General features: G+C 49.8%; 4 protein-coding genes and 2 pseudogenes across 4 annotated transcripts; all 6 read left to right on the top strand.

Moving 5' to 3' along the window:
• The first annotated feature begins 10,023 nt into the window (after window positions 1-10,023).
• On the top strand, window positions 10,024-20,352 carry LOC147349674 (myeloid-associated differentiation marker-like). The gene has a single exon (XM_086365334.1). The coding sequence runs from the start codon at window positions 18,162-18,164 to the stop codon at window positions 19,026-19,028; it is 867 nt and encodes a 288-aa protein (XP_086221460.1). The 5' UTR covers window positions 10,024-18,161; the 3' UTR covers window positions 19,029-20,352.
• A 2,972-nt stretch (window positions 20,353-23,324) lies between these two features.
• LOC147349675 (myeloid-associated differentiation marker-like) lies at window positions 23,325-25,590 on the top strand. The gene has a single exon (XM_086365335.1). It carries the CDS (start codon window positions 23,468-23,470, stop codon window positions 24,404-24,406), a length of 939 nt encoding a protein of 312 aa, XP_086221461.1. The 5' UTR covers window positions 23,325-23,467; the 3' UTR covers window positions 24,407-25,590.
• Window positions 25,591-35,170: 9,580 nt separating this feature from the next.
• Window positions 35,171-36,525, top strand: LOC147349676 (myeloid-associated differentiation marker-like; annotated as a pseudogene).
• A 4,087-nt stretch (window positions 36,526-40,612) lies between these two features.
• On the top strand, window positions 40,613-42,978 carry LOC147349677 (myeloid-associated differentiation marker-like). The gene has a single exon (XM_086365336.1). It carries the CDS (start codon window positions 40,858-40,860, stop codon window positions 41,794-41,796), a length of 939 nt encoding a protein of 312 aa, XP_086221462.1. The 5' UTR covers window positions 40,613-40,857; the 3' UTR covers window positions 41,797-42,978.
• A 10,793-nt stretch (window positions 42,979-53,771) lies between these two features.
• On the top strand, window positions 53,772-54,773 carry LOC147349678 (myeloid-associated differentiation marker-like). The gene has a single exon (XM_086365337.1). The coding sequence runs from the start codon at window positions 53,787-53,789 to the stop codon at window positions 54,771-54,773; it is 987 nt and encodes a 328-aa protein (XP_086221463.1). The 5' UTR covers window positions 53,772-53,786.
• Window positions 54,774-65,880: 11,107 nt separating this feature from the next.
• Window positions 65,881-67,951, top strand: LOC147349679 (myeloid-associated differentiation marker-like; annotated as a pseudogene).
• The last annotated feature ends 2,024 nt before the right edge of the window (window positions 67,952-69,975 follow it).

Raw genomic sequence — 69,975 nt, forward strand, 5'->3', positions numbered from 1 at the left:
CCTAGCAACAACGCACACATACACACAGGGTCTTAAGCAAGCATGCATCTTGTGGACTGCCTTCTTTCTTTCATTTATCTGCCCACCCATCCATCCATCCATTTATTTGCTTATTCATTCATTTGTTCCATGACTGCTCATTAAGTGCCCACTGTGTCTTGTAGACACAGAGGTAATCAGATCCCCTCCTTGCCTTTGAAGTCACAGACTGGTAGTGGAGGGGTGGCATGTAGATCAGTCAGGTCATGCTTAGTGAAAGGCTGAGTGCAGGGGTTGGATGAGGGGGCTGTGAGGAGAAGAAGTGCCCACAAGCATCCTGGTCATATCACTTCCTCCTCAATTTATGCTTGCTCACACTGGACCCAGAGTATATACATATAACTGTGAAACGCCCTAAACACTTTAGAGATGATATCTCCATCCTGTGCTTAGGAGAGCTGGCCAAGGTTCAGGACGTGCATGCAGGTGGGGAAGTCGGAACCAAACTCAGGACCCCCTGAGTGTTGTTAAGTTGGTGATTCTTATCTTGATGACAGCTAGCAAGGCTCAGGACTCTGAAATAAGACAGGGTGGAAAAAAGCATTCAGGCTTCATTGTAGAATTCCAGAGCCAAGAATAGTCATCTACTTCAGCCTCCTCTTGGCAGGCGAGGAAACTGAGGCATAGATTGGGCAAGTCATCCATTCATTGTCCGCGGCTTGGAGGAGGCTGAGCTGGGAGAATGCCCAGGTCTCCTGACTCCAAGCTGTTCTCCAATAGACCTTGGTTCAGCCCACTGCTGTAACTGCTTACACCCCCACTTCCTAGAACTTTCGCTGGGAGGTCCTGCATCAGACTGGCTGGCCACAGCAAATGCTGCTGTGCTAGCAAACAGGGTTGAGCTCATCCCCTGGGGTGGTGTGGCAGGATGGTGGTGGTAGCCTGGGCCTCAGCTGCCATCTGAAATCATGGATGAAAATAGCTTGCCTGCGGTCTATTGATACCCAATACTCTATCATCAGATTGGGGAAGTCAATTAAAAGTGTCTGGTTTCCCTCCTCAGGGCCTGGGAATTGCACAAAGGCCAGAGACTAGTGGCCAAGGGGAAGAGGGCCTTAACCCTCCTTATTCAACACCAGAGCCAGAGGCCGCACCTAGCCGGTCTGCAGGAAGCATCAGGCAGCTCCCAGGGACTGGCAAAGAGGGACCAGCTCTCCAGTCTGAAGAAAGGCTCAGACTCAGGTTGCATGAACATCTGGCCCTCCTGGAAAATGCACAGGAAACAGGATGGGAGGGCCCTGGGATCGCCCTGGAACTTCCTGTGGCCAGTAGAGTCGAGGCCAGGAGACCAGGCTGGTATGAGATGGGAGCGACTGTGGCTGATTCCAAATGGGACCTCAGGGATCCTGGTTAATGTTCAGACCAGGGAAGAGGTATGAGTGTCCAGGGGAATGCAAGCTCCTCTCGTGTCACCCGTGAACACAGAAATGTGGACCTCCTTCTCTCCAGCTTGATGCTGACCTGGGCCAGCCAACATGAGACAGAAGTCAGGCTTGCCAAGCCCTACTCTGAAGTCAAGCCATGCACCTTCCCCAAGACAGCTTGGCCTCTGTGGGTTATACGTTGGTATAGTTCTGTCTCATTACCCAGCCAGCTCCTCTTCCATCTTTGCCCCCATTCTGCTTCCTCTTTTCAAGCCCCCAGGTTCCAACTTTCCTTGGGTGGATGGTGAAAACTGTGATACCATGCTGAACCAGCAGTTGTCCAAGTTGAAGATCCAACATCTGAATCACCTTTGAGGGCTTCTTAAAAATAGAGTGTTGGGTCCCTTCCCCAGAGTTTCTCACTCACTAGGTCTGAGATGGATTCTAAGAACATGTATTTTGAACAAATTCCTGAGTGATGCTATGGGTCCAGGGACCACACTTGGGGAAATACAGTATTAAGTAGTGACCAGATGAGGAAGGGAGCAACCTTAGCTGACACAACCAGGGAAGACCTCCCTGAGGAGGTAACATTGACTTGGAACTTGAAGGACAAGGAAGATCCAGATGTGCAAAGGTCTGTTGTTCAGTCACTCAATTGTGTCCAACTCTTTGCGACCCCATGGACTGCAGCATGCCAGGCTTCCCTGTCCTTCACTATGTACCAGAGTTTATTCAAATTCATGTCCATTGAGTTGGTGATACCATCTAACCATCTCATCTTCTGCTACCCTCTTCTTCTTTTGCCTTCAATCTTTCCTAGCGTCAGGGTCTTTTCCAATGACTCAGCTCTTCACATCAGGTGACCAAAGTATTGGAGCTTCAGTCTCAGCATCAATCCTTTCGGTGAATATTCAAGTTAATTTCCTTTAGGATTGAGTGGTTTGATCTCCTTGCAGTCCAAGGGACTTTCAAGAGTCTTCTTCAGCACCACAATTCAAAGCATCAATTCTTCAGTGTTCAGTCTTCTTTATGATCCAACTCTCACATCTGTACATGACTACTGGAAAAACCATAACTTTGACTATATGAACCTTTGTAGGCAAAGTACTGTCTTTGGTTTTTAATATACTGTCTAGGTTTGTCATAGCTTTTCTTCCAAGGAGCAAGCGTCTTTTAATTTCTTTTAATTTCACTGCAGTCACCATCCACAGTGATTTTGGAGCCCAGGAATATAAAACCTGTCACTGCTTCCATTTTTTTCCCCTTCTATTTGCCAGGAGGTGATGGGACCAGATGCCATGATCTTAGTTTTTTGAATGTTGAGTTTTAAGCCAGCTTTTTGACTCTGCTCTTTCATCCTCATCAAGAGGCTCTTTAGTTCCTCTTCACTTTCTGCCTTTCTGCAAAGGTGTAGGGGTTTCTAAACTCTTCTGTGCCATAGGTGCTGGGACAGTCTAGTGAAGCTGATGGACCCCTTCCCCAAATGATGTTTTTAAACACATAAAACAATATATGCAGGGTTACACAGGAAAACAATTAAACTGAAATTGACCTCGATCCATAGACTCTTCTGATTAAGAACCCCTAAAGAAGGAGTGTTTGGGAGAAGAGGGAACAGCAAGTTCAAAGACCCTGCGGTCCCTGCGGTGTAAATGAACCTGGCAAGTTGAAGCCCAGGTCAAGGGACTGAATATACAGGTCTGAGGAGTAAACCCAGGGGCCTGGGGTTGTAGGGGCGGGAGTGGAGGTGTGGGGATGTGGTAGGTTTTCATCCATATTCCCCTCTATGCTGGAAGACATCAGGGCTTAAAACAGAGTGGTGATCAGATTCTTGTTCTAAAAGATCACTTTGGCTGCTGGATGGAGGATGGTATGTTAAGGGGACAAGAAGGAAGGCAGGAGACCTGTGAAGGCTTTTGCCAGCCTCCAGGTAATGCACAGAGAGGGGATTGGGTGGGGGACGCGGGGGTGGGAGTAGGGGGGACAGCTTGGGGAGTCAAGGGGGATTGGGGAGGCACACTTGAGCAAAATGCTTGTGTGTTGGCCATAGGGCAGAGGCCAGGCAGGACAGGGAGTGGGGGTTTGAGCCTAGTGCTGACTGTTCCTAATTCACCATGCGATCTTAGACCAGTTGCTTCCCCTCCCCATCCTCAGGCCCTAGTGGGAAAGGGGAAGGATGGCCTAAACTCTAGTGTAAGTCTATAAGGGTTGAGTGCAGGACTGGCGAACCCTCCAGCTAAGAAGTGCTGTTTGCCGGGGGAGGGTGATGCCCGCGGTGGCGGCGCCCCTGTGGCTGCCCATTCTGGCCTGCGGGCTGTTCTACGGGCGGAGGGGGCGGCGCGGCGGCGGGGAAGGCGGCAGCCAGGTGGCGGAGCGACGAGGCGGCGAGGCGCCTCCGTCTGGCTGCCAGCGGCGGCTCGCGCGGTCCAGCAGCGCCCGCCCAGGGCAGCGAGGCCCCGAGGGAGGCTCCCGTGGCCGCGCGGGGGCGAGACTAGCGCCCTCCTCCACAGTCTCTGCCGCCGCCGCCTCCTTCTACTCCTCCTCCTGCTCCTCTGGGCAAAGCCTTTGGAAAAAAGGGACGGGCAGAGGGGCAGACGGCAGCTGGCCGGCTCCGCGCCGCCCACCCGGGCAGCGAGCACTCAAGAGGAAAAACTACCACTTCTCAGCCCTGGCTCCCACCCACCCCCATCCCTCCTCGCTAGGTCCCGGGCCCCATGCCTGGAGGAGGGGGCTCCCCCACCCGCTAGATGCCTGAAAGGGAAATGTTCCTCCAATTTCACTGCCACAGCCCATCATTTCCTCCCTCAGATCTTTGAATTGCGGTCTGGAGATTGCTTCTGGGAGGCTCGGTCATTTAGTCAATCAACAAACTTTATTGAAAAACCAATCCTTGTTGGCCCAGAGCTGGGCTCTGTTTGCTACACAAATTAAGATCCAGGCACTGCCCTGGAAGGGCACCGGTCTAACGGTGGAGACAGAAATGCTTGCTAACGTGAATTGAGCACCTGTTTATTGTTTTGCCAGGTTTTGAAGGTAGGTGGTATTATCCTCATTTACAGATAAGAAGACAGATACCAGTGGTACAGGATAGACTAAGATAGTGGGTAAAATTACATCTACAACACAGTATATAACTCCAAAGAAGTGAATCTCTTAGGATATACAGACCTCGCTTACAAAACCCACTGGAGTGGCTATAATTAAAAAAGACTGAAAATATCAAGCATTGTCAGGAGTGAGGAGCAACTTGAATTTTCAAATCCCATTGGTAAGAGTGTCAGTTGGAACAAACATTTTAGAAAATGCTTGGTGGTGTCCGTTAAAGCTAAACCTGATGCAGCAATCCCACTCCCAACTGCACTTGGTACTTATGTCCACCCAAAAGCTTGTTCAAGAATGTTTCTAGAAGTTTTATTCACAGGACTTCACTGGTGGTCCAGTGGTTGGGAATCCATCTTGCAGTGTAGGGGCTTGGGTTCTATCCGTGGTCAGGGAGCTGGGATCCCACATGCTTCAGAGCACCTAGGCCCCTGAGGCACAACTAGAGAATCTGTGTACTGAAGTGAAAGATTCTGTATGCCACAACTAAGACCTGAAACGGCCAAATAAATAAATAGAAGCTTTATTCATATACAATAGCTCCAAATTGGAAATAACCCAAATGTCCAGCAACAAGAAAAAGGGTGAATTCATTGTGGTACAGGCACATGATGGAATATTATGCAGCAATGAAAAAGAATGACCTAATGCTGCAGACAGCAACACAGATGGGTCTCACAGATAATAGCTGGTGAAAAAAGTGCATACTGTTTAATTCCATTTACATAAAGTTTCAGGGATAATTTAAGGTGATAAAGGTCAGAACAGTGGCTACCTTAAGAGGTTGCTGACTAGAGGGACACAAGGAACTTTGTGAGGGCTGGACATGCTCTAAATCTTGATCTGGGCAATGGTTACACCAGTGTAAACATGTGTAGAAACTAACCAAGTTCCACACTAAATATCTGTGCACTTTACTTTTTAGAAGTTATTGTTGTTCAGTCACTCAGTCATGTCTGACTCTGCAACCCCATGGACTGCAGCACATCAGACTTCCCTGTCCTTCATTATCTCCCGGAGCTTGCTCAAACTCATGTCCATTGAGTTGGTGATGCCATCCAACCATCTCGTCCTCTGTCGTCCCCTTCTCCTCCTGCCCTCAATCTTTCCCAGAATCAGGGTCTTTTCCAGTGTGCTGGCTCTTTGCATCAGGTGGCCAAAGTATTGGAGCTTCAGCTTCAGCATCAGTCCTTCCAATGAATATTCAGGACTGATTTCCTTTAGGATTGACTAGTTGGATCTTGCAGGCCAAGGGACTCTCAAGAGTCTTTTCCAACACCACAGTTCAAAAGCATCAATTCTTTGTCACTCAGCCTTCTTTATGGTCTAACTCTCATATCCATACATGATTACTGAAAAAATCTTAGCTTTGACTATATGGACCTTTGTTGGCAAAGTAATGTCTCTGCTTTTTAATATGCTGTCATATCTCAATACAAACAAAGCAAAACAAAGAACTCCTGCCTCTCAGTAAGGAAAAGTTAGGAAGTACAAAGTTTGATAGGCAAAGAATGCAAATTGGTAATTCACAGAATAAGAAATCCTAAGAGCTAACAAGTAATTGAAAAGATGCTCTGGAATTCCCTGGCAGTCCAGTGGCTAAGACTTCACCTTCTAATGCAGAGGGTAAAGTTCGATTCCTGGCTGTGGAGCTAATATCCCACATGCCTTGCTGCCAAAAAATCAAAACATAAAGCAGAAGCAATATTGTAGCAAATTCAATAAAATCTTTAAAAAATGGTCCATATTAAAAAAATCTTAAAAAAGAAGAAAAGATGCTCAATCTCATTAGTAATAAGATGAATATACATTGAAACATGATATCACTTGACACCCATCAGAATGGCAAAGATCAGTAAAGCAAACGGGTGTTCAGCACTGGCCGGGATGTGGGGAGATGGGGCTGGAGCACTGCTGAAGGGCAGGCAGTTAACTAGTTGGCTCAGGTGGTGAGAAAATAGTCAAGCCAGCAGAGCTGAGTGATATAAAGTAAGTGCACACCTTGGGACCCAGATATCCAACTCAGTGCTTGTACAGATCAGCAAGGGGACTGGAAGGATGACATATTCCCTGTGGCATCATTTATGGGAGGGCTGGATTGGGCGCAAACCTTGGAGTTGATCAAAGGGAGGGATAGGGACCTCTCTGGTGATCTAGTGGGTAAGACTCTGAGCTCCCAGTGCAGGGGGGCTGAGTTCGATCCCTGACTGGGAAACTAGAGCCCGAATGCAGCAATGAAGATCAGTGTGCTGCTTCTAAGACCCAGTGCAGCCAAATAAATATTTCTTTTAAAGGGAAGGATAAATAAAGTGATGGGTTCACACTATGAATGCTGCACAGTAATTAGAAATAACAAACTTCTAATTGAAGAGTATACACAGTGGAGCTTCCAAAATAAGATCAAGTGAAAAAGGTAAGAAACAACTAGATTTACAGCAAGGTACATAAGCTAACCCCCCACCGCCCACCACGAACACAACAGCTCTGCTCATTTTATGATAATTTATTCATAGTTAAGGGAATACGTTAAATATCAGAGTGGGTGCTTAAGGGAGAGGGAGAGTAAAGGTTGGGAATGAAGAAGAAAATAAAATATGACCAGTCATTCTACTTCGAGAGAGAAATGAAAGTATATGTTCACACCAAGTTTTCTACATATATATTCACGTTATTTGTAATAGACCCAAAATGGGAACCACTCCAGTGTCCATCAACAGATAAGTGGTTGAGCAAATTGTACTATAACTACAATAGACTGCTTCTCAACAATAAAAGAGGAAAAACCACGATACACACAACAGTATGGATGACTTGCAAAATAATTACGCAGAATGAAAGAGTCCAGATAGTATGATTCTATTTATATACATTTCTAGAAAACACAAACTAATCTGTAGTGACAGAAAGCAGATGAGTGGTTGCCCCCAGAGTGGGGGATAGGAGGAGGGGAGTGGTGGGGGGAGAGATGACCAGAGGGCACGAAGAAACTTGTGGAAGGATTTGTTCACTACCTGGGTTATGGTGATGGGTTCTTCAAGTGTATGAACGTGCCAAAACTCACCAAATTGCACACTTTAAATCTTATTCTATGTCAATTAAAGCTATAAAAAGAAACAAGAAAGAGCTTTGCACTAATGATGATCATATATTTTGAGCTAAAGGATATCATTAACCAACTTGTTGTGCTTGAAATTAAAAGCTAAAACAGCAACAAATGCAAATAAAGCAAAAAAAAAGAAAAGAAAGGCTTAGATGGTTGAATTGGCCCAGGCCTAACAGCTAGGATGCTGACTCCAAGACTGTAACCATTAGTCTCTATGGCTCAGGGCTTGCACTAGTTCAAGGCGCTCTATAAGCAACTGTATTGGTGAGGAAACTAGAGGCAATCACATTCACCCAACCTTTAGGGGTCATCTCTGGGAAGGAACCCAGGTACTCAGAAATGGAGTGCAAGGCCATGACCTCTAGGCCTTCCCCATCCAGTCGGAGAGAGATTCTTAGACAGATGATCTCAATGCTGAGTGAAGTCAGGGAAAGCTTCCTGTAAGAGGCGATGCTTGAGTTCCAAAAAGTGCTTGGTTTGGAGTCAGCACTCAGCGGATATTATCTATTTGTTTTTTACTATTCCCCATGATTTTAGAGAGAGTAGAGTGGAGAGGAAGATGGCATTCCAGACAGAGGGAAGTATACCATCCAGGGCAGGTAAGCATGTCCCTCACTTTCCTGACACTTAGTAGAAAATCAATAAGCATTGGGTCCTGTCTCCTTCCTTTCTCCAAATTCTTACAGATTGTTCCCAATACCTACCCAGGAGGCCACTTGACCATACAAGGACTTGACCAGAAAGTAGAAAGACAGGCCTAGGCTAGGCCAGGTGGACCCTGAGTCTAGAAAGTGTTTGTCGCTCAGAGGTGTCCCAGTCTTTGTGACCCCATGGACTGTAGCTTGCCAGGCTTCTCTGTCCATGGGATTCTCCAGGCAAGAATACTGGAGTGGGTAACCATTCCCTTCTCCAGGCAAGAATACTGGAGTGGGTAACCATTCCCTTCTCCAGGGGATCTTCCTTACCCAGGGTTTGAACCTGGATCTCCTGTATTGTAGGCAAATTCTTTACTGTCTGAGCTACTAGGGAACCCTGGCTAGTCTAGAAAGGGTCAGGCAAAGGCTATAGGGACCAGTAGCCTGTCAGCCGGGTGGAGAGCGAGAGGGCCGTTTCTGATTCTGTGCTGTGAAAAAGCCCCATTGTGGGGTCTTCAGGGGAGAATATATTTATTTTGTTTCCTGAGCTGTGTGAACAGGGCACTGTGCTGCCTGGGTTGAGAGGCTTCTGTGTGGCTGGGGAGGGATCACACCCCCCTCCTGGGTGGTGTGCTATGAAAAGGCTTCATTCAGCCAGGCCTGGCGGCCCACCGGCAGCCCAGGCTCCTGCACTGTCCCTGGGGGCAGCCTGGCTTCCCTCCCTCTCTCCCTGAGGTACGGGCTTGGGGTTGGGTGTGGGTGTGGAGGCCGCCAGGTCAGGCCCAGTCCCCGCGGGGCCCCGTCACTCTCAGGTTCGGTCCCTCAACTGCACACCTCGGTGTGGAGCTGACCGAAGGAGAGGGCCTGGGACCCAAGAGCCATTTAGTCCCCGTCTCGACTTGAGATGTAACTCACGTTGAGAGAAGTTTCACACATGCAGTCATAGAGAGTTGCTGAGGCCGACCTTCACCATACAACTTTAAATCCTTGTTCACTGCTAGGCCATGTTGCCAAGTTGGGGGTCGATGGGGGGGCGCTCTGAATGTTTATATAATTTCTATGATTATTTTGTGAATAGCATGATTATGTTGCTTTATGTTTGGGGTGTGTGTGTGTGTGTGTGTGTGTGTGTGTGAAGAGTGTTAATTTGTTCACAGGAAATGCTTTAAACACACCTCAATTTTTGGAGCCCTGTTTGGCATCTTTCTATTTTTCGGTACACTGGGAGACTCAGTCCCTGGAACTGGATCAAGATCGTCTGGACCTCTGAGGGCCCTTGGCAAAGACAGCCTGCCTCCTGAGCACGTCTGGATGCGAGGGGTGAGGTGAGAGGGCAGGATGCCCGAGTCCCGGGCAGCCATGGAAGCCGTGGGTGGAAGGACTGCCTCCTGGCCAGCCGTCCCTGTGAGCCGGCAGAGAGGCCAGGGAGGGGCCCTTCTGCGAAACTGACTGGCTTCCCAGGTGATCAGGCTCCTGGCGGGGAAGATGAAGTTCAAGTCCCTGTGGGGCTGTTCTCTGTCTGCCTCTCCCACTGTGCTAGGCTCCCAGGCCAAGCATGGGTTCTCTCTCACTGGACACGCTCCCCACCCCACTCAGACCCCCACCCCAGTTCTCTACTGCCATTCTGGGCTCACACCACCCACCTGGCTCCACCAGCAGAAGCTCTCTTACTCAAAGTTTAAGGAGGAGAACCCAGAACCCCCAGCTGCTGTGGGGTCTATCTCAGTGAGTGGGTGGCTTGCTGTCACTATCCTGCCTGTCACACTGGCCCTCTGTCTTCTAGTTCCAGCTTTGTCTCTGCCTCACTGAATGACCGTGGGAGGTCACTGAGCCTTGGTCTTCTCATCTGCACAGGGCAGGGATTGAATTGGTTGGTTGCTGAGGGCCCTCAAAGCTCCAATTTTCTGTCAGTCTGGAAATCTGGATGCAGGTATACTGCAATCAGACTGGAAATATCTTTACATGAGTACATGGGAGGTCATGCCTGGATGCTAGCCACTTTGCATGCCGCAACACTCCCCAAAGGGGCTTTCTCCTGGATATTTGCCTCCATGTTAAAGATGTTTGACTGGGGCTTCCCTGGTGGCTCAGTGGATAAGAATCCAGCAGCCAATGCAGGAGTCATGGGTTCGATCCCTGATCTAGGAAGATCCCACATGCTGCCAAGCAGGTAAGCCCATGCACCACAACTACTGAGCCTTATTTTAGAGCCCGGGAACTGCAACTGCTGAGCCCCGGTGCTGCAACCACTGAGGCCTGCATGCCTAAAGCCTGTTCTCCACAAGAGAAGCCATCGCAATGAGAAGCCCATACACCCAACTAGAGAGTAGCCTGTGCTCGCTGCAAGTAGAGAAAAACCCTTGCAGCAACGAAGACCCAGCACAGCCAAAAATAAATAAAATGAAATTATTTTGGAAAATTCCATGGATGGAGGATCCTGGCAGGCTACAGTCCACGGGGTCACAAAGAGTCAGACACGACTAAGCAACTTCACTTTCTCACCAGAAATGATTTGAAGTTGTTGATAGAGATTATAGCTAATTCATTTTTTAATGTTGAAGAAGTTGGGGTAATAAAACAGTAAGATTTCGTATATAAAAATGAATGTCCTATTGCAGTCATAGAGGAGAGTCGCAGATCTATAGATTATATGAAGTTGGGAAACACAGATCGTACAAAACATTAAAATATAAGTCCAGAAAAAAAAATATAAAAACAAAGATGTTTAACTAGTATACAGCCCCCCTCATCCCTCCGTCTCTTTGCAGACAATCATAGAGAAGGTCTGGATGCTGGTGTCAGGAACGGAAGTTGGGGATAGGGGCTATGAGGTCAAGGAGGGAGGGAGTTGGGAGTGGGCTGCACTGGAGGGGTGACTGCTCAGCCCCGGGGAACCCTGAACTCTCAGCTGCCTATTCTAAACAGGGTCTGGTTATAGCCCATTGAGCCCCTGGAGAGTTTCCCTTCCCAGAGGAGCAAGAGGGCCATGTGCTCTCTAGCAAGACGTCTGATGGGGAGGCATCTCTGTGGCCTTGCACATGCTCTCAGTCTTGGACTTGTACTCAAGGGTGAAAAGAAGGTGAGGGAAGCATCTGGCTGGGCATGGCTCAAATGCCTGAGGGATGCATACACCAGCAATTCTAGCTGAGATGTGACATCACCCTGAACTTTCAGGAGAGGGATCTGGCTTATCTGACACGTGATGTGGTCATCCCAGAGAAAGCTGGGATGTTCTCAAAGGATGAAGGATGGATTCACAGATAGATGGATGGATAAAATTAAGCTTATCTGAGAGAGATATCTCTAATGACTTTATGTAGATGACTCATTTATTTAAGAGAGGAAAATTGAATTTTGTCTCAATGTTTTGAGCCTGATGGACTAAGAGAATGAGTCTGAAAGGGAGGGCTGCTGGTCAGGGTTGTGGAAAAGAGATGGATGTTCAGCTTGCAGACTGGGGATCAGACAAGGATGGCTTGATCAGAGATCTGTTGGGTTTGAAGCAGCAGAACAAGAGCCAAGTGGAACAAAGGGTTCTTGTTAAGGTGGGGATGTAGATTTGGAAACTTCATACATAGAGATGATAGCCGATAGTTTGTGAATGAGTCAGTCCTCAAAAGAGAGACATTATGGCAAAATATGAAGAATGGGGAACCCTCGGAAGCTTGAATTAATATCCTTTGGTTTATAAATGGGCAAACTGGGCTCCAGAATTTGTCATTAATTCACATAGCAATCCATCCATCCATCCAACCATCCATCCACTCAACAAATACATTTATCCAGAAGCTATAATGTACAAGGTAATATTCTTGATAATGTTCATGGTTAAGGGCCTGACAAGGGATAGTGTCAGCAAGTGGGCAGACTTAAGAGAGAAGGATATGGGAACCAAGGAAGGAGGATGTTCAGGAAAGCCAATAGCATCCTATCTCATGGAGCTCAAAGAGCAGGAAAGTTAAAGAAAACAAGTTGGATTTGCTCTCTGGTGGATCCTGGGAGAGAGTTTTGGTAAACTGTTGGCAAGGAGGAGTCATGAATGAAGGAGTTAAGGAGAGACTGTCTATGCTTCTGGAAGATGGACAGAAATGATGTTTATCTTCTGCATCGTGCTTTTCAGTGGTGAAGCACTACATCTGTGCAACCAGCACATTCACCATTACAGATGTATTGTCTGAAATGTCTAAATAGGATTCCATCAGGACAGGGTTCCCTGATATAGAGCAGATGCTCTATTGTCTACCATCAGTCATTTACTGGTGAAAGCATGTGCTTTGGAAAAGCCCTGTGCCAGACAGCAGAAGACCTGGTTTCGAGTCCTGGCTTTGATGCCTGTCAACCAACCAGATTATGTTGGCCAGATCATTCAATACGAGCTTTTTATCCATATACCAACAAAGTTACTTCCTACCCCTTATCTGGTATTGCTGTTCACTTTGGACTCCCCCCAAATATATTACTTGCAAATTGCGGCTGCTAAATAAATACATTTGTTGTGTCGATGGATAGAAGGATAGATGGCCAGGTGGATGAGTTACAAATTCTGGAGCTCAGTTTGCACGTCTATAAACCAAGGGACATCAATTCAAGCTTTCTGAGAGTCCTTCCATCTTCAATCATCTATGGTCATCTATGATTATGCTTTTTATTAAAATCACAAGCAGAATTCTTCCAAAGTTGTTTAGAGCTAGCACACCTGGGCCAATTAAGCTGTTGTAGATTATCCCAGTGAATCTCCTTGAGGTTAGAGACTGGACCATCTATTATCATGGCTCCAAAGCCTTTCATCTATGATCAGAGATAGAATCTTAGAAGATTCATACTAAGCGTTCACTGAAGGAAAAAGGAATCACTTCCAACTATACTCTGATTCTCTAGAGACACTTAAGGATACGTAGCATGTGGTTGGGGCTTCCCTGGTAGCTCAGATGGTAAAGAATCTGTCTGCAACGCAGGAGACCTGGGTTTGATCCATGGGTTGGGAAGATTTCCCTATAGGAGGGCAACTCACTCCAGTATTCTTGCCTGGAGAACCTACATGGATTCTTGGGCAGGTTACAGTCCATGGGGTCGCAAAGAGTCAGACACGACTGAGTGACTAACACTTTCACTTCAGCATGTGTTTCTCATTGTAGACAACATGCCATAGTGTTTGCAAGCAACTCAAAGATGTCCTTTCATGACAGGACATGTCCCTGTAGCCCGTTTCTGGTGAGCCACCCGTATGTGGCTTCGCAGTTTCAGGTTTGAGCTTATCTCTTCCCTGGTAGCTCAGTTGGTAAAGAATCCACCTGCAATGCAGGAGACCCTGGTTTGATTCCTAGGTCGGGAAGATCCGCTGGAGAAGGGATAGGCTATCCACTCCAGTATTCTTGGGCTTTCCTTGTGGCTCAGCTGGTAAAGAATCTGCCTGCAATGTGGGAGACCTGGATTCGATCCCTGTGTTGGGAAGATTCCCCTGGAGAAGGGAAAGGCTACCCACCCCAGTATCCTGGCCTGGAGAATTCCATGGACTGTATGGTCCATGGGGTCGCAAAGAGTCGGACACGACTGAGTGACTTTCACTTTCTACATCCGTCAGTCCATCAACTCAGAATTCAGATCATCAGAACAGAATTCCAATCACAGCGTGAAAAGGAAGCCAACGGTTTGGAAAGCATCCAGAGGCAGGTGGCCAGGAGGGTGAAGGGCCTGGAAATGCCTGAAAATGAGGAGTGATGAAAAGAACTAAGGGTATTCATCCAGAAGAGAAGATGACATGGCACCCGCGGCCAATAGTACTGTCCAAGCTCACTGGGACTAGAGTTTGTACTTTTTTCTCTGCACGGTCCTTCTGAGAACAAACCTGTGACTGGTGAATGGGAGTAACAGGGAGGCTGATTTCAGCTCATTCTAAGAACCTCAGGAGGTTTTTTTCAGCCAAGTTATAAGAATATAGAATTGACTGCCCAGGGAAGCAGAGAGTCGGCTGACAGTTGCCAAGGATGGAGGAACACAGGCTGCCATAACCTGGGTGGATATACCAGGTGACTTCTCAGACTTCTTTCAGTGTGGAGGTTCCAAAGAATTTCGAAGTGGAGTAAAGAGAAAGCTCTTTGCTTTTGTCGATTTAGAAATCGTCTGCTGGTCTTAGCTGTGGTTCATCTCACACCTGGCTGATCTCTAAACGCATTTCTCTACTCAGCAGTTTGGGTCTCCCAGCTGAAATGATTATAAACCTCTTTTCTCTCTCTCTCTCTCTCTCTCTCTCTCTTTTTTAAAAGGATCTTTTTCTTTTCCAAATAAAGAACTTAGGAAGTCTCAGGAAGACTGGACCTACGTGGAGAAATTCCACAAGAAATAATTAACCAAACAAACAAACAATAAACCTCCAAGCCAAAATTATATAGCAGTGAAGTGCACACCTCCCAAATTCAGGTTGTCCGGCTGTCCAGAGCACAGAACTTTTGTCTGTCTTTAATATCTGGTGGATTTGCCTGACCCAAGATTGGACTTCTTAAGTTCGGTTCTGGGCATGGGTAAGTGGGAAACCCTCTGAAGCTTACACCTCCTGAAGAGGATAGAGAGGGAGAAACTTGGTTTCCATAGCAATTAGGGGGTCCCAATCATAAACAACCATTTTTTCTACCTGGACCCAAGTCTTCGAAAAGTAACTCAGCCTGAGGTTTGCACATTGGGGACCTCCTATCTGGTGGTTGGTGATGTCAGTGGAAAGATTTTCATGGAATTATTCAGAGTACGTCCCACAAAATAGAAATTAATCTATCAGCTGCAGGGCCTAAAATAAAAACTGATTTGCAGCCACTTTGTGACAACACCATTGCCAACCAGAAGTAGCCTTTGGCTCCCCGACCCAGGGCTCAGTTGGAATTTTTTTCACAGTAGCATAAACTCTCAGAGCCAGCATGGCTCTTCGGGATTGTCCAACCCCCTCATTTTACAGATGAGGTTTCGTTTGAAGCTAAGTTCCAAGCAGGATTTGCATCCAACAGGAAACAGCATTAACATTTTCCAGAAGCCGCCCTTGCCTCTCTGGTGAAGGCTACTTTAGCACAAAAGTCCACGTCTTGTTTCAATTAGCTTGCATGCTCTGGGCACAATTACTGGAAAATGGGGAGCTGGGCGGAGGAGGTGATGTCACTGGAGACCCCGGTAAAAGCCTGGTGATGTGTTGACAGTCACTGGGGCCCTCACTAATGTGATTGGTGATGGAGACAGGAGGGAGGCTGCTGTTCCTGGAGAAGCTGGTTCTAGGTGGCAGCTACTGGTCCTCAGGGGCCATTATGGGAGAGGCACCTGAGTGTCAGGCCTCAGGTAGGGGAGGGAGTGTGTCCACCGTGCTGAGTACCAGATACAAGAGCACCACCTACTGTCTGAGGAGATCAAGTGGATCTCTGCATCCACTGTGGGCAAAGAAGGTGTAGTTAAGTATGCTGGGCGGCTTTTCCATGGCTCTGAACTGTTTGAGGAGGACCCTTTTCTCCAGCTGTTGTCCCCAACACCCCTCTCTGGCAACCTTGGTTCCTCCACCTGCTGCATCTCACAGGAGAGCTGGGTTCCACCACACTGACCAGGGCTCACAGAGGATGGGCTCCAGTTCCCTGGGTCGTGGGCTTTCTATGAACTCACAGAAGCCTCTGCCTCATGGGTTTCTCTTCTGAGCGCGCGTGTGTGTGTGTGTGTGTGTGGTGTGTCTTGGGGAAGGGAGGGTGGAATGAGGGAGCTGGTGCTGTTGTGCTGACAATGCAAGTCTGTTCTGCAGCCCAGAGGAAAAAATTAGTACAAACTAGAAGAAAGAAAATTTTGGTGTTTCCAAGAATACTTAAATAATTGCTGCTATTCTGGTCCTGAGATTGTTGGTTTGTTTGAGTAATAGCTCTGGCCTGAGTCCTTAACACCACTCTGGCTCCCAGAGGCCAGGCTGGCTCTGTCACATCTGTAAGGATTTCTCCAGAATGTGTGGTGCTCAGAGGGACTCCATGGTGACACAAGGGAGCCAAACACTGGGCTATAAGGTGAGATGGTGAAAATGGCATGTCACTGTCCAGGGACACTTCTCGGGGCTCACAATTCATAGCATTTCAGACATGTTGAGGCTTTCATGGGGCTTCTTCAGTTCCACTCCAGGCCTCCTCCATGGGGAAGGTTGGCTCCATGCCTGCATCCCTTCTGGGTCAGAAGACAGCTACTGGACTGCCTCAGGGTCCCTGGGACCCTGGAATGCCCCCAGTCAACTCCAGTCTGTTCCCCCCAGCCCTGCCACAATCCCAGTGCATCTTCAGGGCTGGCCCCTCCCAGGGGTCCTGCAGGGGCCTCCTCTTTCAGCTTTTGCCTTTAAAAAGGGGCTGATCATCCATCCATCCCTACCCACTCCCTGGGATGCCCTGAAAGGCTCCATTCAGCATCAGACACAGCATCCTTGTTCATTTTCAATCCCTTGGTTCCCAGCTTGGAAGCTGCTAACCAGTCTCCCAGGCCAGGAAAATCCTGCTCAGGTAGGACTCCTCCTAGATCTTTCCAGACTTCCACCTGGATGGCAGCTTTGGAGCTTAAGAGCCAGACATGTTAATTTATTCTGTGGTTCCCCCATGATCCTCTACTTTGGAGTCATGCTGGATTGGGGTCTCCCTTCCCCAATGTGCAAGAGTCACATGTTAAGGTAAAACTCGGGGGAGGGATTCAGAACAGTCCCTACTTCTCATGTCATCCTGTCCCCACGGCCTTGCTCTCACCCCAGGGCTCCTCCCTGTTCACCCCTGAAGCTGCCCTCCTCCGGGTGGGGTTGTGTCCCCTCAGATGGCAGCTCCTTCTAGTGATGCTGCAGGGAGTAAAGGCTGGGACCCGTAGGTCTTCAGGTTGCTGTGGAAGGAGGCCGTGGCCTTGAAAGTGTATCCTGGGTCCCAGAGCCTTGAGCTTTGGTCCTGAGCTCCCACCCATGGGCCCTTTTGACATGTGGGCTATAGAGCAAAGCCTTCAAACCCGCAGCTTTGGCACTGTTATTTGGGTTCCCATTTCCTAGTCATGCACCCTTAGTATGCGAGTGTGCTCGGTCGTGTCTGACTCTTGGCAGCCCCATGGACTATATCTTACCAGGCCGTTGTCCATGAGATTTTCCAGGCAAGAATATTGGAGTGGGTTGCCATTTCCTTCTCCAGTGCCACCTTAGGGAAGGACTTAATTCCCCCAACCTTAGTTTTCTTGTCTGTAAAATGGGGTTAGCAGTACAATCCACAGTCCCTTTTCTGAAACCCTGTGGGGCAGATGTGCTCCAGGACTCCGAGTTTTTCAGCTTCATTTATGTAACATGGTGCATCTATCCTACATGACATAATACCCCACTGGGGTCTGAAACACCTTGTAATCAAACACATTGGTGTTTCTGCAACTGAATTTTGAACATTCACACGACATGAAATAAAGACCATAAATGGTCTGGGTCTGTTCAGTTCAAATTTTGTTACCAAACAATTTTTTTTTTTAAATTCTTGTTCAATTTTCAGAATTTTGAAAGGTTGGGGTTGCAGATAAGGGTCAGGCTACTCTGTGTCTCCATAGATAATGGCATGCAGCAGAAAGAGGTGAAGAAATGTTCATGGTCTGATGCCAGACCCAACCCAGCTGTGAGCTTTGGGATAAGACAAGTCTTGTGACAAGGTCAAGGGTGATGCGTGAAGGAGAACCGTTCAGGAGTGGCTGTGCTGTTACCCGAGTGTCTGAGCCATTGATTCCAACTCCACAGATCCTGAGCCTCAGCCATCACAGGCCCCTGAGCCTTTCCCTGGCATCTGACTTAATCCATCTCCAGGGCTGGACCTTTCTCGGGTGGATCCTCAGCTAAGACCTCTGCCACACTGGTGACCAGTAGGACCAGAACGACTACCACATGATCGTCCTCAGGCCCTGGGCTCCCCGACCATTATGGGCTGCTGCCTCCGACAGCTGCAGCTGTTCTCCACCTGCATGGCCTTCTCGCTGGGGGCCAGCGTGGGCACCTGGAAGGGGGCCATAGGTAACTGGTCCATGTTCATCTGGTGCTTCTGCTTCGTCCTGACCCTCCTCATCCTCATAGTTGAGTTATGCGGGCTGGAGGGCCACTTCCCCTTCTCCTGGGACAACTTTCTCATCACCTGCAACTGCTACTCCGCCCTCCTCTGCCTCTCGGCCTCCATCATCTACCCCATCATCTACATTCAGTTCTTCTCCAACAGCCACGACTGGGACCGCACCATCATCTCCACTGCATTCTCCTGCATCGCCTTTGTGGCTTATGCCATGGATGTGACCTGGACTAGGGCCCAGCCCAACATGATCACAGGCTATATGGCCACCGTGCCAGGCCTGCTTAAGGGGCTGGAGACCGTCGTGGCCTGTGTCATCTTTGTCTTCCTCAGCAACACCTCCCTGTACCTGCACCAGCCGGCCCTGGAGTGGTGCGTGGCCGTGTACTCCATCTGCTTCGTCTTGTCATCCGTGGCCATCCTGCTGAACCTGGGCAAGTGCGACAGCAGGCCGTCCATCCCCTTCTCCGTTTTCCAGGTTGTGCTGACCCTGCTCTCCGTCCTCCTCTACACCACTGCTCTGCTCCTCTGGCCGCTCTACCAGTTCAACGAGGAGTTGGGCAGGCAGCTCCAGCGGTCCAGTGGCGTGAACTGCAGCAGTCGAATTCCCACCTCCGTGTGCATCTGGGACCAACAACTGGCTGTGGTTAGTTTGACAGCCATCAACCTGCTGATTTATGTGACTGACCTGGTGTTCTCTGCCCGCCTGAATTTTAACAGTGGCTGAGGCTTTGCCCAAGGGCTCCCAATTCCTCCCTTGTCTCACCTGAAGTTCATTACCAAGCTCTGATGTCCTCTTTCCAGCTCTCCTCTCTCCCTTCTCACGTCCTTCTGCATTCATCTCACTCCCTTTCCCTTTTCCTTCCCACCTTCTGCTCTATCTCCTTCCTGTTTTCTTTGGTTGCCCACATCCTGTTTTGCCTTTTTCTCTTGCTGCTCTCTCATCTTTTCTACATTTTCTGTTTTTTACCCCTTTCCTGGTCATCCTTGGTTTTCTCATCTCGTGTGTCCTGACCACCTATCCCCATTTTCCTTCTTCTGATCCATCAGGACCTAAGACTCCTTCCTTCTCTGCCCACCACTGCCTCCCACCTCCTAAGGTGCTGACTCCACAGCACACAGCCCTCTGTGCAGCTGTTCACGCCCTGGGCTTCCGGAGAGGCCTTGTTGCCAAATCAAGTCTGTCCCTCTGGTACATGTGTGATGGGTTTGGGGATGGGGGTGGGTAGCTAGGCATTGGGTCCTCTTTCTTTGTGTACAGTATGTCTCCCATTTAAGTTAAAAAAAAAAAAAGTCTCTGGAGGTCAGTAATTTCCAGTGGGTGGGAGTCTTGAAGCAGAGTCCCTGGGTCCCTAGGCCCCAGCTGGTGGTTGGCCCCGTCTGACATTGGCTCTAGAATTTTTCCAAGCTTACTGAAAACCCACTGCCTACAGAAGCCATCTTAAAGGAAGCAAAGGCTGAATGCCTCCCCATCCCAACTACCGTCTGGGGAATCGAAGCAGGAGCTGGTGAAGAACCCCAGAGTCTTGAAGACAGCTGTCTGCAACGTTGGTGAGGGGCAGCGATGTGGCCCTCCTGCCTCAGTGATCAAAACTGCAGGTCCCGCCTCTGCAGGGAGAAGAGCATGGCCCTGCCAGCCTTAAAGCTGATGTCAGCCTGCCTGGGATCATTTGTTTTCTTTTTCTGGTCAGGAGGACAAAATTGACTGAATGGACCTGTTCTTAAAGGTGAAATTTCTTTTCTATTTTTCTGGGGAAGGTGGGTTGACTGAGTGGGGATTTCAGCTGCTGTAGTCAAGTGAATTGCAGTGCTTGAGTGTGTGTGTGCACACACATGTCAGTGGCTTTTTGCCACTGTGTTCTGCTTTTCTGAGACTCAGGCATAAAGTGACCTATATAAATGCAGAAAAAAATATGTATGGTTTCTTTTAATTACCTGGAGTTTCCAATCCCCATCAGCCCCTGCTGTCAACCATGGAAATCTTGTCCTTTCTTCCATATCCACAATGTTCTTTTTTAAAAACCTCAAAGATAAAATAAACAAAATGAAAATGAAACCAACAAAATCCACAGGTTCTAATTGCCCAAACTTGACTAGAAATCAGAAAGAGCCTAGGTCTTAAAGGGGCCCTGCCAGCCCTTGGATGCCTCTCTTTAAAGGTGTGTGCTTTGTGCATACTGACTGTGTGTGGTTGTGTGTGTGTGTGTCAGTGGGGAGGCATACATTAAGACCAGCAGCCCTTTAAATAACTGGCAAACTCATCTCAAGCCTTCTTCCTGCCGGTTCGCAGCCACAAAGCCTCAGAGCCCAGCATCCTAGAGTCACCAGGGCCAGAGGAGCCAGGCAAGCAGAGCTCTGGGGGAGGGGAGGGGAAGGACCCCCTCTGCTGCCCCTCACTCCTGTACTGGGAGGAAGCATGTGATCTTCACCCAGAGGTGGGTTGGATGGAGGGGAAGGGCTCCCAGGAGGTGGTCCTCGTGGCAGGAAAATCTTAAGAAGCAATAAAATAAAATTCGTATTTTAAAATAAGAAAAATTTATTTGGCCAAATACACCTAAAGCTGGGTTAAAAAGTTAAACAGATTTCTTTTTTGCAGGACTTCTTAGGACTAAAAGAGATCTATAGCAGTAAGTGATTCCCAGACTTGTATAATCAGGGAACTGTTTTTTTCCATGGAACATCATGGACTAGTATTCCATGGGATACTCTTTGGGAACCATCAGTCACATCCCCCTCCCCAAAGACTGGTTCAACAGCTTGTCCAGAAAGGCTCTAACAACATCACCTCCCACAGTGGGCCATCTTATTTTGCAGCAGCTTTCATTCCTTAAGGGGTGCAAAGTCCACTTGCCCTGCTCTCTGGACTTGCACAGAGAATTTCAATCTCTGCTCAGCTGGAGAGTTCTCCGAAAAGTCCTCAAGAGTCCTTGGCTCTCCTCTGCTCACCTGCTCTAGACAGGATGTCTTTGCGTTGATTCAGGTGCTCATTCAGGGCAGGAATTGGGTTTTGCTGTGGGATCTGCAGTGCCTGGCACACAGTGAACACACAGTAAATAGTTGTTTAGAAGAGAAAGGCATAGAGCCTCCCTGGATGGCTCACACAAGCACAACAGTGCCTCCATCTCCAGAACTTCCACATTCCTGCCTGCTTCGTTGTCAAGCCATGGCCTTCCCTAGGGTTTATTATTAGCAAAGGAGACAGGGCCCCTGATGTCAGGAAGCTGGCTGGGGCTCAGGGTGCTGGCCCTTCAGCCCTGGGGGCCTCTCAGCAAATAGTCCCTTGGAAACAGGGCAGGTGTCCCTGAGGAGGGGGTGGGCTGGGAGGGGCCTCACTCCCCCACACACTGGACCCTGGAGGAGCCCCTGTGTGAGCAGGACTGCAGCCCTGGCTGGAGGGACTGTCTTGGGCAGGTGACCTGGGCAATTCCGTGGTCTCCAGGGTCCCTGCCACTCTGGCCACGTGTCCCTGTCACAGCCCTGAAAACCCTTCAGGCCCCTGTTCTCCTGTCTCAGTTCCAGTCCAGGCCCCTCCTCCATGGGAAGGTTGGCTCCATGCCTGCCTCCCTTCTGGGTCAGAAGACCCCTACTGGGCTGCCTCAGGGCCACTGGGACTCTGGGATCCTGCCCGCCCCCGTCATCCTCACTCTGCCCTCCTGACCCCCACCCATCTCCCAGGAGCATCCTCAGGGTTGTCTCCTCCTTGGGGTCCAGCAGGGGCCTCCTCTTCCAGCCCCTGCCCTTAAAAAAGGCCCAGTCATCTGTCCATCCCCATCCCCTCCCTGGATACCCTGAAAGCCTCCACCTCAGCCTCAGACACAGCATCCTTGTTCATTTCCAATCCCTTTTCCCAGCTTGGAAGCTGCTAACCAGTCTCCCAGGCCAGGAAAATCCTCACTCAGGTAGGACTACTTTCTAGATGTTTTTGGACTCTTATCTGGATCGCAGCTTTGAAGCTAAAAAATTAAACATGATGTCAATTTATTCTGTGGTTCCTCATGACGCCACCCTAGAGTCATGCTGGGTTGGAGTCTCCCTGCCCCAGTGGGGAAGAGTCACATGTGAAGGCAAAATTGAGGGGCGGAATTTAGAACCCTTCCTACTTCCCACGTCATCTTGTCCCCACGGCCTTGCTCTCAACCCGTGGCTCCTCCCTGTTCACCCCTGAAGCTTCTCTCCTCAGAATGGGACTGTGTCCCTCAGATGGCAGGTGCTTCTAGTGATGCTGCAGGGAGGAGAGCCCGGGACACGTGTGTCTTCAGCTTGCTATGGGAGGAGGCCAAGGGCCTTGAAGGTGGGTCCTGGGTCTCAGAGCCCCGAGCTTTGGTCCTGGCCGCCTACCCATGGACCCTGCCGACATGTGGGCTGTAGAGCAAAGTGTGCAAACCCACAGCTTTAGCTGTGTTTTCTGAGTTCCCTCTTCCTGGTCATGCATGCCACCTAAGGTGAAGGCATGTGATTTCTTTAGCCTTAGTTTTCTCATCTATATAATGGGGTTAGTAGTATAATCCACAGTCTCTTTTCTGAAACCCTTGGGTCAGATATCCTCCAGAATTCAGAATTTTTCAGTTTCAGACAAGTGACCTGGTGCATCTATTCTATATGACATAACATCCCACTGGGGTCTAGAAGTCCCTTGTAATCAAATACATTAGTGTTTCTACAACTGCACTTTTGAGCACTCATAATACATAAAATAAATGAAAATCATAAATTATCCCAGATCTGTTCTGGTCAAATTTGCTACCAAATGAATTTTTTTAAACATTCTTGTTCAGTTTTCAGAGGCTTGAAGGTTTGGGGTTGCAGATAAGGACCATCCTACTTTGCGTCTCTATAGATAATGGCATGCAGCACAAAGAGATATAAAAAGTGTTCATGGTTGAGGCCTGACCCAACCCAGCTGTGAGGTTTGGGATAAGACAAGTCTGTGACAAGGCCACGGGTGATGGGTGGGGAGAACCATTCTGGAGTGGCTGTGCTGTTACCTGAGTGTCTGAGCCATTGGTTCCAACTCCACAGATCCTGAGCCTCAGCCGTCACAGGGCCCTGAACCTTTTCCAGGCGTCTGACTTAATCCACCTCCGAAACTGGATCTTTCTCTGGTGGGTCCTCAGGGAAGACCACTGCTGTACTGGTGACCGTGACCTGCCTTACAGTCATGACACCATGTCCACCTGGCGGACATCCCCAAGCAGTGAAGGCATCCTCTGGGTGTTCTGGCTCCTCCGCCTGCCGCAGCTCTGCTCCACCTGCGTGGCCTTCTCGCTTGTGGCCGACATGGGCACTCTGAGAGGGGCCATAGGAAACTGGTCCATGTCCTTCTGGTGTGTCTGTTTCGCCATGACCTTCATCATTGCCTTAGTTGAGTGTTGCAGGCACCCGTCCAGCTTTCCTTTCCTCTGGTACAACATCTCCGTCACCTATGCCTGTTATGCTGCCCTCATTTGCCTCTCGGCCTCCATCATCTACTCCATCACCTATGTCCAGTTCGTGCCTTATGGTCCTTACAGGGACCGGGCCATCGCCGCCACTGCTTTCTCCTGCATCGCATCTGTGCTGTATGTCATAGAAGTGGCCGGGATATGGGACTGTTACGAGCTCAAGGAGATCTTCTTCTATGTGCACACCAGGCGATCCCTGTTGAAGGTGCTGGAGACCTTCGTAGCTGGTGTCATATTTGCCTTCCTCAGCAACACCTCCCTGTACCTGCACCAGCCGGCCCTGGAGTGGTGTGTGGCCGTGTACTCCATCTGCTTCATCCCGGCAGCTGTGGTCCTCCTGCTGGACCTGGCTGAATGGAAATACATGCTGCCGGTCCCCTTCTCCATTTTCCAGCTAGTGCTCAGCCTGCTGTCTGTCCTCTTCTACATCAGTGCTCTGGTCCTCTGGCCGCTCTACCAGTTCAGCGAGGAGCTCGGCGGGCAGCCCCAGAGGCCCAGTGATGGGGACTGCAGGGACGAGCTCACCTACGACATGTGCGCCTGGGACCAGCGCCTGGCTGTGGCCGTCCTGACAGCCGCCAACCTGCTGGTTTACGTGGCCGACCTGGGGTACTGGGCCCGCCAGGTGTCTGTAGGGACTGAGGACCAGCCCAGGGACTCCTGATCCTCTGCTCACAGGAGGTATCCTCACCGAACTCTGACATCCTCTGATGCCTTCTTCCTGATCCCCTCTCTCCCTCCTCACATCCTTCCCCACGCATCTCGCTCTCTTTTCTGTTCCCTTCCCTCCTGCTGCTCTGTCTCCTTCCTGGTTTCCTTGGTTGTTCAATTTCTGTTTTGTCTCTTTCTCTTGCTTCTCTCATTTTGCCTTCATTTTCTGCTTTTTGGTCCTTTTCTGATCATCCTTAGTTTTCTTGTATCCTGTGTCCTGACCAACTCTCCCCATTTTCCTTCTTCTGATCCATCAGGACCTCAGACTCCTTCCTTCTCTGCCCACCACCTCCTAAGATGCTGACTCCATAGCACACAACCCTCTGTGCAGCTGTTCACACGCTGGGCCTCCGGAGGGGCCTCATTGCCAAAGCGTGTCTGTCCCCCTAGCAGTGCCTTACTGGTGTGGCTGGGAGAGTTTAGGGGGTGTGGGCAGGTAGGAAGGGATTGGGCTTTTTTTCTCCCAGTGGAGCAACTGTATAGTGCACCTCCCCTTTAAGTTAAAAAAAAACCTCTGAAGGTCAATAATCTCTAGTGGGTGAGATTCTTGCATGAGATACTCTGGGTTCCTGGGCCCCACTTAGTGCTCAGTCCTCCAAGAGATTGGCTCCAGAATTTTTGCAGGCTCACTAAACATCCGTCGCTTAGAGGGCATCTTAGAGGAAGTCAGAGGTAAATGCCTTCCATCCCAACTACTCTCTGGGGAATAAAAAAAAAAAAAAGCTGGTGAAGAACCCCAGGGTCTTAAAGACACCTGTCTGCAGTGTTTGTGAGGGGCAGCGATGTGGTTCCCCTGACTCAGTGATCAAAACAGCAGATTCTGCCTCTGCAGGGCGAAGAGCATGGACACTGCCAACCTGTCTGAATGTTTTGTTTTGTTTTTCCTTTTTTCCCTTCTGTTCTGTGGGCCAAAAATTACTGAGTGACTCTGTTTTTTAAGAGAAAGTGTCAAATTTTCTTGGGTGGGTGGTTTGTAGGGGGTGGGGGTTGCTGCTTCCATTGTGAAAGGAACTGTATTGCTGGGTGTGAGGGGACACATACGTGTGTTTTTCTGTGTTGGTTGCTTTTTGATGTTGCTTCCTGCTTCTCTGGGACTCAGGCATAATTTGCACTATATAAATGTGCACAATTTAAAAAGATTTTCTGGAGCCTCTTGTTCCTATCAACACTGCTGTCACTCATGCTGCTGCTAAGTAACTTTAGTCGTGTCCAACTCTGTGCGACCCCAAAGATGGCAGCCCACCAGGCTCCCCCATCCTTGGGATTCTCCAGGCAAGAACACTGGAGTGGGTTGCCATTTCCTTCTCCATTGTATGAAAGTGAAAAGTGAAAGTGAAGTCTCTCAGTCGTGTCCAACTCTTTGCGACCCCATGGACTGCAGCCTACCAGGCTCCTCTGTCCATGGGATTTTCCAGGCAAGAGTACTGGAGTGGGGTGCCATTGCCTTCTCTGCTGTCAATCATAGAGAATGGCTTTTTCTATTCTCCCACTTTCATAATAACTTTTTCAACCTCAATATAAACATGAAAGAAAAGAAAGAAAGCAAAACAAAACAAAATCCACATACTGTACTTGCTGCAAATTTGCCTAGAGCTCAGAGGAGTCCCAATCAATTCCCACCCTCACCCAAACATAGGTCTCTGGGAGCCCCTCCCACTGGCTCCCCAACCAGGCCTGGACTAGAGCCTGGGGGTGTGGCCCAGCCTGTGCCACTAGATGTTGGGCCCCACCCCAGTGCCCAGTATCCTGTCCCCTAGCTCTTAAAGGGGCCGTGACAGCATCTGGATGCCTCGCTATAAAGGTGTGTGCTTGTGTGCATGTTCAGTGCACTGTGTGTACATGTGTGTGTGCCCCTGTGCTTCCCTGCATTGAGATCAGCAGGCCTTTACAGTAACCGGTGGCTGTGAAGGTCCCACAAGTCTCCTGTTGTCAATTACAAAGCCTCAGAGCCCAGTATCCTAGGGTCACCAGGACCAGAGAGGCTGGCAAGCAGAGCTGTGGGGGAGGGGAGGGGAAAGACCCCCTCTGCTGCCCCTCACTCCTGAGTGGGATGAAGCATGTGATCTTCACCCATTGGTAGTGGGGTGGAGGGGGAGGGCTCCCAGAAGTTCATCCTAATGCAGGCAAATCTTAAGAGGGAATGAAATAAAATTCTTATTTTAAGGCAAGAGAAGAAAAATTTGCAAATAAAATGTTTCTCTGCCCATTTGGGCCTCTTCTTTCCTTGCTAGTGTGCATTGTACATTAATCTGACCTCCTTAAGAGCAGAAATATCTGCTCCACCATAGAGATGAATTTTTCTAGCCGAAGCCATGGAACTTCTTAGAAGATAACACTGCTTACTTACTTACGACCTTACTGGGGTCACTAGATGTATTACTTGTGTTCTGCCCATTTTACAAGATTCTTGTTTCTTGAGTCAATGATGAAAAAAATAAGATAACTAGGCTACTTGAAGCCGCTTGCAATGCAGGAGACCCTGGTTTGATTCCTATGGCGGGAAGATCCCCTGGAGAAGGGATAGGCTATCCACACCAGTACTCTTGGAGCAGATTTATGCAGATCGCACATACGGCAACTAGGACCCAGCCTAGCCACATACATAAATAAAAATATATGCTTTTGAAAAAGAGAAACAAGTGATTAGCCACTGGAGTCACTGATCTACAATCCACCCTGGAAGGAATTCAGAGTGAAAATCAGGATAAAGTACTTTGTGATCTGGGACAAGTGTGAGAGCCAGACCTCAGAGAGTTAGATATTTTCAGGAGAATTTTTATATGAGCCCAGTTTCTTGCATCTTCCAATATTTGGAAAAGCACTAAAACCATTACCCAAGATATCTGGTCCTCATGAAGAGCGGTAACCTATACCAAGCTGTGGGTCCCCAAATCACATACATCCTGCCCTCCTTACTTACCAGGACAGGTCTCAGAGGTTCCTGAGAGACTCTCTCCCCAGATATACTCATCCGGTTGGCTCCAATAAAACTTTATTTCTTTCTTAAGTTGACTATTGATTAATTTTTCATTGACAAACACATTGATACACCCAAGTTTTTGCACAGGAATATCATATTCTTATATTTCCTGAATCAAATGGAACACAGCCCTGGGATCTCACTTCCCAGGAGAATGGAAATGCCTCTGTGCTTTAATAAAAGAATCGCCCAGGGTGGGCTCACCTGAGGGGCTCACTGTCCAAGCCTCATGGTTCATGAAGGCGGCTGTTCCATCCCCCCTGCTGGGGGGTTAAGTGTCATTTGTCACAATTCCAAGGCTGGTCCAGTCCCTCACTGTGGATCTCAAAAGAGAGTGTAAAGGTCCTCTGCTTAGTCCAACCCTCTCGTCATAGAGGAGGACCAGCTGGACCCCAGGTAGGGGCAGGGCTTGTCCAGAGTCAGCCTGCGTGTGGCAGAGTCAGAGTCAGGACCAGGTGTCCTGTCCCCAGGCAGGCTGTCTGTCCACAGCCCCACGCTGCCTGTGACAAATGTGGCAGCAGCATCCTCCAGGCTGGGATTCTGCCCCGTCCACCCTCGTTCTGCATAAACCTGCTCCGTCCCCCTGAGGAGGGCACTCACTGCTGCTGAGTCAGTTTCCTCATCTGCTAGATGGGGGAGGGGTGCCAGAGACCCCTGGTCCTTCCCAATGCCGCCTTTCCCTGATCTTTTCTGCTGGGAGTACAAAGGGACTGATCTGAAATAGTAGAAGAGGAAATGGAAACCCAGACTGAGAAAGAGGTAGATTGGGGTCCACAGTCACATGTGGTCCTGCCTCCAGTCAAGTGGCCCCAGAGCCCTGGTCTGGTCTCCCTGGAGATGAACCATGAGTTGGATGGAGAGCAGAGCCCAAGAGATCTGGTTTCTGGTTTCAGTTCTGCCACAGGATAACTCATGAGCATGGATGAGTCTCATCACTGATCTGAGCTCCAGTTTCCCGTTTATAAAATAGTAAAATGAGGCTAAAATCATGGTTTTTAAGCTGTCCTCTGGAGACCTTGGTTTCTAGTGAGATGGTGGGGTTGCAAGTAGGGTGTTGGCCCACCCCGCATTTTCTCGAACCAGAGCAATCTGGCTTGAATCAAACTCCCACTCAAGATCTCATTTGAAAATAAGATTGGAAAGATTGGAAGTGATTCATATGCTCATCTTTAGGATGGTGGTTAATAAACTATTGTGTAGACAGAAGAAGGAATACTAAACAGTATGAAAAAATGAGGATGCTCTCAAATAATGATAAGGAAATATCTCCAGTATATACAGAGTAAACACAGTAAGATGTATAGTATGCTATTTTAAAATGTATAATAGGGAGAGAAATACAAATAAAAATTAAGATATCTATATAATTGGTTTGCTTCAAGAAACACAGAAAGGACCCCCATGAGTTCAGTGGAGCAGATGCCTGCTCTTAATCAGGAAGAGGAACGGAAGAGAGAGTAGATGGAGCCACAGGTAGAAGTGAGGTTTCTCAATATATGGCTTTTAAAAGAATATTTTTATTTTGAACCATGTAAATATATTACCTTTCCAAGAAAATAAAATTTAAGTTTGAAAACTATACCAACTGGAGAAGAAGGGTCAGGGGAGGGATAGTTGGCAGATGGTTTCCATGTTCCCTGCAATTCTGATGGACAGTCTGGGGGAGGAGCTGAGAGATGCCCACACAAGCCTGTCTCCAAAGGCAGAGGGAAGGGAGGTGCCTTGGGTCCAAGGGCTGGAGAGGGGGAGCTGTGGCCCCCAAGCTTACCTGCTATGACCAGGACTCCCCCAGTCCTTTAGCACACACAGTTGATGGAGAAGCCCCATGGTGCCCAAGCCTCAGGCCCTACCCTTGCTCCCTGCCTGGCCTGGGCTCTCTGTCTCCCGAGGCAGTGGCCAGAGGCTCCCTCCTCAGCCGGCCAGCCAGAGCCTCCTCCAGGCAGCGTGACTCCAGCTGACGCCCCCACTCCCCAAGACTGTGGCTTGAGCCGCATCCAGATCAGAGCCCAGGGCACAGATGTTCCCATTCTCTGGCTCTGGAGCAGCTTCTTGGAATAATCATGGAGCTAGCCTTCCCTAATTTACCTTTGAGTGGAGAGAAGAGGATTTCTTCTCTCCGGGGCATCAGGTACCTGGTTATCTGCCCTGGGAACCAGTGCAGGATGCCAATCCTGGTCCTTGTCTGTGCGTTTGTCTTCTGTCTCAAGGTGGGTGTAGGGAGGCAGATGAGCTGAGGAGAAGGCAGTGTCTAAGGTCTCCACGCTCTCTCTGGCATTTTCTGGCTGGCTGGTCAACAGGAAGTGGTCTGGCTGAGATGAGGGCACTGCTGCAGGACCTCTGCTTGGGGCATTGCAGTTAGACCAGGACACACAGGAGCCCGGAGATTATTCCTGGACCCAAGAGAAGAGGGAAGGGGCTCAGCCTTTCCTGAGGTTCTAGTACCTGCTGAGTTTTTCAGGAAGCCAGACTTGAACTCCAGGCTCTGACGAGGAGCAACTGTGTAACCTTCAGCAAAAGATATAATGTAGTTTTGGGGCCTCAGTTCAACATCTATAAAATGGGGATGACAATAAATATATCTCTGAAGATGAAATAGAAATAAGTCACCTAGTCAGAGTGCTGTTGCTGCAGAAATGGCTACTCCATTCCTCCTGGGTCTAAGGTACAATGCCAAATCCAGGGAGAGTTTAAGATCTTGAACCAAGTACCTAGGCTCAAACCCCAGCTCTGCCACTTCCTATCTGTGTGATCTTGGCCAGTTGACCTTTCTGTGCCTGTGAAAATGGGGACACAGAGCACATAGTTCAGGGGCTGCTGGGAGGAACAAATGCATCCACAGCAGAGCTCAACCTGCAGTGAGCACAACACGTGTGACCTCTTGTAACTGTTGTGTCCACAGCAGCCCCGCTGCAGCGCAAGTCCTCAGGGCCCTTTGTCAGCTGACAGAACCTGTGAGCTGTCACGTGAGGTCTCTTCTGGAGCCAGGCTGGGCTGGTGAGATTCTTTTCTGAATCTGCTTCTCACCAGGGGTTGGGAGTTGATGATGGGAGCTCTGTTCAAGCCTACCTCCTCACCCCCAGTCCAACCAGCATCTGTTTCCATAAATCCCTCCAGTGCTTTGTCTGGAAGAAGAGTGAGCTTCCTCAGGCAACAAAGTTCTCAGAAACCATCCATCTGGGCAGCTCACAGAGTGGGGCTCCCTCTGGGCATCCTCCCCTCCCTACATTGACCCTGACAAACCTTAGGACAGATGACACCCTCTCAGCACTACAGCCAAGGGAAGGCACTCCCCTTGTCCCAGCTGCAGCCCGCCTGCCCCTCGGGCTCCCAGCTGCCCACTGATACCAGCAGTACGCCACCCCTCAGGCCACCAGGTGACTGCAGTGGTCCATGTCCCTGCCGAGCCAGGGGCAGCTGCCCATCAACCCAGACCACTGCCCCCAGTAACTCTCTCATTGCTAATCTGGGGCCACTCCTTATGCTAATCTCTAAGAAGAAAGAGCTTGTGCTTCTTTCTGGTGTTTCAGGCGGAAGGAGGGATTCCAGAATATTCTGTTCCTGGACACTGCAGAGGCTGGCAGAGACCCAGATCCCTCCATCATCTCAACCTCTGCCCCCCACCACAGGACCCTGGCACGCCTGCTTTCTCCTCTTCCCACTCCACAAACTGGTTTTAAGCTTTGTTCTTGGTGTCAAGAAGTTGTTCCTTATAGGCATGTAAGGAAACAGGGTTCTGTGTCATCAAGCAAATAGGGGGACAGAGTCCCCAGTCCGTTTGTAGGAAGCTGTTATTTTTTTGTTGAAACAGGCCTGATATGTTATGTGTATAGTATTATGACCTATTATAAAATAGAATGCAAAACTCTACATTCAGCTTCAAGTAAACTCTGAGGCTTCAAACATAAACACTACAATATAGATGCACCAGGTAGAGCATTTGCCTCTTTCACGCATGACTATATTCCCAGCACTGAACTGGGCTGACACAGCAGTATTTGTTGAATGAATATGACTTTATACTATAGGTTTATGAATATTACCTTACAGCCTCACGATCCAGGTTGAACCTCCTGACCAGGTTACATTCTGTTCTTTCTAACTTTAGTGGAAATGACCTTTTCTGGTCATCCTTGGTTTTCTCATCTCCTGTGTCCTGACCTCCTCTCCCCATTTTCCTTCTTCTGATCCATCAGGACCTGAGACTCCTTCCTTCTCTGCCCACCACCCCCCCGCCCCTGCCAAGGTGCTGACTCCACAGCACACAGCCCTCTGTGCAGCTGTTCACACCCTGGGCCTCCGGAGGGGCCTTGTTGCCAAAGCAAGTCTGTCCCTCTGGTACATGTGTGATGGGTTTGGGGATGGGGGTGGGTAGCTAGGCATTGGATCCTCTTTCTTTGTGTACAGTGTGTTTCCCATTTAAGTTAAAAAAAAAAAAACCAAAAGTCTCTGGAGGTCAGTAATTTCCAGTGGGTGGGAGTCTTGAAGCAGAGTCCCTGGGTCCCTAGGCCCCAGCTGGTGGTTGGCCCCGTCTGACATTGGCTCCAGAATTCTTCCAAGCTTACTGAAAACCCACTGCCTACAGAAGCCATCTTAAAGGAAGCCAAGGCTGAATGCCTCCCCATCCCAACTACTCTCTGGGGAATCGAAGCAGGAGCAGGTGAAGAAATCAGAAAGTACCTAGGTCTTAAAGGGGCCCTGCCAGCCCTTGGATGCTGCTGCTGCTGCTGCTGCTGCTAAAGCATTTCAGTCGTGTCTGACTCTGCGACCCCAAAGATGGCAGTCCACCAGGCTGCCCCGTCCCTGGGATTCTACAGACAAGAACACTGGAGTGGGTTGCCATTTCCTTCTCCAATGCATGAAAGTGAAAAGTGAAAGGGAAGTCGCTCTTTGGATGCCTCTCTTTAAAGGTGTGTGCTTTGTGCATACTGACTGTATGGTTGTGTGTGTGTGTCAGTGGGCATGCATACATTAAGACCAGCAGCCCTTTAAATAACTGGCAAAGTCATCTCAAGCCTTTCCCCTCTTGTCCGTAGCCACAGAGCCTCAGAGCCCAGCATCCTAGAGTCACCAGGGCCAGAGGAGCCAGGCAAGCAGAGCTCTGCGGGAGGGGAGGGGAAGGCCTCCTCTGCTGCCCCTCACTCCTGTACTGGGATGAAGTGTGTGATCTTCACCCAGAGGCAGGTTGGATGGAGGGGAAGGGCTCCCAAGAGGTGGTCCTCGAGGCAGGAAAATCTTAAGAAGCAATAAAATAAAATTCGTATTTTAAGACAAGAAAAATTTATTTGGCCAAATACATCTAAAGCTGGGTTAAAAAGTTAAACAGATTTCTTTTTTGCAGGACTTCTTAGGACTAAAAGAGATCTATAGCAGTAAGTGATTCCCAGACTTATGTGATCAGGGAACTGTTTTTTGCCATGGAACATCATGGACCAGTATTCCATGCGATACTTGGGAACCATCAGTCACATCCCCCTCCCCCTAGACTGGTTCAACAGCTTGACTGGAAAGGCTCTAACAACATCACCTCCCACAGTGGGACATCTTATTTTGCAGCAGCTTTCATTCCTTAGGGGGTGCAAAGTCCACTTGCCCTGCTCTCTGGACTTGCACAGAGAATTTCAATCTCTGCTCAGCTGGAGAGTTCTCCGAAAAGTCCTCAAGAGTCCTTGGCTCTCCTCTGCTCACCTGCTCTAGACAGAATGTCTTTGCATTGATTCAGGTGCTCGTTCAGGGCAGGAATTGGGTTTTGCTGTGGGATCTGCAGTGCCTGGCACACAGTGAACACACAGTAAGTAGTTGTTTAGAAGAGAAAGGCATAGAGCCTCCCTGGGTGGCTGACACAACCACAACAGTGCCTCCGTCTCCAGAACTTCCACATTCCTGGCTGCTTCGTCGTCAAGCCATGGCCTTCCCTAGGGTTTATTATTAGCAAAGGAGACAAGGTCCCTGATGGCAGGAAGCTGGCTGGGGCTCAGGGTGCTGGCCCTTCAGCCCTGGGGGCCTCTCAGCAAATAGTCCCTTGAAAACAGGGCAGCGGTCCCTGAGGAGGGGCGGACTGGGAGGGGCCTCACTCCCCCACACACTGGACCCTGGAGGAGGCCCTGTGTGAGCGGGACTGCAGCCCTGGCTGGTGGGACTGTCTTGGGCAGGTGACCTGAGCAATTCCATGGTCTCCATGTCCCTGCCACTCTGGCCACGTGTCCCTGTCAGAGCCCTGAAACCTCTTGAGGCCCTGTTCTCCTGTCTCAGTTCCAGTCCAGGCCCCTCCTCCATGGGAAGGTTGGCTCCATGCCTGCATCCCTTCTGGGTCAGAAGACCCCTACTGGGCTGCCTCAGGGCCACTGGGACTCTGGAATCCTCCTACTGCTCCCCTGCCCCTCCGCCATCATCTCCACTCTGCCCCCTCCAACCCCAGTCCCAGGAACATTCTCAGGACTGTCTCCTCCCAGGGGTCCTGCAGGGGCCTCCTCTTTCAGCTCCTGCCCGGAAAGGGGGTGATCATTCGTCCATCCCCACCCCCTCCCTGGATACCCTGAAAGGCCCCCATCAGCATCAGACACAGCATCCTTGTTCATTTCCAATCCGTTCTTCCAGCTTGGAAGCTGCTAACCAGTCTCCCAGGCCAGGAAAATCCTCACTCAGGTAGGACTACTTTCTAAATTTTTGTGGCCTCTTACATGGATGGCAGCTTTGAAGCTAAAAAAAATCAAACATGATATCAACTTATTCTGTGGTTCCTCATGACGCCACCCCAGAGTCATGCTGGGTGAGGGTCTCCTTTCCCCAGCGGGGAAGAGTCACATGTGAAGGCAAAATTGGGGGGTGGAATTTAGAACACTTCCTACTTCCCATGTCATCTTGTCCTCACGGCGTTGCTCTGACCCCATGGCTCCTCGTTGTTCACCCCTGAAACTGCCCTCCTCCGGGTGGGGCTGTGTCCCTCAGATGGCAGCTCCTTCTAGTGATGCTGCAGGGAGGAGAGCCCGGGACACGTGTGTCTTCAGCTTGCTATGGAAGGAGGCCGAGGACTGTGAGGTGGATCCTGGGCCTCCTACCCATGGACCCTGCCGACATGTGGGCTGTAGAGCAAAGTGCTCAAACCCACAGCTTTAGGTGTGTTTTCTGAGTTCCCTCTTCCTGGTCATGCATGCCACCTTAGGTGAAGGCATTTGATTCCCTGAGCCTTAGTTTTCTCATCTATAAAATGGGGTTAGCAGTATAATCCACAGTCTCTTTTCTGAAACCCTTGGGTCAGATATCCTCCAGAATTCAGAATTTTTCAGTTTCAGACAAGTGACATGGTACATCCATTCTATATGACATAACATCCCACTGGGGTCTAGAAGTCCCTTGTAATCAAATACATTAGTGTTTCTACAACTGCACTTTTGAGCACTCATAATACATAAAATAAATGAAGATCATGAATTATCCCAAATCTGTTCAGGTCAAATTTGCTACCAAATGAATTTTTAAAAATTCTTGTTCAGTTTTCAGAGGCTTGAAGGTTTGGGGTTGCAGATAAGGACCATCCTATGTTGCGTCTCTATAGATAATTGGATGCAGCACAAAGAGATGAAAAAAAATGTTCATGGTTGAGGCCTGACCCAACCCAACTGTGAGGTTTGGGATAAGACAAGTCTCCTGACAAGGCCAAGGGTGATGGGTGGAGAGAACCATTTGGAGTGGCTATTCTGTTACCCAAGTGTGTGAGCCTTCCAACTCTACAGATCCTGAGCCTCAGCCCTCATGGGGCCCTGAGCCTTTTCCAGGCGTCTGACTCAATCCACCTCCGGAACTGGATCTTTCTCTGGTGGGTCCTCAGGGAAGACCACTGCTGTACTGGTGACCGTGACCTGCTGGACCATCACAACACCATGTCCACCCAGTCGACATCCCCAAGTGGTGACGCCAAGTTCAATGTGTGCCGCTTCCTCCGCCTGCCGCAGCTCTGCTCCACCTGCGTGGCCTTCTCGCTTGTGGCCGACATGGGCACTCTGAGAGGGGCCATAGGAAACTGGTCCATGTCCTTCTGGTGTGTCTGTTTCGCCATGACCTTCATCATTGCCTTAGTTGAGTGTTCCAGGCACCCATCCAGCTTTCCTTTCTTCTGGTACAACATCTCTGTCACTTATGCCTGCTACGCTGCCCTCATCTGCCTCTCGGCCTCCATCATCTACTCCATCACCTATGTCCACTTCATGCCTTATGGTCCTAACTGGGACCGGGCCATTGCCGCCACTGCTTTCTCCTGCATCGCGTCTATGCTATATGTCATAGAAGTGGCCGGGATGAGGGCTTGGTATGAGCTGAAGGAGATCTTCTTCTATGTGCACACCATGAGAGCCCTGCTGAAGGTGCTGGAGACCTTCGTGGCCGGTGTCATCTTCGCCTTCCTCAGCAACACCTCCCTGTACCTGCACCAGCCGGCCCTGGAGTGGTGTGTGGCCGTGTACTCCATCTGCTTCATCCCGGCAGCTGTGGTCCTCCTGCTGGACCTGGCTGAATGGAAATACATGCTGCCTGGGCCCTTCTCCATTTTCCAGCTAGTGCTCAGCCTGCTCTCCGTCCTCCTCTATATCAGTGCTCTGGTCCTCTGGCCACTCTACCAGTTCAGCGAGGAGCTCGGCGGGCAGCCCCAGAGGCCCAGTGATGGGGACTGCAGGGACGAGCTCACCTACGACATGTGCGCCTGGGACCAGCGCCTGGCTGTGGCCGTCCTGACAGCCGCCAACCTGCTGGTTTACGTGGCCGACCTGGGGTACTGGGCCCGCCAGGTGTCTGTAGGGACTGAGGACCAGCCCAGGGACTCCTGATCCTCTGCTCACAGGAGGTATCCTCACCGAACTCTGACATCCTCTGATGCCCTCTTCCTGGCCCCCTCTCTCCCTCCTCACATCCTTCCCCACGCATCTCACACTCTTTTCTGTTCCCTTCCCTCCTGCTGCTCTGTCTCCTTCCTGGTTTCCTTGGTTGTTCAATTTCTGTTTTGTCTCTTTCTCTTGCTTCTCTCATTTTGCCTTCATTTTCTGCTTTTTGGCCCTTTTCTGATCATCCTTAGTTTTCTTGTCTCCTGTGTCCTGATCACCCCTCCCCATTTTCCTTCTTCTGATCTATCAGGACCTGAGACTCCTTCCTTCTCTGCCCACAGCCTCCTCCACAGCCTCCTCCCCCCTCCTAAGGTGCTGACTCCACAGCACACAGCCCTCTGTGCAGCTGTTCACGCCTTGGGCCTCCAGAGGGGCCTTGTAGCCAAAGCAAGTCTGTCCCTCTGGTATATGCATGATGGGTTTGGGGATGGGGGTGGGTAGCTAGGCATTGGGTCCTCTTTCTTTGTGTACAGTATGTCTCTCATTTAAGTTTAAAAAAAAGTCTCTGGAGGTCAGTAATTTCCAGTGGGTGGGAGTCTTGAAGCAGAGTCCCTGGGTCCCTAGGCCCCAGCTGGTGGTTGGCCCTATCTGACATTGGCCCTAGAATTTTTCCAAGCTTACTGAAAACCCACTGCCTACAGAAGCCATCTTAAAGGAAGCAAAGGCTGAATGCCTCCCCATCCCAACTACTCTCTGGGGAATCAAAGCAGGAGCTGCCGAAGAACCCCAGGGTCTTGAAGACAGCTGTCTGCAGTGTTGGTGAGAGGCAGCGATGTGGCCCTCTGCCTCAGTGATCAAAACTGCAGGTCCTGCCTCTGCAGGGAGAAGAGCATGGCCCTGCCAGCCTTAAAGGTGATATTAGCCTGCCTGGGATCATTTGTTTTCTTTTTCTGGTCAGGAGGACAAAATTGACTGAATGGACCTGTTCTTAAAGGTGAAATTTCTTTTCTATTTTTCTGGGGAAGGTGGGTTGACTGAGTGGGGATTTCGGCTGCTGTAGTCAAGTGAATTGCAGTACTTGAGTGTGTGTGCGCACACACATCAGTGGCTTTTTGCCACTGCGTTCTGCTTTTCTGAGACTCAGGCATAAAGTGACCTATATAAATGTAGACAAAAATATGCATGGTTTCTTTTAATTACCTGGAGTTTCCAATCCCCATCAGCCCCTGCTGTCAACCATAGAAATCTTGTCCTTTCTTCCACATCCACAATGTTCTTTTTTATTTTTTTTTTCTAATTTTAAAAACCTCAAAGATAAAATAAACAAAATGAAAATGAAACCAACAAAATCCACAGGTCCTAATTGCCCAAACTTGACTAGAAATCAGAAAGAGCCTAGGTCTTAAAGGGGCTCTGCCAGCCCTTGGATGCTGCTGTTGCTAAGTCGCTTCAGTCGTGTCCAACTCTGTGTGACCCCATAGACGGCAGCCCACCAGGCTCCCCCATCCCTGGGATTCTCCAGGCAAGAACACTGGAGTGGGTTGCCATTTCTTCTCCAATGCATGAAAGTGAAAAGTGAAAGGGAAGTTGCTCTTTGGATGCCTCTCTTTAAAGGCGTGTGCTTTGTGCATACTGACTGTGTGTGGTTGTGTGTGTGTCAGTGGGCATGCATACATTAAGACCAGCAGCCCTTTAAATAACTGGCAAAGTCATCTCAAGCCTTCTTCCTCTCTTATTCTCAGCCACAAAGCCTCAGAGCCCAGCATCCTAGAGTCACCAGGGCCAGAGGAGCCAGGCAAGCAGAGCTCTGGGGGAGGGGAGGGGAAGGACCTCTGCTGCCCCTCACTCCTATACTGGGATGAAGTGTGTGATCTTCACCCAGAGGTGGGTTGGATGGAGGGGAAGGGCTCCCAGGAGGTGGTCCCTGTGGCAGGAAAAATCTTAAGAAGCAATAAAATAAAATTTGTATTTTAAGACAAGAAAATTTATTTGGCCAAATACACCTAAAGCTGGGTTAAAAAGTTAAACAGATTTCTTTCTTGCAGGACTTCTTAGGACTAAAAGAGATCTATAGCAGTAAGTGATTCCCAGACTTATGTGATCAGGGAACTGTTTTTTTCGATGGAACATCCTGGACTAGTATTCCATGGGATACTCTTTGGGAACCATCAGTCACATCCCCCTCCCCCTAGACTGGTTCAACAGCTTGACTGGAAAGGCTCTAACAACATCACCTCCCACAGTGGGACATCTTATTTTGCAGCAGCTTTCATTCCTTAGGGGGTGCAAAGTCCACTTGCCCTGCTCTCTGGACTTGCACAGAGAATTTCAATCTCTGCTCAGCTGGAGAGTTCTCCGAAAAGTCCTCAAGAGTCCTTGGCTCTCCTCTGCTCACCTGCTCTAGACAGAATGTCTTTGCATTGATTCAGGTGCTCGTTCAGGGCAGGAATTGGGTTTTGCTGTGGGATCTGCAGTGCCTGGCACACAGTGAACACACAGTAAGTAGTTGTTTAGAAGAGAAAGGCATAGAGCCTCCCTGGGTGGCTGACACAACCACAACAGTGCCTCCGTCTCCAGAACTTCCACATTCCTGGCTGCTTCGTCGTCAAGCCATGGCCTTCCCTAGGGTTTATTATTAGCAAAGGAGACAAGGTCCCTGATGGCAGGAAGCTGGCTGGGGCTCAGGGTGCTGGCCTTTCCGCCCTGGGGGCCTCTCAGCAAATAGTCCCTTGGGAACAGGGCAGCTGTCCCTGAGAAGGGGGCAGGCTGGGAGGGGCCTCACTCCCCCACACACTGGACCCTGGAGGAGCCCCTGTGTGAGCAGGACTGCAGCCCTGGCTGGCGGGACTGTCTTGGGCGGTGACCTGGGCAATTCTGTGGTCTCCAGGGTCCCTGCCACTCTGGCCACGTGTCCCTGTCATAGCCCTGAAACCCTTTCACGCCCCTGTTCTCCTGTCTCAGTTCCAGTCCAGGCCCCTCCTCCATGGGAAGGTTGGCTCCATGCCTGCCTCCCTTCTGGGTCAGAAGACCCCTACTGGGCTGCCTCAGGGCCACTGGGACTCTGGGATCCCGCCCTACCCCCGTCATCCCCACTCTGCCCCCCTGACCCCCACCCCTCTCCCAGGAGCATCCTCAGGGTTGTCTCCTCCTAGGGGTCCAGCAGGGGCCTCGTCTTCCAGCCCCTGCCCTTAAAAAGGGCCCAGTCATCTGTCCATCCCCATCCCCTCCCTGGATACCCTGAAAGCCTCCACCTCAGCCTCAGACACAGCATCCTTGTTCATTTCCAATCCCTTTTCCCAGCTTGGAAGCTGCTAACCAGTCTCCCAGGCCAGGAAAATCCTCACTCAGGTAGGACTACTTTCTAGATGTTTTTGGACTCTTATCTGGATGGCAGCTTTGAAGCTAAAAAATCAAACATGATGTCAATTTATTCTGTGGTTCCTCATGACGCCACCCCAGAGTCATCTGGGTTGGAGTCTCCCTGCCCCAGTGGGGAAGAGTCACATGTGAAGGCAAAATTGAGGGGCGGAATTTAGAACGCTTCCTACTTCCCATGTCATCTTGTCCCCACGGCCTTGCTCTCAAGCCATGGCTCCTCCCTGTTCACCCCTGAAGCTTCTCTCCTCAGAATGGGACTGTGCCCCTCAGATGGCAGGTCCTTCTAGTGATGCTGCAGGGAGGAGAGCCCGGGACATGTGTGTCTTCAGCTTGCTATGGGAGGAGGCCAAGGGCCTTGAAGGTGGGTCCTGGGTCTCAGAGCCCCGAGCTTTGGTCCTGGCCTCCTCCCCATGGACCCTGCCGACATGTGGGCTGTAGAGCAAAGTGTTCAAACCCACAGCTTTAGTTGTGTTTTCTGAGTTCCCTCTTCCTGGTCATGCATGCCACCTAAGGTGAAGGCATGTGATTTCTTTAGCCTTAGTTTTCTCATCTATATAATGGGGTTAGCAGTATAATCCACAGTCTCTTTTCTGAAACCCTTGGGTCAGATATCCTCCAGAATTCAGAATTTTTCAGTTTCAGACAAGTGACCTGGTGCATCTATTCTATATGACATAACATCCCACTGGGGTCTAGAAGTCCCTTGTAATCAAATACATTAGTGTTTCTACAACTGCACTTTTGAGCACTCATAATACATAAAATAAATGAAAATCATAAATTATCCCAGATATGTTCCGGTCAAATTTGCTACCAAATGAATTTTTTTAAACATTCTTGTTCAGTTTTCAGAGGCTTGAAGGTTTGGGGTTGCAGATAAGGACCATCCTAGCTTGCGTCTCTATAGATAATGGCATGCAGCACAAAGAGATATAAAAAGTGTTCATGGTTGAGGCCTGACCCAACCCAGCTGTGAGGTTTGGGATAAGACAAGTCTGTGACAAGGCCACGGGTGATGGGTGGGGAGAACCATTCTGGAGTGGCTGTGCTGTTACCTGAGTGTCTGAGCCATTGGTTCCAACTCCACAGATCCTGAGCCTCAGCCGTCACAGGGCCCTGAACCTTTTCCAGGCGTCTGACTTAATCCACCTCCGAAACTGGATCTTTCTCTGGTGGGTCCTCAGGGAAGACCACTGCTGTACTGGTGACCGTGACCTGCCTTACAGTCATGACACCATGTCCACCTGGCGGACATCCCCAAGCAGTGAAGGTATCCTCTGGGTGTCCTGGCTCCTCCGCCTGCCGCAGCTCTGCTCCACCTGCGTGGCCTTCTCGCTTGTGGCCGACATGGGCACTCTGAGAGGGGCCATAGGAAACTGGTCCATGTCCTTCTGGTGTGTCTGTTTCGCCATGACCTTCATCATTACCATAGTTGAGTGTTGCAGGCACCCGTCCAGCTTTCCTCTCTTCTGGTACAACATCTCTGTCACCTACACCTGCTACGCTGCCCTCATCTGCCTCTCGGCCTCCATCATCTACTCCATCACCTATGTCCAGTTCGTGCATTATGGTCCTTACAGGGACCGGGCCATTACCGCCGCTGCTTTCTCCTGCATCGCATCTGTGCTGTATGTCATAGAAGTGGCCGGGATATGGGACTGTTATGAGCTCAAGGAGATCTTCTTCTATGTGCACACCACGCGATCCCTGTTGAAGGTGCTGGAGACCTTCGTAGCTGGTGTCATCTTTGCCTTCCTCAGCAACACCTCCCTGTACCTGCACCAGCCGGCCCTGGAGTGGTGTGTGGCCGTGTACTCCATCTGCTTCATCCTGGCAGCTGTGGTCCTCCTGCTGGGCCTGGCTGAATGGGAATACATGCTGCCGGTCCCCTTCCCCATTTTCCAGCTTGTGCTCAGCCTGCTGTCTGTCCTCTTCTACATCAGTGCTCTGGTCCTCTGGCCACTCTACCAGTTCAGCGAGGAGCTCGGCGGGCAGCCCCAGAGGCCCAGTGATGGGGACTGCAGGGACGAGCTCACCTACGACATGTGCGCCTGGGACCAGCGCCTGGCTGTGGCCGTCCTGACAGCCGCCAACCTGCTGGTTTACGTGGCCGACCTGGGGTACTGGGCCCGCCAGGTGTCTGTAGGGACTGAGGACCAGCCCAGGGACTCCTGATCCTCTGCTCACAGGAGGTATCCTCACCGAAATCTGACATCCTCTGATGCCCTCTTCCTGGCCCCCTCTCTCCCTCCTCACATCCTTCCCCACGCATCTCACACTCTTTTCTGTTCCCTTCCCTCCTGCTGCTCTGTCTCCTTCCTGGTTTCCTTGGTTGTTCAATTTCTGTTTTGTCTCTTTCTCTTGCTTCTCTCATTTTGCCTTCATTTTCTGCTTTTTGGCCCTTTTCTGATCATCCTTAGTTTTCTTGTCTCCTGTGTCCTGACCACCTCTCCCCATTTTCCTTCTTCTGATCCATCAGGATCTCAGACTCCTTCCTTCTCTGCCCACCACCTCCTAAGATGCTGACTCCACAGCACACAGCCCTCTGTGCAGCTGTTCACACGCTGGGCCTCCGGAGGGGCCTCATTGCCAAAGGGTGTCTGTCCCCCTGGCAGTGCCTTACTGGTGTGGCTGGGAGAGTTTACGGGATGTGGGCAGGTAGGAAGGGATTGGGCTTTTTTTCTCCCAGTGGAGCAACTGTATAGTGCACCTCCCCTGTAAGTTAAAAAAAACCTCTGAAGGTCAATAATCTCTAGTGGGTGAGATTCTTGCATGAGATACTCTGGGTTCCTGGGCCCCACTTGGTGCTCAGTCCTCCAAGAGATTGGCTCCAGAATTTTTGCAGGCTCACTAAACATCCGTCGCTTAGAGGGCATCTTAGAGGAAGTCAGGGGTAAATGTCTTCCATCCCAACTACTCTCTGGGGAAAAAAAAAAAAAAGCTGGTGAAGAACCCCAGGGTCTTGAAGACACCTGTCTGCAGTGTTTGTGAGGGGCAGCGATGTGGTCCCCCTGACTCAGTGATCAAAACAGCAGATTCTGCCTCTGCAGGGCGAAGAGCATGGACACTGCCAACCTGTCTGAGTGTTTTGTTTTGTTTTTCCTTTTCTTCCTTCTGTTCTGTGGGCCAAAAATTACTGAGTGACTGTGTTTTTTAAGAGAAAGTGTCAAATTTTCTTGGGCGGGTGGTTTATAGGGGGTGGGGGTTGCTGCTTCCATTGTGAAAGGAACTGTATTGTTGGGTGTGAGGGGACACATACGTGTGTTTTTCTGTGTTGGTTGCTTTTTGATGTTGCTTCCTGCTTCTCTGGGACTCAGGCATAATTTGCACTATATAAATGTGCACAATTTAAAAAGATTTTCTGGAGCCTCTTGTTCCTATCAGCACTGCTGTCAATCATGCTGCTGCTAAGTCACTTTAGTCGTGTCCAACTCTGTGCGACCCCAAAGATGGCAGCCCACCAGGCTCCCCCGTCCCTGGGATTCTCCAGGCAAGAACACTGGAGTGGGTTGCCATTTCCTTCTCCAATGTATGAAAGTGAAAAGTGAAAGTGAAGTCTCTCAGTCGTGTCCGACTCTTTGCGACCCCATGGACTGCAGCCTACCAGGCTCCTCTGTCCATGGGATTTTCCAGGCAAGAGTACTGGAGTGGGGTGCCATTGCCTTCTCCGCTGTCAATCATAGAGAATGGCTTTTTCTATTCTCCCACTTTCATAATAACTTTTTCAACCTCAATATAAACATGAAAGAAAAGAAAGAAAGCAAAACAAAACAAAATCCACATACTGTACTTGCTGCAAATTTGCCTAGAGCTCAGAGGAGTCCCAATCAATTCCCACCCTCACCCAAACAGAGGTCTCTGGGAGCCCCTCCCACTGACTCCCCACCCAGGCCTGGACTAGAGCCTGGGGGTGTGGCCCAGCCTGTGACACTAGATGTTGGACCCCACCCCAGTGCCCAGGATCCTGTCCCCTAGCTCTTAAAGGGGCCGTGACAGCATCTGGATGCCTCGCTATAAAGGTGTGTGCTTGTGTGCATGCTCAGTGCACTGTGTGTACATGTGTGTGTGCCCCTGTGCTTCCCTGCATTGAGATCAGCAGGCCTTTACAGTCACTGGTGGCTGTGAAGGTCCCACAAGTCTCCTGTTGTCAATTACAAAGCCTCAGAGCCCAGTATCCTAGGGTCACCAGGACCAGAGAGGCTGGCAAGCAGAGCTGTGGGGGAGGGGAGGGGAAAGACCCCCCCTCTGCTGCCCCTCACTCCTGTCCTGGGATGAAGCATGTGATCTTCACCCATTGGTAGTGGGGTGGAGGGGGAGGGCTCCCAGAAGGTCATCCTAATGCAGGCAGATCTTAAGAGGGAATGAAATAAAATTTTTATTTTAAGGCAAGAGAAGAAAAACTTGCAAATAAGATGTTTCTCTGCCCATTTGGGCCTCTTCTTTCCTTGCTAGTGTGCATTGTGCATGAATCTGACCTCTTTAAGAGCAGAAATATCTGCTCCAGCATAGAGATCAATTTTTCTAGCCCAAGCCATGGAACTTCTTAGAAGATAACACTGCTTACTTACTTACGACCTTATTGAGGTCACTAGATGTATTACTTGTGTTCTGCTCATTTTACAAGATTCTTGTTTCTTGAGTCAATGATGAAAAAAATAAGATAACTAGGCTACTTGAAGCCGCTTGCAATGCAGGAGACCCTGGTTCGATTCCTATGGCGGGAAGATCCCGTGGAGAAGGGATAGGCTATCCACACCAGTACTCTTGGAGCAGATTTATGCAGATCGCACATACGGCAACTAGGACCCAGCCTAGCCACATACATAAATAAAAATATATGCTTTTGAAAAAGAGAAACAAGTGATTAGCCACTGGAGTCACTGATCTACAATCCACCCTGGAAGGAATTCAGAGTGAAAATCAGGATAAAGTACTTTGTGATCTGGGACAAGTGTGAGAACCAGACCTCAGAGAGTTAGATATTTTCAGGAGAATTTTTATATGAGCCCAGTTTCTTGCATCTTCCAATATTCGGAAAAGCACTAAAACCATTACCCAAGATATCTGGTCCTCATGAAGAGCGGTAACCTATACCAAGCTGTGTGTCCCCAAATCACATACATCCTGCCCTCCTTACTTACCAGGACAGGTCTCAGAGGTTCCTGAGAGACTCTCTCCCCAGAAATACTCATCTGGTTGGCTCCAATAAAACTTTATTTCTTTCTTAAGTTGACTATTGATTAATTTTTCATTGACAAACACATTGATACACCCAAGTTTTTGCACAGGAGTATCATATTCTTATATTTCCTGAATCAAATGGAACACAGCCCTGGGATCTCACTTCCCAGAATGGAAATGCCTCTGTGCTTTAATAAAAGAATTGCCCAGGGTGGGCCCACCTGAGGGGCTCACTGTCCAAGCCTCATGGTTCATGAAGGCGGCTGTTCCATCCCCCCTGCTGGGGGGTTAAGTGTCATTTGTCACAGCTCCAAGGCTGGTCCAGTCCCTCACTGTGGATCTCAAAAGAGAGTGTAAAGGTCCTCTGCTTAGTCCAACCCTCTCGTCATAGAGGAGGAGCAGCTGGACCCCAGGTAGGGGCAGGGCTTTTCCAGAGTCAGCCTGCGTGTGGCAGAGTCAGAGTCAGGACCAGGTGTCCTGTCCCCAGGCAGGCTGTCTGTCCACAGCCCCACGCTGCCTGTGACAAATGTGGCAGCAGCATCCTCCAGGCTGGGATTCTGCCCCGTCCACCCTCGTTCTGCATAAACCTGCTCCGTCCCCCTGAGGAGGGCACTCACTGCTGCTGAGTCAGTTTCCTCATCTGCTAGATGGGGGAGGGGTGCCAGAGACCCCTGGTCCTTCCCAACGCCGCCTTTCCCTGATCTTTTCTGCTGGGAGTACAAAGGGACTGATCTGAAATAGTAGAAGAAGAAATGGAAACCCAGACTGAGAAAGAGGTAGATTGGGGTCCACAGTCACATGTGGTCCTGCCTCCAGTCAAGTGGCCCCAGAGCCCTGGTCTGGTCTCCCTGGAGATGAACCATGAGTTGCATGGAGAGCAGAGCCCAAGAGATCTGGTTTCTGGTTTCAGTTCTGCCACAGGATAACTCATGAGCATGGATGAGTCTCATCACTGATCTGAGCTCCAGTTTCCTGTTTATAAAATAGGCAAATTAGGCTAAAATGATGGCTTTTAAGCTATGTCCTCTGGAGACCTTGGTTTCTAGTGAGATGGTGGGGTTGCAAGTAGGGTGTTGGCCCACCCCGCATTTTCTTGAACCAGAGCAATCTGGCTTGAATCAAACTCCCACTCAAGATCTCATTTGAAAATAAGATTGGAAAGATTGGAAGTGATTCATATGCTCATCTTTAGGATGGTGGTTAATAAACTATTGTGTAGACAGAAGAAGGAATACTAAACAGTATGAAAAAATGAGGATGCTCTCAAATAATGATAAGGAAATATCTCCAGTATATACAGAGTAAACACAGTAAGATGTATAGTATGCTATTTTAAAATGTATAATAGGGAGAGAAATACAAATAAAAATAAAGATATCTATATAATTGGTTTGCTTCAAGAAACACAGAAAGGACCCCCATGAGTTCAGTGGAGCAGATGCCTGCTCTTAATCAGGAAGAGGAATGGAAGAGAGAGTAGATGGAGCCACAGGTAGAAGTGAGGCTTCTCAATATATGGCTTTTAAAAGAATATTTTTATTTTGAACCATGTAAATATATTACCTTTCCAAGAAAATAAAATTTAAGTTTGAAAACTATACCAACTGGAGAAGAAGGGTCAGGGGAGGGATAGTTGGCAGATGGTTTCCATGTTCCCTGCAATTCTGATGGACAGTCTGGGGGAGGAGCTGAGAGATGCCCACACAAGCCTGTCTCCAAAGGCAGAGGGAAGGGAGGTGCCTTGAGTCCAGGGGCTGGAGAGGGGGAGCTGTGGCCCCCAAGCTTACCTGCTATGACCAGGACTCCCCCAGCCCTTTAGCACACACAGTTGATGGAGAAGCCCCATGGTGCCCAAGCCTCAGGCCCTACCCTTGCTCCCTGCCTGGCCTGGGCTCTCTGTCTCCCGAGGCAGTGGCCAGAGGCTCCCTCCTCAGCCGGCCAGCCAGAGCCTCCTCCAGGCAGCGTGACTCCAGCTGACGCCCCGACTCCCCAAGACTGTGGCTTGAGCCGCATCCAGAATGGAGCCCAGGGCACAGATGTTCCCATTCTCTGGCTCTGGAGCAGCTTCTTGGAATAATCATGGAGCTAGCCTTCCCTAATTTACCTTTGAGTGGAGAGAAGAGGATTTCTTCTCTCCTGGGCATCAGGCACCTGGTTATCTGCCCTGGGAACCAGTGCAGGATGCCAGTCCTGGCCCTTGTCTGTGTGTTTGTCTCCTGTCTCAAGGTGGGTGTAGGGAGGCAGATGAGCTGAGAAGGCAGGGTCTAAGGTCTCCACGCTCTCTCTGGCATTTTCTGGCTGGCTCGTCAACTGGAAGTGGTCTGGCTGAGATGAGGGCACTGCTGTAGGACCTCTGCTTGGGGCACTGCAGTTAGACCAGGACACACAGGAGCCCGGAGATTATTCCTGGACCCAAGAGAAGAGGGAAGGGGCTCAGCCGTTCCTGAGGTTCTAGTACCTGCTGAGTTTTGCAGGAAGCCAGACTTGAACTCCAGGCTCTGACGAGGAGCAACTGTGTAACCTTGAGCAAAAGATATAATGTAGTTTTGGGGCCTCAGTTCAACATCTATAAAATGGGGATGACAATAAATATATCTCTGAAGATGAAATAGAAATAAGTCACCTAGTCAGAGTGTTGTTGCTGTAGAAATGGCTACTCCATTCCTCTTGGGTCTAAGGTACAATGCCAAATCCAGGGAGAGTTTAAGATCTTGAACCAAGTATCTAGGCTCAAATCCCAGCTCTGCCACTTCCTATCTGTGTGATCTTGGCCAGTTGACCTTTCTGTGCCTGTGAAAATGGGGACACAGAGCACATAGTTCAGGGGCTGCTGGGAGGAACAAATGAATCCACAGCAGAGCTCGACCTGCAGTGAGCACGACACATACGACCTCTTGTAACTGTTGTGTCCACCGCAGCCCCGCTGCAGCCCAAGTCCTCAGGGCCCTTTGTCAGCTGACAGAACCTGTGAGCTGTCACGTGAGGTCTCTTCTGGAGCCAGGCTGGGCTGGTGAGATTCTTTTCTGAATCTGCTTCTCACCAGGGGTTGGGAGGTGATGACGGGAGCTCCGTTCAAGCCCATCTCCTCACCCCCAGTCCAACCAGCATGTTTCCATAAATCCCTCCAGTGCTTTGTCTGGAAGAAGAGTGAGCTTCCTCAGGCAACAAAGTTCTCAGAAACCATCCATCTGGGCAGCTCACAGAGTGGGGCTCCCTCTGGGCATCCTCCCCTCCCTACATTGACCCTGACAAACCTTAGGACAAACGACACCCTCTCAGCACTACAGCCAAGGGAAGGCACTCCCCTTGTCCCAGCTGCAGCCCGCCTGCCCTCGGGCTCCCAGCTGCCCACTGCTGCCCGAAGCACGTCATCCCTCAGGCCACCAGGTGACTGCAGTGGTCCATGTCCCTACTGAGCCAGGGCCTGCTGCCCATCAGCCCAGACCACTGCCCCCAGTAACACTCTCGTTGCTAGTCTGGGGCCACTCCTTATGCTAAACTCTAAGAAGAAAGAGCTTGTGTTTGTTTCTGGTGTTTCAGGCGGAAGGAGGGATTCCAGAATATTCTGTTCCTGGACCCTGCAGAGGCTGGCAGAGACCCAGATCCCTCCATCATCTCAATCTCTTCCCCCCACCACAGGACCCTGGCACCCCTGCTTTCTCCTCTTCCTACTCCACAAACTGGTTTTAAGCTTTGTTCTTGGTGTCAAGAAGTTGCTCCTTATAGGCATGTAAGGAAACAGAGTTCTGCGTCATCAAGCAAATAGGGGGACAGAGTCCCCAGTCCATTTGTAGGAAGCTGTTATTTTTTTGCTGAAACAGGCCTGATATGTTATGTGTATATTATTAGGACCTATTGTAAAATAGAATGCAAAACTCTACATTCAGCTTCAAGTAAACTCTGAGGCTTCAAACATAAACACTACAATATAGATGCACCAGGTAGAGCATTTGCCTCTTTCACTCATGACTATATTCCCAGCACTGAACTGGGCTGACACAGCAGTATTTGTTGAATGAATATGACTTTATATTATACGCTTATGAATATTACCTTACAGCCTCATGGTCCAAGTTGAACCTCCTGACCAGGTTACATTCTGTTCTTTCTGTCTTTAGTGGAAATGACCTTTTCTGGTCATCCTTGGTTTTCTCGTCTCCTGTGTCCTGACCACCTTTCCCCATTTTCCTTCTTCTGATCCATCAGGACCTGAGACTCCTTCCTTCTCTGCCCACCACCCCCTGCCTCCTAAGGTGCTGACTCCACAGCACACAGCCCTCTCTGCAGCTGTTCACACCCTGGGCCTCCGGAGGAGCCTTGTTGCCAAAGCAAGTCTTTCCCTCTGGTACATGTGTGATGGGTTTGGGGATGGGGGTGGGTAGCTAGGCATTGGGTCCTCTTTCTTTGTGTACAGTGTGTTTCCCATTTAAGTTAAAAAAAAAAGAAGTCTCTGGAGGTCAGTAATTTCCAGTGGGAGGAGTCTTGAAGCACAGACCCTGGTCCCTAGGCCCCAGCTGGTGGTTGGCCCCATCTGACATTGGTTCCAGAATTTTTCCAAGCTTACTGAAAACTCACTGCTTACAGAAGCCATCTTAAAGGAAGCAAAGGCTGAATGCCTCCCCATCCCAACTACTCTCTGGGGAATCAAAGCAGAAGCAGGTGAAGAAATCAGAAAGAGCCTAGGTCTTAAAGGGGCCCTGCCAGCCCTTGGATGCTGCTGCTGCTGCTGCTAAATCATTTCAGTCATGTCCGACTCTGTGTGACCCCAAAGACGGCAGCCCACCAGGCTGCCCCGTTCCTGAGATTCTCCAAGCAAGAACACTGGAGTGGGTTGCCATTTCCTTCTCCAATGCATGAAAGTGAAAAGTGAAAGGGAATTTGCTCTTTGGATGCCTCTCTTTAAAGGTATGTGCTTTGTGCATACTGACTGTGGGGTTGTGTGTGTGTGTGTGTGTCAGTGGGCAGGCATACATTAAGACCAGCAGCCCTTTAAATAACTGGCAAAATCATCTCAAGCCTCTTCCCCTCTTGTCCGTAGCCACAGAGCCTCAGAGCCCAGCATCCTGGTGTTGGGATGAAGTGTGGGCCAGGCCACCACCAGGGCCAGAGGAGCCAGGCAAGCAGAGCTGCGGGGGAGGGGAGTGGAAGGCCCCCTCTGCTGCCCCTCACTCCTGTACTGGGATGAAGTGTGTGATCTTCACCCAGAGGAAGGTTGGATGGAGGGGAAGGGCTCCAAGGAGGTGGTCCTTGTGGCAGGTAAATCTTAAGAAGCAATAAAATAAAATTCGTATTTTAAGACAAGAAAAATTTATTTGGCCAAATACATCTAAAGCTGGGTTAAAAAGTTAAACAGATTTCTTTTTTGCAGGACTTCTTAGGACTAAAAGAGATCTATAGCAGTAAGTGATTCCCAAACTTGCATGATCAGGGAACTGTTTTTTTCCATGGAACATCATGGACTAGTATTCCATGGGATACTTGCCCTGCTCTCTGGACTTGCACAGAGAATTTCAATCTCTGTTCAGCTGGAGAGTTCTCTGAGAAGTCCTCAAGAGTCCTTGGCTCTCCTCTGCTCACCTGCTCTAGACAGAATGTCTTTGCGTTGATTCAGGTGCTCATTCAGGGCAGGAATTGGGTTTTGCTGTGGGATCTGCAGTGCCTGGCACACAGTGAACACACAGTAAATAGTTGTTTAGAAGAGAAAGGCATAGAGCCTCCCTGGATGGCTTCACAACCACAACAGTGCCTCCGTCTCCAGAACTTCCACATTCCTGGCTGCTTCGTTGTCAAGTCATGGCCTTTCTTAGGGTTTATTATTAGCAAAGGAGACAGGGCCCCTGATAGCAGGAAGCTGGCTGGGGCTCAGGGTGCTGGCCCTTCAGCCCTGGGGGCCTCTCAGCAAATAGTCCCTTGGAAACAGGGCAGGTGTCCCTGCGGAGGGGGCGGGCTGGGAGGGGCCTCACTCCCCCACACACTGGACCCTGGAGGAACCCCTGTGTGAGCAGGACTGCAGCCCTGGCTGGCGGGACTGCCTTGGGCAGGTGACCTGGGCAATTCCATGGTCTCCAGGGTTCCCGACACTCTGGCCACGTGTCCCTGTCACAGCCCTGAAACCCCTTCAGGCCCCTGTTCTCCTGTCTCAGTTCCAGTCCAGGCCCGTCCTCCATGGGAAGGTTGGCTCCATGCCTGCCTCCCTTCTGGGTCAGAAGACCCCTATTGGACTGCCTCAGGGTCACTGGGACTCTGGAATCCCCCCACCATCCTCACCCCCGCCATCATCTCCACTCTGCCCCCCGCAACCCCAGTCCCAGTAGCATTCTCAGGACTGTCTCCTCCCAGGGGTCCTGCAGGGGCCTCCTCTTTCAGCTCCTGCCCTTGAAAGGGGGTGATCATCTGTCCATCCCCACCCCGTCCCTGGATACCCTGAAAGGCCCCCATCAGCATCAGACACAGCATCCTTGTTCATTTCCAATCCCTTCTTCCAACTTGGAAGCTGCTAACCAGTCTCCCAGGCCAGGAAAATCCTCACTCAGGTAGGACTACTTTCTATATTTTTCTGGATTCTTACCTAGATGGCAGCTTTGAAGCTAAAAAATCAAACATGATGTCAACTTATTCTATGGTTTCTTATGACACCACCCCAGATTCATGCTGGGTTGGAGGCTCCCTGCCCCAGTGGGGAAGAGTCTCATGTTAAGGCAAAATTGCAGGGCAGGAATTTAGAACAGTTCCTACTTCTCATGTCATCTTGTCCCCACGGCCTTGCTCTCACCCCAGTGCTCCTCCCTGTTCACCCCTGAAGTTTCCCTCCTCAGAGTGGGGCTGTGTCCCTCAGACGGCAGCTCCTTCTAGTGATGCTGCAGGGAGGACAGGCCAGGACACGTGTGTCTTCAGCTTGCTATGGAAGGAGGCCGAGGGCCGTAAAGGTGGATCCTGGGTCCCAGAGCCCCAAACTTTGGTCCTGGCCTCCAACCCGTGGACCCTGCTGACATGTGGGCTGTAGAGCAAAGTGCTCAAACCCACAGCTTTAGCTGTGTTTTCTGAGTTCCCTCTTCCTGGTTGTGCATGCCACCTTCAATTCAGTTCAGTTCAGTCGCTCAATCGTGTCCTACTCTTTGTGACTCCATGAATCACAGCACTCCAGGCCTCCCCATCCATCACCGACTCCAGGAGTCCACTCAACCTCATGTCCATCGAGTCAGTGATGCCATCCAGCCCTCTCATCCTCTCTCGTCCCCTTCTCCTCCTGCCCTCAATCCCTCCCAGCATCAGAGTCTTTTCCAATGAGTCAACTCTTCACATGAGGTGGCCAAAGTACTAGAGTTTCAGCTTTAGCATCAGTCCTTCCAAAGAACACCCAGGACTGATCTCCTTTAGAATGGACTGGTTGGATCTCCTTGCAGTCCAAGGGACTCTCAAGATTCTTCTCCAACACCACAGTTCAGAAGCATCAATTCTTCGGTGCTCAGCTTTCTTCACAGTCCAACTCTCACATCCATACATGACCACAGGACAAACCATAGCCTTGACTAGATGGACCTTTGTTGGCAAAGTAATGTCTCTGCTTTTGAATATGCTGTCTAGGTTGCTCATAACTTTCCTTCCAAGGAGTATGCATCTTTTAATTTCATGGCTGCAATCACCATCTGAAGTGATTTTGGAGCCCCCAAAAATAAAGTCTGACACTGTTTCCACTGTTTATCTATTTCTCATGAAAAGGAGAAAAGGAAAATAAAAGCATCTTAATGCAGAGTTCTAGAGAATAGCAAGGAGAGATAAGAAAGCCTTCCTCAGTGATCAGTGCAAAGAAATAGAGGAAAACAATAGAATGGGAAAGACTAGAGATCTCTTCAAGAAAACTAGAGATACTAAGGGAATATTTCATGCAAAGATGGGCTCAATAAAGGACAGAAATAGTATTGACCTAACAGAAGCAGAAGATATTAAGAAGAGGTGGCAAGAATATACAGAAGAACTGTACAAAAAAGATCTTCACGACTCAGATAATCACGATGGTGTGATCACTCACCTAGAGCCAGACATCCTGGAATGTGAAGTCAAGTGGGCCTTAGAAAGCATCACTATGAACAAAGCTAGTGGAGGTGAAGGAATTCCAGTTGAGCTCTTTCAAATCCTGAAAGATGATGCTGTGAAAGTGCTGCACTCAATATGCCAGCAAATTTGGAAAACTCACCAGTGACCACAGGACTGGAAAAGGTCAGTTTTCATTCCAATCCCAAAGAAAGGCAATGCCACCTTCAGTGAAGGCATTTGATTCCTTGAGCCTTAGTTTTCTCATCTATTAAATGGGGTTAGCAGTATAATCCACAGTCTCTTTTCTGAAACCCTTGGGTCAGATATGCTCCAGAATTCAGAATTTTTCAGTTTCAGACAAGTGACCTGGTGCATCTATTCTATATGACATAACATCCCACTGGGGTCTAGAAGCTCCTTGTAATCAAATACATTAGTGTTTCTACAACTGCACTTTTGAGCACTCATAATACATAAAATAAATGAAGATCATAAATTATCCCAGATTTGTTCAGGTCAAATTTGCTACCAAATGAATTTTTAAAAATTCTCGTTCAGTTTTCAGAGGATTGAAGGTTTGGGGTTGTAGATAAGGACCATCCTAACTTGTGTCTCTATAGATAATGGCACGCAGCACAAAGAGATGAAAAAAATGTTCGTGGTTGAGGGCTGAGCCACCCCAGCTGTGAGGTTTGAGATAAGACAAGTTCCCTGACAGGGCCAAGGGTGATGGGTGGGGAGAACCATTCTGGGATGACTGTGCTATTACCCAAGTGTCTTAGCCATTGGTTCCAACTCCACAGGTCCTGAGCCTCAGCCCTCACAGGGCCCTGAGCCTTTTCCAGGTGTCTGACTTAATCTGCCTCTGAAACTGGATCTTTCTCTGGTGGGTCCTCAGTGAAGACCACTGCTGTACTGGTGACCGTGACCTGCCTTACAGTCATGACACCATGTCCACCCGGCGGACATCCCCAAGCAGTGAAGCCGTCCTCTGTGTGTTCTGGCTCCTCCGCCTGCCGCAGCTCTTCTCCACCTGCGTGGCCTTCTCGCTCGTGGCTGACATGGGCATTTGGAGAGGGGCCATAGGTAACTGGTCTATGTCCTTCTGGTGCATCTGTTTCGCCATGACCCTCATCGTCTCCATAGTCGACTTATGCAATCTCTGTTACGATTTTCCTTTCTTCTGGCATAACATATGCGTCACCTACGCCTTCTACGCTGCCCTCATCTGCCTCTCGGCCTCCATCACCTACTCCATCACCTACGTCCAGTTCCTGCCTGATCATCCTTACCGGGACCGGGCAATCGCCGCCACTGCTTTCTCCTGCATCGCATCTGTGCTGTATATCATAGAAGTGGCTGGGATGTGGGGCTGGTATGATATCAAGGAGATCTTCTTCTATGAGAATACCATGTCAGCCCTGCTGAAGGTGCTGGAGACCTTTGTGGCCGGTGTCATCTTTGCCTTCCTCAGCAACACCTCCCTGTACCTGCACCAGCCGGCCCTGAAGTGGTGTGTGGCCGTGTACTCCATCTGCTTCATCCTGGCAGCTGTGGTCCTCCTGCTAAACGTGGCTGAATGGGAATATATGTCACCCAGGCCCTTCTCCATTTTCCAGCTTGTGCTCACCCTGCTCTCCATCCTCCTCTATGTCAGTGCTCTGGTCTTTTGGCCGCTCTACCAGTTCAGCGAGGAGTTCGGCGGACAGCCCCAGCGGTTCATGGACATGAGTTGCGTTGATGAGCTCACCAACGACATGTGCGCCTGGGACCAGCGCCTGGCTGTGGCTGTCCTGACAGCCATCAACCTGCTGATGTACATGGTCGACCTGGTGTACTGGGCCTGCCAGGTTTCCATAGGGACTGAGGATGTCTCCAGTGCTCCTGATTCTGTCCAGTCCTATCCGGTGTCTTTACAGAGTGAAGACATCCTATGATGTCCTCTTCCTGGCTCCCCTCTCTCCCTCCTCACGTCCTTCCCCATTCATCTCACTCTCTTTACGTTTCCTTCCCTCCTTCTGCTGTGTCTCCTTCTTGTTTTGTTGCCCATATCCTGTTTTGCCTCTTTCCCTTGCTTCTCTCATCTTTTCTACATTTTCTGTTTTTTTTTTGCCCCTCTTGCATTCATCCTTGGTTTTCTTGTCTCCTGTGTCCTGACCACCTCTCCCCATTTTCCTTCTTCTGATCCATCAGGACCTGAGACTCCTTCCTTCTCTGTCCACCGCCCCTTCCCACCTCCTAAGGTGCTGACTCCACAGCACACAGCCCTCTGTGCAGCTGTTCACACCCTGAGCCTCTGGAGGGGCCTCATTGCCAAAGCGTGTCTGTCCCCCGGCAGTGCCTTAATGGTGTGGTTGGGAGAGTTTAGGGGATATGGGCAGGTAGGAAGGGATTGGGCTTTTTTTCTCCCAGTGGAGCAACTGTATAATGCACCTCCCCTTTAAGTTAAAAAAAGATCTCTGAAGGTCAATAATTTCTAGTGGGCGAGATTCTTGCATGAGATACTCTGGGTTCCTGGGCCCCACTTTGTGCTCAGTCCTCCAAGATATTGGTTCCAGAATTTTGCAGGCTCACTAAACATCCACTGCTTAGAGGGCATCTTAGAGGAAGCCAGGGGTAAAGGCCTTCCATCCCAACTACTCTCTGGGGAATCCAAAAAAAAAAAAGAGCTGTGGAGGAACCCCAGGGTCTTGAAGACACTTGTCTGCCGTGTTTGTGAGGGGCAGAGATGTGGTTCCCTCTGACTCAGTGATCAAAACAGCAGATCCTGTCTCTGCAGGGAGAAGAGCATGGACGCTGCCAACCTTAATGCTGTAGTTTGGGTGTTTTGTTTTGTTTTCCATTTTCTTCTTCTGGTCTGGAGGCCAAAAATTACTGAGTGACTCTGTTCTTCAAGAAAAAGTTTCAAATGCTCTTGGGCAGGTGGTTTGTAGGGGGTGGGGTTGCTGCTTCCATTATCAAAGAAACTGTATTGTTTGAATGTGAGGGGACACATAAATGTTTTTTTCTATGTCAGTTGCTTTTTGATGTTGCTTCCTGCTTCTCTGGGACTTAGGCATAATTTGAACTATATAAATGTGCACAATTTAAAAAGATTTTCTGGAGCTTCTTATTCCTATCAGCACTGCTGACAATCAGAGAGAATGGCTTTTTCTATTCTCCCATGTCCATAATAACCTTTTCAACCTCAATATAAACATGAAAGAAAAGAAAGAAAACAAAACAAAATCCTCATACTGTACTTGCCGCAAATTTGCCTAGAGCTCAGAGGAGTCCCAATCAATTCCCACCCTCACCCAAACAGAGGTCTCTGGGAGCCCCTCCCACTGACTCCCCACCCAGGCCTGGACTAGAGCCTGGGGGTGTGGCTTGGCCTGTGCCACTAGATGTTGGGCCCTACCCCAGTGCCCAGGATCCTGTCCCCTAGCTCTTAAAGGGGCCGTGACAGCATCTGGATGCCTCGCTATAAAGGTGTGTGCTTGTGTGCATGCTCAGTGCACTGTGTACATGTGTGTGCACCCTTGTGCTCCCCTGCATTGAGATCAGCAGGCCTTTACAGTAACTGGTGGCTGTGAAGGTCCCACAAGTCTCCTGTTGTCAATTACAAAGCTGCAGAGCCCAGCATCCTAGTGTCACCAGGACCAGAGGGGCCAGGCAAGCAGAGCTGCAGGGGAGGGGAGGGGAAGGACCCCCTCTGCTGCCCCTCACTCCTGTCCTGGGATGAAGTGTGTGATCTTCACCCATTGGTAGGGGGGTGTAGGGGGAGGGCTCCCAGAAGGTCTTCCTAATGCAGGCAGATCTTAAGAGGGAATGAAATAAAATTTTTATTTTAAGGCAAGAGAAGAAAAATTTGCAAATAAAATGTTTCTCTGCCCATTTGGGCCTCTTCTTTCCTTGCTAGTGTGCATTGTGCATTAATCTGACCTCCTTAAGAGCAGAAACATCTGCTCCACCATAGAGACCAATTTTTCTAGCCCAAGCCATGGAACTTCTTAGAAGATAACATTGCTTACTTACTTATGACCTTATTGAGGTCACTAGATGTATTATTTTGTTCTGCCCATTTTACAAGATTCTTGTTTCTTGAGTCAGTGATGAAAAAAATAAGATAACTAGGGTACTTGAACCTGCCTGCAATGCAGGAGACCCTGGTTTGATTCCTATGGCAGAAAGATCCCCTGGAGAAGGGATAGGCTACCCACTCCAGTACTCTGGGCTTCCCTGGTGGCTCAGTCAGTAAAGAATCCGCCTGCAATGTGGGAGACTTGGGATCGATCTCTGGGTTGGGAAGATCCCCTGGAGGAGGGCATGGCAACCCACTCCAGGATTCTTGCCTGGAGAATCCCCATGGACAGAGGAGCCTGGAGGGCTGCAGTCCATGAGGTCTCAAAGAGTTTCACACAACTGAGGGACTGAGCATACATAAGCACTGGCTACTTGAAATGAAATATATAGTTCTCTAAGATCCATGATTGTAGTAGTGTGATTCTAGATATGAGAAGAAACAACAAGTGGAAACCATCTCCTGGAACTGAGAGACTTGTAAGACTTGTAAGACAGGTGGTCCAGCCGTCTTTTAGCTACTGTTGCCAGGACAGGGTGAGTAATAGCATGTGAGTGGCCTATCAGTGAAATCCCCATCTGACCTGGGAATGAGCATTCCTAGCACCCTGGGACAAATTGGTGAAAAATGTCTCCTAAACCTTGGTTGAAATTAAGACAGAAATAGAGGGATTGTGTGATAAAGAATGTTGCCGACCACCCAGTTCTACAAGAATCAAGCCAGGACTTCCCTGGTGGTCCAGTGCCTAAGTCTGCACTCCCAACGCAGGGGCCCCGGGTTTGATCCCTGGTTGGGCAACTAGATCCCACACACTGCAACTAGGACCCAGCCTAGCCACATACATAAATAAAATATATGGTTTTGAAAAAGAGAAACAAGTCATTAGCCATTGCAGTCGCTGATCTACAATCCACCTTAGATGGAACTCAGGGTGAAAATCAGGATAAAGTACTTTGTGCTCTGGGACAAGTGTGAGAACCAGACCTCAGATAGTTAGATATTTTCAGGAGAATTCTTTTATGAGCCCAGTTTCTTGCATCTTCCCATATTCAGAAAAGCACTAAAACCATTACCCAAGATATCTGGTCCTCATGAAGAGCGGTAACCTATACCAAGTTGTGTGTCCCCAAGTCACATACATCCTGCCCTCCTTCTTACTTCTCTGAAGGACAGGTCTCAGAGCTTCCTGAGAGACTGTCTCTCCAGTTATACTCATCAGGCTGGCTCCAATAAAACTACTATTTCTTTCTTAAGTTGACTATTGACTAATTTTTCATTGATAAACACATTGATACACCCAAGTTTTTGTGCAGGAGTATCATATTCTTATATTTCCTGAATCAAATGGAACACAGCCCTGGGATCTCACTTCCCAGGAGAATGGAAATGCCTCTGTGCTTTAATAAAAGAATCGCCCAGGGTGGGCCCACCTGAGGGGCTCACTGTCCAAGCCTCATGGTTTTTGAGGGTGGCTGCTACAACCCCCCTGCTGGGGGGTTAAGTGTCATTTGTCACAATTTCAAGGCTGGTCCAGTCCCTCACTGTGGAGCTCAAAAGAGAGTGTAAATGTCCTCTGCTTAGTTCAACCCTCCCGTCATAGGGGAGGAGCAGCTGGAAACCAAGGAGGGGCAGGATGTGTCCAGAGTCACCCTGCGTGTGGCAGAGTCAGAGTCAGGACCAGGTGTCCTGTCCCCAGGCAGGCTGTCCGTCCATGGCCCCACGCTGCCTGTGACAAATGTGGCAGCAGCATCCTCCAGGCTGGGATTCTGCCCCGTCCACCCTCATTCTGCATAAACCTGCTCCGTCCCCCTGAGGAGGGCACTCACTGCTGCTGAGTCAGTTTCCTCATCTGCTAGATGGGGGAGGGGTGCCAGAGACCCCTGGTCCTTCCCAACGCCGCCTTTCCCTGATCTTTTCTGCTGGGAGTACAAAGGGACTGATCCGAAATAGTAGAAGAAGAAATGGAAACCCAGAGTGAGAAAGAGGTAGATTGGGGTCCACAGTCACATGTGGTCCTGCCTCCAGTCAAGTGGCCCCAGAGCCCTGGTCTGGTCTCCCTGGAGATGAACCATGAGTTGCATGGAGAGCAGAGCCCAAGAGATCTGGTTTCTGGTTTCAGTTCTGCCACAGGATAACTCATGAGCATGGATGAGTCTCATCACTGATCTGAGCTCCAGTTTCCTGTTTATAAAATAGGCAAATTAGGCTAAAATGATGGCTTTTAAGCTATGTCCTCTGGAGACCTTGGTTTCTAGTGAGATGGTGGGGTTGCAAGTAGGGTGTTGGCCCACCCCGCATTTTCTCGAACCAGAGCAATCTGGCTTGAATCAAACTCCCACTCAAGATCTCATTTGAAAATAAGATTGGAAAGATTGGAAGTGATTCATATGCTCATCTTTAGGATGGTGGTTAATAAACTATTGTGTAGACAGAAGAAGGAATACTAAACAGTATGAAAAAATGAGGATGCTCTCAAATAATGATAAGGAAATATCTCCAGTATATACAGAGTAAACACAGTAAGATGTATAGTATGCTATTTTAAAATGTATAATAGGGAGAGAAATACAAATAAAAATAAAGATATCTATATAATTGGTTTGCTTCAAGAAACACAGAAAGGACCCCCATGAGTTCAGTGGAGCAGATGCCTGCTCTTAATCAGGAAGAGGAATGGAAGAGAGAGTAGATGGAGCCACAGGTAGAAGTGAGGTTTCTCAATATATGGCTTTTAAAAGAATATTTTTATTTTGAACCATGTAAATGTATTACCTTTTCAAGAAAATAAAATTTAAGTTTGAAAACTATACCAACTGGAGAAGAAGGGTCAGGGGAGGGATAGTTGGCAGATGGTTTCCATGTTCCCTGCAATTCTGATGGACAGTCTGGGGGAGGAGCTGAGAGATGCCCACACAAGCCTGTCTCCAAAGGCAGAGGGAAGGGAGGTGCCTTGAGTCCAGGGGCTGGAGAGGGGGAGCTGTGGCCCCCAAGCCCACCTGCTATGACCAGGACTCCCCCAGCCCTTTAGCACACACAGTTGATGGAGAAGCCCTATGGTGCCCAAGCCTCAGGCCCTACCCTTGCTCCCTGCCTGGCCTGGGCTCTCTGTCTCCCGAGGCAGTGGCCAGAGGCTCCCTCCTCAGCCAGCCAGCCAGAGCCTCCTCCAGGCAGCGTGACTCCAGCTGATGCCCCCACTCCCCAAGACTGGCCTGAGCCACATCCAGATCAGAGCCCGGGGCACAGGTGTTCCCATTCTCTGGCTCTGGAGCAGCTTCTTGGAATAATCATGGAGCTAGCCTTCCCTAATTTACCTTTGAGTGGAGAGAAGAGGATTTCTTCTCTCCGGGGCATCAGGCACCTGGTTATCTGCCCTGGAACCAGTGCAGGATGCCAGTCCTGGCCCTCGTCTGTGTGTTTGTCTCCTGTCTCAAGGTGGGTGTGGGGAGGCAGATGAGCTGAGGAGAAGGCAGGGTCTAAGGTCTCCAAGCTCTCTCTGGCATTTTCTGGCTGGCTTATCAACAGGAAGTGGTCTGGCTGAGATGAGGGCACTGCTGTAGGACCTCTGCTTGGGGCACTGCAGTTAGACCAGGACACACAGGAGCCCGGAGATTATTCCTGGACCCAAGAGTAGAGGGAAGGGGCTCAGCCATTCCTGAGGTTCTAGTACCTGCTGAGTTTTGCAGGAAGCCAGACTTGAACTCCAGGCTCTGACGAGGAGCAACTGTGTAACCTTGAGCAAAAGATATAATGTAGTTTTGGGGCCTCAGTTCAACATCTATAAAATGGGGATGACAATAAATATATCTCTGAAGATGAAATAGAAATAAGTCACCTAGTCAGAGTGCTGTTGCTGTAGAAATGGCTACTCCATTCCTCTTGGGTCTAAGGTACAATGCCAAATCCAGGGAGAGTTTAAGATCTTGAACCAAGTATCTAGGCTCAAATCCCAGCTCTGCCACTTCCTATCTGTGTGATCTTGGCCAGTTGACCTTTCTGTGCCTGTGAAAATGGGGACACAGAGCGCATATTTCAGGGGCTGCTGGGAGGAACAAATGAATCCACAGCAGAGCTCGACCTGCAGTGAGCACAACACGTGTGACCTCTTGTAACTGTTGTGTCCACCGCAGCCCCGCTGCAGCCCAAGTCCTCAGGCCCCTTTGTCAGCTGACAGAACCTGTGAGCTGTAATCTGAGGTCTCTTTTGGAGCCAGGCTGGGCTGGTGAGATTCTTTTCTGAATCTGCTTCTCACCAGGGGTTGGGAGTTGATGACAGGAGCTCCGTTCAAGCCCATCTCCTCACCCCCACTCCAACCAGCATCTGTTTCCATAAATCCCTCCAGTGCTTTGTCTGGAAGAAGAGTGAGCTTCCTCAGGCAACAAAGTTCTCAGAAACCATCCATCTGGGCAGCTCACAGAGTGGGGCTCCCTCTGGGCATCCTCCCCTCCCTACATTGACCCTGACAAACCTTAGGACAAATGACACCCTCTCAGCAATACAGCCAAGGGAAGGCACTCCCCTTGTCCCAGCTGCAGCCCGCCTGCCCTCGGGCTCCCAGCTGCCCACTGCTGCCCACAGCACGCCATCCCTCAGGCCACCAGGTGACGGCAGTGGTCCATGTCCCTGCTGAGCCAGGGCCAGCTGCCCATCAGCCCAGACCACTGCCCCCAGTAACACTCTCGCTGCTAGTCTGGGATCACTCCTTATGCTAATCCCTAAGAAGAAAGAGTTTGTGTTTCTTCCTGGTGCTTCAGGCGGAAGGAGGGATTCCAGAATATTCTGTTCCTGGACACTGCAGAGGCTGGCAGAGACCCAGATCCCTCCATCATCTCAACCTCTGCCCCCCACCACAGGACCCTGGCACCGCTGCTTTCTCCTCTTCCCGCTCCACAAGCTTGTTTTAAGCTTTGTTCTTGGTGTCAAGAAGTTGCTCCTTGTAGGCATGTAAGGAAACAGGGTTCTGTGTCATCAAGCAAATAGGGGGACAGAGTCCCCAGTCCGTTTGTAGGAGGCTGTTATTATTTTTGCTGAAACAGGCCTGATATGTTATGTGTATAATATTATGCCCTATTGTAAAATAGAATGCAAAACTCTACATTCAGCTTCAAGTAAACTATGAGGCTTCAAACATAAACACTACAATGTAGATGCACCAGGTAGAGCATTTGCCTCTTTCACTCATGACTATATTCCCAGCACTGAACTGGGCTGACACAGCAGTATTTGTTGAATGAATATGACTTTATAATATAGGCTTATGAATATTACCTTACAGCCTCACGATCCAGGTTGAACCTCCTGACCAGGTTACATTCTGTTCTTTCTGTCTTTGATGGAAATGACCTTTTCTGGTCATCCTTGGTTTTCTCGTCTCCTGTGTCCTGACCACCTCTTCCCATTTTCCTTCTTCTGATCCGTCAGGACCTGAGACTCCTTCCTTCTCTGCCCACAGCCTCCTCCCCCCTCCTAAGGTGCTGACTCCACAGCACACAGCCCTCTGTGCAGCTGTTCACACCCTGGGCCTCCGGAGGGGCCTTGTTGCCAAAGCAAGTCTGTCCCTCTGGTACATGTGTGATGGGTTTGGGGATGGGGGTGGGTAGCTAGGCATTGGATCCTCTTTCTTTGTGTACAGTGTGTCTCCCATTTAAGTTAAAAAAACCAAAAGTCTCTGGAGGTCAGTAATTTCCAGTGGGTGGGAGTCTTGAAGCAGAGTCCCTGGGTCCCTAGGCCCCAGCTTGTGGTTGTCCCCGGCTGACATTGGCTCCAGAATTTTTCCAAGCTTACTGAAAACCCACTGCCTACAGAAGCCATCTTAAAGGAAGCCAAGGCTGAATGCCTCCCCATCCCAACTACTCTCTGGGGAATCGAAGCAGGAGCAGGTGAAGAAATCAGAAAGGGCCTAGGTCTTAAAGGGGCCCTGCCAGCCCTTGGATGCTGCTGCTGCTGCTGTTGCTAAATCACTTCAGTCGTGTCCGACTCTGTGTGACCCCAAAGACGGCAGCCCACCAGGCTGCCCCGTTCCTGGGATTCTCCAGACAAGAACACTGGAGTGGGTTGCCGTTTCCTTCTCCAATGCATGAAAGTGAAAAGTGAAAGGGAAGTTGCTCTTTGGATGCCTCTCTTTAAAGGCGTGTGCTTTGTGCATACTGACTGTGTGTGGTTGTGTGTGTGTGTGTGTGTCAGTGGGCATGCATACACTAAGACCAGCAGCCCTTTAAATAACTGGCAAAGTCATCTCAAGCCTTCTTCCTCGCCTGTTCACAGCCACAAAGCCTCAGAGCCCAGCATCCTAGAGTCACCAGGGCCAGAGGAGCCAGGCAAGCAGAGCTCTCGGGGAGGGGAGGGGAAGGACCTCTGCTGCCCCTCACTCCTATACTGGGATGAAGTGTGTGATCTTCACCCAGAGGTGGGTTGGATGGAGGGGAAGGGCTCCCAGGAGGTGGTCCTCATGGCAGGAAAATCTTAAGAAGCAATAAAATAAAATTTGTATTTTAAGACAAGAAAATTTATTTGGCCAAATACATCTAAAGCTGGGTTAAAAAGTTAAACAGATTTCTTTTTTGCAGGACTTCTTAGGACTAAAAGAGATCTATAGCAGCAAGTGATTCCCAGACTTGTATAATCAGGGAACTGTTTTTTTCCATGGAACATCCTGGACTAGTATTCCATGGGATACTCTTTGGGAACCATCAGTCACATCCCCCTCCCCCCAGACTGGTTCAACAGCTTGACTGGAAAGGCTCTAACAACATCACCTCCTACAGTGGGCCATCTTATTTTGCAGCAGCTTTCATTCCTTAGGGGGTGCAAAGTCCACTTACCCTGCTCTCCGGACTTGCACAGAGAATTTCAATCTCTGCTCAGCTGGAGAGTTCTCTGAAAAGTCCTCAAGAGTCCTTGACTCTCATCTGCTTACCTGCTCTAGACAGGATGTCTTTGCGTTGACTCAGGTGCTCATTCAGGGCAGGAATTGGGTTTTGCTGTGGGATCTGCAGTGCCTGGCACACAGTGAACACACAGTAAATAGTTGTTTAGAAGAGAAAGGCATAGAGCCTCCCTGGATGGCTCACACAACCACAACAGTGCCTCCATCTAGAGAACTTCCACATTCCTGGCTGCTTCGTTGTCAAGCCATGGCCTTCCCTAGGGTTTATTATTAGCAAAGGAGACAGGGCCGCTGATGGCAGGAAGCTGGCTGGGGCTCAGGGTGCTGGCCGTTCAGCCCTGGGGTCCTGTCAGCAAATAGTCCCTTGGAAACAGGGCAGGTGTCCCTGAGGAGGGGGCAGGCTGGGAGGGGCCTCACTCTGCCCACACTGGACCCTGGAGGAACCGCTGTGTGAGCAGGACGGCAGCCCTGGCTGGAGGGACTGTCTTGGGCAGGTGACCTGGGCAATTCCATGGTCTCCAGGGTCCCTGCCACTCTGGCCACGTGTCCCTGTCACAGCCCTGAAACCCCTTCAGGCCCCTGTTCTCCTGTCTCAGTTCCAGGCCCGGCCCCTCCTCCATGGGAAGGTTGGCTCCATGCCTGCATCCCTTCTGGGTCAGAGGACACCTACTGGGTTTTCTCAGGGCCACTGGGAGCCTGGGATCCCCCCGTCATCTCCACTCTGCCCCCCCTCACCCCTGCCCCAGTCCTGGTTGCATTCTCAGGGCTGTCCCCTCCCAGGGGCCCAGCAGGGGCCTCCTCTTTCATCTCCTGCTCTTAAAAAGGGGCCCACCATCTGTCCATCCCCACCCCCTCCCTGGGATGCTCTGCAAGGCTCCACGTTAGCATCAGACACAGCTCTTTGTTCATTTCTAATCCCTTCTTCCCAGCTTGGAAGCTGCTAGCCAGTCTCCCAAGCCAGGAAAACCCTCACTCAGGTAGGACTACTTTCTAGATTTTTCTGGCCTCTTACCTGGATGGCAGCTTTGAAGCTAAAAAATCAAACATGATGTCAACTTATTCTGTGGTTCCTCATGGCGCCACCCCAGAGTCATGCTGGGTGAGGGTCTCCTTTCCCCAGTGGGGAAGAGTCACATGTTAAGGTAAAATTGTGGGTGGGGGGCGGGAATTTAGACCACTTCCTACTTCCCACCTCATCTTGTCCGCACGGCCTTGCTCTCAACCCATGGCTCCTCCCTGTTCACCCCTGGAGCTGCCCTCCTCTGGGTGGGCTGTGTCCCTCAAATGTTAGCTCCTTCTAGTGATGCTACAGGGAGGAGAGGCCGGGACACGTGTGTCTTCAGCTTGCTATGGGAGGAGGCCAAGGGCTGTGAAGGTGGATCCTGGGTCCCAGAGCCCTGAGCTTTGGTCCTGGCCTCCTACCCATGGACCCTGCCGACATGTGGGCTGTAGAGCAAAGTGCTCAAACCTACAGCTTTAGCTGTGTGTTTGAGTTCCCTCTTCCTGGTCATGCATGCCACCTTAGGTGAAGGCATTTGATTTCTTTAGCCTTAGTTTTCTCATCTATAAAATGGGGTTAGCAGTATAATCCACAGTCTCTTTTCTGAAACCCTTGGGTCAGATATCCTCCAGAATTCAGAATTTTTCAGTTTCAGACAAGTGACCTGGTGCATCTATTCTATATGACACAACTGGGGTCTAGAAGTTCCTTGTAATCAAATACATTAGTGTTTCTACAACTGCACTTTTGAGCACTCATAATACATAAAATAAATGAAAATCATAAATTATCCCAGATATGTTCAGGTCAAATTTTGCTACCAAATGAATTTAAAAAAATTCTTGTTCAGTTTACAGAGGCTTGAAGGTTTGGGGTTGCAGATAAGGACCATCCTACCTTGTGTCTCTATAGATAATGGCATGCAGCACAAAGAGATATAAAAAGTGTTCATGGTTGAGGCCTGACCCAACCCAACTGTGAGGTTTGGGATAAGACAAGTCTCTGACAAGGCCAAGGGTGATGGGTGGGGAGAACCATTTGGAGCGGCTGTGCTCTTACCTGAGTGTCTGAGCCATTGGTTCCAAGTCCACAGGTCCTGAGCCTCAGCCCTCACAGGGCCCTGTGTCTTTTCCAGGCGTCTGACTCAATCCACCTCCGGAACTGGATCTTTCTCTGGTGGGTCCTCAGGGAAGACCACTGCTGTACTGGTGACGGTGACCTGCCTGACCATCACAGCACCATGTCCACCCGGTCGACATCCCCAGATGGTGGTGCCATGTTTGCCGTGTGCTGCTGCCTCCACCTGCCACAGCTCTTCTCCACCTGTGTGGCCTTCTCTCTTGTGGCTGACATGGGCTTTTGGAGAGGGGCCATAGGTAACTGGTCTATGTCCCTCTGGTGTGTCTGTTTCGCCATGACCTTGCTCATCTCCATAGTCGAGTTATGCAGGGCCGATTCTGAATTTCCTTTCTTCTGGTGCAACATCTCCGTCACCTATGCCTGTTACGCTGCCCTCATCTGCCTCGCGGCCTCCATCATCTACTCCATCACCTACGTACAGTTCGTGCCTTATGGTCCTTACAGGGACCGGGCCATCGCAGCCACTGCTTTCTCCTGCATCGCGTCTGTGCTGTATGTCATAGAAGTGGCCGGGATGAGGGCCTGGTATGGTATCAAGGAGATCTTCTTCTATAAGAATACCATCTCAGCCCTGCTGAAGGTGCTGGAGACCTTCGTGGCTGGTGTCATCTTTGCCTTCCTCAGCAACACCTCCCTGTACCTGCACCAGCCGGCCCTGGAGTGGTGTGTGGCCGTGTACTCCATCTGCTTCATCCTGGCAGCTGTGGTCCTCCTGCTGGGCCTGGCTGAATGGAAATACATGCTGTCCAGGACCTTCTCCATTTTCCAGCTAGTGCTCAGCCTACTCTCCGTCCTCCTCTCCATCAGTGCTCTGGTCCTCTGGCCGCTCTACCAGTTCAGCGAGGAGTTCGGCGGGCAGCCCCAGAGGTCCAGTGATGGGGACTGCAGGGACGAGCTCACCCACGACATGTGCGCCTGGGACCAGCGCCTGGCTGTGGCCGTCCTGACAGCCATCAACCTGCTGGTTTACGTGGCCGACCTGGGGTACTGGGCTCACCAGGTCTCTGTAGGGACCGAGGACCAGCCCAGGGTCTCCTGATCCTCTGCTCACAGGAGGTATCCTCACCGAACTCTGACATCCTCTGATACCCTCTTCCTGGCTCGCTCTCTCCCTCCTCACATCCTTCCCCATGCATCTCACTCTTTTCTGTTCCCTTCCCTCCTGCTGCTCTGTCTCCTTCCTGGTTTCCTTGGTTGTTCAATTTCTGTTTTGTCTCTTTCTCTTGCTTCTCTCATTTTTCCTTCATTTTCTACTTTTTGGCCCTTTTCTGATTGTCCTTAGTTTTCTCGTCTCCTGTGTCCTGACCACCTCTCCCCATTTTCCTTCTTCTGATCCATCAGGACCTCAGACTCCTTCCTTCTCTGCCCACAGCCTCCTCCCGCCTCCTAAGGTGCTGACTCCACAGCACACAGCCCTCTGTGCAGCTGTTCACACGCTGGGCCTCCGGAGGGGCCTCATTGCCAAAGTGTGTCTGTCCCCCTGGCAGTGCCTTACTGGTGTGGCTGGGGAGTTTAGGGGGTGTGGGCAGGTAGGAAGGGATTGGGCTTTTTTTCTCCCAGTGGAGCAACTGTACAGTGCACCTCCCCTTTAAGTTAAAAAAAACCTCTGAAGGTCAATAATCTCTAGTGGGCGAGATTCTTGCATGAGATACTCTGGGTTCCTGGGCCCCACTTGGTGCTCAGTCCTCCAAGAGATTGGCTCCAGAATTTTTGCAGGCTCACTAAACATCCATTGCTTAGAGGGCATCTTAGAGGAAGCCAGAGGCAAATGCCTTCCGTCCCAACTACTCTCTGGGGAATAAAAAAAAAAAAAAAAGAGCTGGTGAAGAACCCCAGGGTCTTGAAGACACCTGTCTGCAGTGTTTGTGAGGGGCAGCGATGTGGTCCCCCTGACTCAGTGATCAAAACAGCAGATCCTGCCTCTGCAGGGAGAAGAGCATGGACACTGCCAACCTGTCTGGGTGTTTTGTTTTGTTTTTCCTTTTTTTCCTTCTGTTCTGTGGACCAAAAATTACTGAGTGACTCTGTTTTTTAAGAGAAAGTGTCAAATTTTCTTGGGCGGGTGGTTTGTAGGGGGTGGGGGTTGCTGCTCCCATTGTGAAAGGAACTGTATTGTTGGGTGTGAGGGGACACATACGTGTGTTTTTCTGTGTTGGTTGCTTTTTGATGTTGCTTCCTGCTTCTCTGGGACTCAGGCATAATTTGCACTATATAAATGTGCACAATTTAAAAAATTTTTCTGGAGCTTCTTATTCCTATCAGCACTGCTATCAATCATAGAGAATGGTTTTTTCTATTCTCCCACATCTATAATAACCTTTTCAACCTCAATATAAACATGAAAGAAAAGAAAGAAAACAAAACAAAATCCTCCACTCTATTTGCCGCAAATTTGCCTAGAGCTCAGAGGAGTCCCCTGTGCGACCCCATAGACGGCAGCCCACCAGGCCCCACTGTCCCTCGGATTCTCCAGGCAAGAACACTGGAGTGGGTTGACATCTCTTCCTCCGGTGCATGAAAGTAAAAAGTGAAAGTGAAGTTGGTCAGTCGTGTCTGACTCTTAGCAACCCCACGGACTGCAGCCTACCAGGTTCCTCCATCGATGGGATTTTCCAGGCAAGAGTACTGGAGTAGGTTGCCATTGCCTTCTCCCAATCAATTCCCACCCTCACCCAAACATAGGTCTCTGGGAGCCCCTCCCACTGGCTCTCCACCCAGGCCTGGACTAGAGCCTGGGGGTGTGGCCCAGCCTGTGACACTAGATGTTGGGCCCCACCCCAGTGCCTAGTATCCTGTCCCCTAGTTCTTAAAGGGGCCGTGAGAGCATCTGGATGCCTCACTATAAAGGTGTGTGCTTGTGTGCATGCTCAGTGCACTGTGTGTACATGTGTGTGCGCCCTTGTGCTCCCCTGCATTGAGATCAGCAGGCCTTTACAGTAACTGGTGGCTGTGAAGGTCCCACAAGTCTCCTGTTGTCAATTACAAAGCCTCAGAGCCCAGCATCCTGGTGTCACCAGGACCAGACGGGCTGACAAGCAGAGCTGTGGGGGAGGGGAGGGGAAGGACCCCATCTGCTGCCCCTCACTCCTGTCCTGGGATGAAGCGTGTGATCTTCACCCATTGGTAGGGGGTGGAGGGGGAGGGCTCCCAGAAGGTCATCCTAACGCAGGCAAATCTTAAGAGGGAATGAAATAAAATTCTTATTTTAAGGCAAGAGAAGAAAAATTTGCAAATAAAATGTTTCTCTACCCATTTGGGCCTCTTTCTTCCTTGCTAGTGTGCATTGTGCATGAATCTGACCTCCTAAAGAGCAGAAATATCTGCTCCACAATAGAGGTCAATTTTTCTAGCCGAAGCCATGGAACTTCTTAGAAGATGACACTGCTTACTTACTTACGACCTTACTGGGGTCACTAGATGTATTGCTTGTGTTCTGCCCATTTTACAAGATTCTTGTTTCTTGAGTCAATGATGAAAAAAATAAGATAACTAGGCTATTTGAACCTGCCTGCAATGCAGGAGACCCTGGTTCGATTCCTATGGTGAGAAGATCCCCTGGAGAAGGGATAGGCTACCCACTCCAGTACTCTTGGGCTTCCCTGGTGGCTCAGTCAGTAAAGAATCTGCCTGCAATGTGAGAGACTTGGGATCGATCTCTGGGTTGGGAAGATCCCCTGGAGGAGGGCATGGCAACCCACTCCAGGATTCTTGCCTGGAGAATCTCCATGGACAGAGGAGCCTGGAGAGCTGCAGTCCATGAGGTCTCAAAGAGTTGAACACAACTGAGCGACTAAGCATACATTAGCACTGGCTACTTGAAATGAAATATATAGTTCTCTAAGATCCATGATTGTAGTAGTGTGATTCTAGACATGAGAAGAAGCAACAAGTGGAAACCATCTCCTGGAACTGAGAGACTTGTAAGACAGATGGTCCAGCCGTCCTACTGTTGCCAGGACAGGGTGAGTAATAGCATGTGAGTGGTCTATCAGTGAAATCCCCATCTGACCTGGGAATGAGCATTCCTAGCACCCTGGGACAAATTGGTGAAAA

Source organism: Bos grunniens, chromosome 21 (assembly GCF_055505025.1).
Source record: "Bos grunniens cultivar Pamir isolate PY7600 chromosome 21, Bosgru_T2T1.0, whole genome shotgun sequence".
NCBI lineage: Eukaryota > Metazoa > Chordata > Mammalia > Artiodactyla > Bovidae > Bos > Bos grunniens.

What these genes read in the sequence shown, in the direction of transcription:
- LOC147349677 (XM_086365336.1), top strand. Translation starts at nt 40,858, where the DNA reads ATGTCCACCTGGCGGACATCCCCAAGCAGTGAAGGTATCCTCTGGGTG.
- LOC147349674 (XM_086365334.1), top strand. Translation starts at nt 18,162, where the DNA reads ATGGGCTGCTGCCTCCGACAGCTGCAGCTGTTCTCCACCTGCATGGCC.
- LOC147349678 (XM_086365337.1), top strand. Translation starts at nt 53,787, where the DNA reads ATGTCCACCCGGCGGACATCCCCAAGCAGTGAAGCCGTCCTCTGTGTG.
- LOC147349675 (XM_086365335.1), top strand. Translation starts at nt 23,468, where the DNA reads ATGTCCACCTGGCGGACATCCCCAAGCAGTGAAGGCATCCTCTGGGTG.